The following is a 72,089-nucleotide window of genomic DNA, read 5'->3' as shown; positions in this document are numbered from 1 at the left end:
CATGGGAGGACATACAATGTCCGGCAATTGTCCCCGCAGCACCACTCAGGACAACTCCAAGTCCCGAAAATGCCTCCACATCTCATCTCTTCCTCCCATTCCCCACACCCAGCAGCCACCATGGCCACTTTTTCCACACCAATGCCACGTTTTCTCGATTATTAACCACAATAGTTCATGAATAGAATATCATTAAGTCCACTCTAATCCTTACTGTATTCCTCCTTCCTGTGGACCTTGGCTTGGTTGTGTCCATTCCACATCTATGTCAAGAGGGGGCTTAGATTCCACATGGATACTGGATGCAATCCTCCTGCTTTCAGTTGTAGGCACTCTAGGCTCCATGGTGTGGTGGTTGACATTCTTCAACTCCATGTTAGCTGTGTGGGGTGAGTCCAATAAATCAGAGTGTAGGGGCTGAAGTCTGTTGAGGCTCAGGGCCTGGCTATCATATTGTCAGTCCAGAGATTCAAATTCCCTAGATATATCTTAAACCCCAGCACCAACTACAATTCCAGTAAAGTAGCATGAAAGGCTTGTGAAAAGAGATCCCATCTGAGTCCAGCTCCATCATGCAGAAACACCAGTTCCAAAGAAGGGCCAACTGACATGGCAGTGAACTCCATCTGCCATGATCTTTTTAGCCCTCAAAAGAACCAATGCCTGGGGCTGTATCTACTTTATCTGTCTCTGAGACTCTGCTCAGGTGTGCATAAGGGCAATCCTTCTGACAACCTCCAGACTCTTTTTTAGAGACTCATAGCCATATAAACTCATTTTCCATTTCCCCCTTACATTAGGTCAAACAGCATTTTTAACTCCTGTTATTATATGTAGACAGGGATATTCTGCTGGTCCACTTCCACTCTTGACTATGGTCTTTGTGCCTGGACCATGGTGGGTGGTAATTTGGGACAGGAGCATCCCAGGGGAAGGTGGAAGAAAGAAAGCTGGAATCAGGGATGGGGGGGGGCGGGGAACGTACTGATCCAAACTGCAGGGTCAGCCCGGATGTCCAAGACAATCCTGGATTTGAGAAGAAAAAATCACAACTTTCTTAAAAAACTGGTTTATATCCAAGTCTTCCCTTGGTCAAACATCAAGTGTCACTCTTGAGATACTAAGGACCCTAAAGTTTGGGAGGGTGCCCTGCAGAACTGAGCATCTCCATTTGTCAGAACAGTGATGAGGATGATCCATATTTGGGTAAGTTACAAAAGCCCACACATGGCTGAGGGTGGTCTTCCCAGCAGAAGTTGGAGCACAGGATGGAGTGGGATGCAGACTAGACAACATGGATTTCTATAAGCACAGGAGGTGGTTGTACAGAGATTTCATTGGGAGCAAAAAGGCAAAACTGTGCCCATTGTATTTTTTCTAATATATCACTTGTTAGCAATTGGACATAACCCTTCCATATCAGAGAGGTTCATTCCTGGGAGCCATATCCTACTTTGGGGGGAAGGAATCTCTTTGTTGAACTTTGCTTGGAGACAAGGGGATTCTTTAAATAAAAAGGAGTTTTTATGGCTGAGATTTCAAAGTGAGTCAGAATTTTATTCCAGATTTATGCTTATGCAGGTCTCATGCAGATTTCCCTAACTGCCACAGTAAAAAAAGACTCAAACAAAAGTGCTCCTAAGGTCTATAGGGATATCTGGACACTAGAGGCAAGGCACACACACACATGAAATTAAAACCTCATCAGCAGACTCTATTTGGGAATAAGTGATAATTTCCCCAATATAACGTATTATCCTCATTTATAATTTCTCTACTATTGAGTATCCTAGTCCTTTTATTTGAACCTATAATTATCCTTATAGCCATTAATTATATGTCTCATAGACTTAATACCTTGTGTTATTCATATGCCACTTGAACCCAGAATCCCAGCAGAGTTGCATTCAACTACTACTCTCCAATTCTTTGGGCTTGCCCTGAGCTACTACCAAAATGAGGATAAGGGGCAAGTCCCACCCAATAACAAGTAGTATCTACAACTACAAGCAAACATTTCCTTCCATCTGCCCTAATTTCTAAGCCCCCTCTCAACCAGAAGCAGTCAGTACACACACCATCCCAGAAGGCAGAGTAGATGCTACTTGGGGGATCTCCAGGATCCCAGAGAGACCTCAGTGTAGTAAAATATGAGAAAGTACTGGCTTTCTGATGTAAGCCATAGGTAAGCCATAGGTTGGAATGGCCTGCTGCAGCTTTCCCAATCTTGGCCTCTCATCAGGAAGTAAAGATAACTGAGGAGCACCAGGTGAGAGATAGTGGACCCTATGCAATAAATATTCATAGAGATTATTATGCAACCCAGCCATTTTATGGGACCTTCAATCTCATTGGGTCGAAATGCCACTGAGGCTCATGCAGAGAAAGTGTTTTATCCTTAGAGTGAGCCAAGACTGGGCAAGAAACAGAACAAACTACCTTTGTTTCCTTAGTGATGGTTCTTATTATAGAGGTCTTCAATCGAGCAGAGCTTTCAATAAATTTTTGACTAACAACAATAGTAATTCTGAGAGATTTTCTTTCTCAAAATTTTTCAAAATTGTTTTAATAGATTAACATCTATCTGCATACATAGCACTCCACCACATCTTAGTGCCTCTCTGTTATCCCTCACAGGTCTTTCAAATAAGCAGAAATTTAAAGGCCTTGACTCTCATCTGCCATTGGTCACAAGTGTTTTTTTCCCCATAATTAGAGCCTCTCTGTGGGATGAGTTCTGAGCTTCAGCTCAGAATATGATCCCAGGGCCTCCTGGGGAGTTTCCACATTGTTGGCCAGACCCGCCCTCCCCAGGCCAGGGCCAGTTCATGCTGATGACCTCCTCACTGTCTGGGATCCTTTATAGAGACTCTCAGTGTCCCTGAGTTCCGGAGATGAAGCAGGATTCCAGGGGGACATTGTGGCCAGAATTAACAGTGCAGAGTGCCTGAGGGAGGGAACTGAAGAAAGAGGGGACCTTCCAAGGGAGGGATAAAGTGAGATACAGGGAGAGAGACAGAACAAGAGGGAGTGAGAGAAAGAGAGAGAAAGAAGTCTACAAAGCTGTTCATCAGTCACCCCTCAGGCTTGAGTTGAGCACAGTGCATGAACAAAGATCTACCCAGGACCTGGGATGAAACCAGCAGAAAGGAAAGACCAAACAGTCCTTGGAGCTCATCAAGGATGGGGAATACTTCATGTTCTCATCAGTCAGAAATCTCATAATTGTGCTATATCAGGTAGAACACTCAGAGGTTTGCCTCAGCTGAGGATTAATGGGTATGAAATAAATACTGTAAAACCTATCAATAAATTTTATATGATTAAAGAACAAGGAGAATGACAAATTATTTTTTACATTTGCAGGTTACAAGATTAACATGCAAAAATCAGTTGTCTTTCTATATACCAAAAATTAACTATTCAAAATAGAAACTAAGAAAGCAATATGATATTAGCATCTAAATGAAAATGAATATCTAGTAATAAATTTAGATAAGCATGTGACAGACATGTAAACTGAAAAAAATATTGAACAGTGTTAAAAGAAATTTACAAATTCTTAAATAAATGGAAGGGAATCCTGTATTCATTGATAGGAAGACCTAATATTTTTAAAATATCAATATCACCATAAAAGATCTAAGGTTTCAATGCAGAAGCTACCAAAATTCTGGCAGGTTTATTTCAGGATCAAAAAACCTATTAAATTCATGTGGATAGATTAAAAAAAATAGCCCTGAATATTCAAAACAATTTTGAATGAGAAGAACAAAATGGAACTCTGACACTTCCTAATTTCAAAACTTACTACAAGGCACAACCATCAAAAGAATGTGGTGAGGAGAGTACATCATCATAAACTCTCCTGAAAAGGACCAAGTGAGTGGGGATGGAACTGTGCCAGATCAGGCTGTTTTGGGAAACCTACAAAGCAGGAGATATCTGGACATCGATTTGGAGAGACTTCAACAAATGTAGTGCTTGCTAAAGGTAAAATTGTGGGTTTATAACACTGAAATTAGAAGTTGTGGGAAGGCAAAAAACCCTTCCCCCTCAGGCTGAGGGCTGCAGTGTTTCCTGAAAACTGTTGGTCATGTGGCAGTGTTCCCAAACCCTGCGCTCCCCAAATGCATGATCTCCAAGTCCATGTTCCCTGAAAACCCGTAACTCACATACCATAGACCCACATACCCTGAGTTCGCAATATCCCGGGCTTCCATTTCCTGAATCTGGCACTCCCCAAAATCCAGGATTCCCCTAGCCCTCCAGTCTAGGACTAACTCTGGGAGTGGGGGGTTTTGGTGGTAAGTGCAGAGGGTCCTGAGGAGTGTAGGTTCAATTTTCTTGCCCCCCGCCCTTTTTCTTTTCTAAGCTTGGAGCTGCATACGAGCTGGCTTGGAGAGAGCTTAGAAAGAAAGGAGAGGCGAATCTGCTGAGAAAGCCCAATTTACCTAAATGCCCTGGGATAGGAAACTTGGTCTGGGAGAAGGTGGAGTCAGAAAATTAACTAGCCCTTCTGTAGCACACCTAAGGGAGAGGGACAGTAGGACATGCTTTGCAGTCTTCCAATAACATATTTAGGGTTCCTGGCAAGGTGTGGGTGCTCTCTCTTCAGAAATTAAGAGTCACTATTTTCTGTGGTGAGTTGTTCCACCAGGGACCCATTTCAATCTTCTACCAGACCCCTCATGCAGCTTTCCTGCTGCCCTGGGACAGGGGAAGGGAGAAAGGGGTAAGGTTAGACTCCTAGGCAGTTTATTTAACTGCAAGGAGGAGTCCTTGCTTGTCTGCTCCTTTTTGTTGGTTTGTTTTCTTGTTTTTCCTTCCTCTTTAGCCCCCCACAGCCCTTTTTTCTTTTGTTCTTTTTCTTGCTTATCCCCCCCCCCCTTTTTTCCTTCTTTTTTCTTTTTATATTAGGTGCTGCAGGAAGCATTTCTTATTTGCTGTGCTTTCTCATCCTCGATTTCCTCTTTTCTGTGTGTACTGATTTTGGCTACTAATGCTATGCCCCTTCTTTTACATCTTTCTATCCTCCATCATTTATTGTTTCTCTTAAATTACACCTGTCTTTGTTTAGCCCCCAATTTTTCTGACTTATTTCTAATACCGCTGTTCTGTTTTCTATCTTTTATTCACTCTTTATATTATTGCCCTTTCTTTTCTCTTTCCCCCTCTCCTGACCACACTGGCATTTTAATTCATACTATATTCCTCCCCATATTCAGTTTACAATCTCATTATAGATACTCTACTTTTCTGTTATAACTCTACACAGCGTATATGAGTCTAATATCCATTCTTCTAGTTCTCACATGATTCTTCTGCTAACATTTACTATCAAAACTACTATTATACTTTTCCTTTTCTTACCCTTTTTGGTTTCTCTGGCTGTAATATTTTCCTTCAAGGGAATCTAGCCAAAAACAAGGAAATAGATTAAGAAGAATAAAGTGAGAAAGAGAAGACTTAAATGCACACAAAAACAACAACTAATTAAACCCAAGACTAGATGAAGAAGCTAATCAACTGAATAAACCCATCAAGATAAAATGATGACCAGATAGCAACAAAAATCTAGAAACCAAACCAATAATCAGGAAAACATAGCTCTATCCAATGAACAAAATACAAACCAGGAAGAGGAGCAGAACATCGAACAACTAATCAAAGCTCTCAAAACATATATCATAGACCAATTTAATGAAGTGAAAGAAGAAATTTCTTAATTAAGAAATTAAGTGAAAGAAGTTATTAAGAAAACACTTGGAGACGGAAGCAAGATGGTCGCTGAGTGAACTTGCCTTGCGATCTCTCCTGGGAAGAAACGGCTGGGCGCGGCTGGAGGTTCTCCAAGGTGGGGCTTTTTCGGGATTTTTGCAGGGCAGGAAGTGTCTGGACATCGATTTGGTGTAAAGGTAACGGAGAGGATTGGTCTATAAGATATAATTTGGGTTCTATTGCCCAGAGGTGAGACCCGAACACAGGTTCCTCCCTCTTGGGGGTGGGTGGAGCCGTGGTGCCGCGCAGCGGCTCAGCTTTTTGGTGGCTCTGCAGTGCTGGGGAGTTCACGAGTCCTGGGCGGGCTGTTGGCGGGTTGATGCAACGGATCACCTTTGCGGATCGATTTGGGGAGATAGACGGTGTTTTGTTGTGAAGAGGGGGAAAATTTTTGATGGCGGACACAAATAATAGCGCTTCCACCTGAAGCCCCGCCCCCACACCCCGGCTGCTGATCTGCAATCGAATTAGGCTGTAGGCAATAAAGGGACGTAATTGGGAAGTTGTTTCAGGGTGCGGCGAGGGTGGGGGACACGTCTGGAAGCCGATTAGGGAATATTTTGCGAAGCTTAGGAATTCCGGTTTTGGAATCTGTTTTCGGAGGTCATGGGCCAGGCTTCGGATCTGTGCCAGTAAAGTGGCTGCAGTGTAAAGGCGCCCTCAAGTGGCAGTGTTCTGGAAGCACAGGGTGGGAGCTGTCCAAAAGCTGAAGTGACGATATACCCACATTAATGAGCCCTACTGAGTAAGTGAATTGCAGGGTTCAGACATAATATAGAGTTTGCGGATCTGACTTCCCCCATAGGGCTGGCACCCAGCTGCAGGGATCCCTGAGGGCTGTGTTACACTATGGGGCTCCTAGGCTTCCTGTTGACCAGATTGGAGGTTGCCTGGTCTGAATTCCCTAAACTCTGGTGGCCCACACCCCAGAGAATCACACCTCTTGAGTCTTTAATATCTCAGATTTTCCACCCCTGAATCCATCACGCCCTGAGGTCCATCTGAAGTCCTTGAATGCCCTAGCCTTCAACGTTGGCGTTTTTTCTTTATCGTTTCATTTTGTTTTGTTTTTATTTTCATTTTGTCTTATTTTTTACTTTTTTTTAATGTCCTGATTGCTAACACTGCATTATCCCCTAGTTTTTTCTCACAGCGTATCCCCCAAAGTCTTTTTTTTATTCAGTTATTTAGGGGTTTTTTTGTGGTTGTTATTGTGTAGTTGGTGTTTTAATTGTGGGTCGTGTATATCTGGTTTTTTATCTTTCCCCTACCTGTTCCCCACCCTTTTCCCACCCCCTTTTCCTTTCTTCCTTTCTTCTCTTCCCCCCCCTTTTTTATTTTGTTTATTTTATTTTTTTATTTGTTTTTTTTTCTGTTTTCTCTCCCCCTCATGTCCCTCATCTACTTATTTTATTTTAACTCAACTATACAATAGGTGCCCCAGGAAACACCTCACATTTGCTGGGGTTTTCCCATCCTCCACTGCCTCATTTCTATGTGAACTGATTTAGGCTACCTATACTATTCTCTTTCCCCTACATCTTGATATCTGCCATCATCTACTATCTCTCCTATATTCCGCCTCCCACCTCCCTTTCTTTGATCCACGAAGTGTCTAAGTCTTAATTTCTAATACTTGTTTTGTTTTCTGTCTGCTATCCACTCCTGAAACTATTACCTTTCTTTTCTTTTTCCCTCTCTCACAAAAACAATAGCTTTTTAGCTCATACCATATTCCTTCCATATTCAATCATCTACCTCATAATAGGTACTCTACCTAATGCTATAACTCTACACAATTTACATGAATCTAACCTCCATCCTCCCAGATCTCATATTCTTGCTTTGTTAACATATATCACCAATACTACTTTACACTTTTCCCTGGCTTACACAATTGCCTTTCCCCGGCACTAATACTTTCCTTTAAAGTGAACTTAACCAACAACAAGAAATTAGAATAAGAAGAACAAAGTGACAAAGAGAAGATATAACACTTACACAAAAACAACAGCTAATTAATCTCCAAGAGTAGACAAAGAAGCTAAGGAACTGATTAAATCCATCAAGATTAAATAATGACCAGAAAGCAACAAAAATCTACAAACCAAACCAGTAATCAGGAAAACATGGCTGAATCCAATCAACAAACCAAAAATCAGGAAGGGGAGCAGAACTTTGCACAAGCAATGAAAGATCTCAGAACATTTGTCACTGACAAATTTGATGAAGTAATGAAAGAGGTTAACAACATGAAGACATCACTTGGAGGGGAAATTGCAGACATACGCAAAAAGATAACAGATATGATGGGAAAGAACACCACAGTTCAAGAAATCAAAAATACACTTGCAGCAAATATCAGCAGACTAGAAGAGGCAGAGCAGAGAATTAGTGATGTGGAAGACAGTACATCAGAAACAAACAGATAGTAGAAGGGGTCGATAAAAAGATAGAAAAAATCCAGCTAGGACTTAGGGACCTGAATGACAATGCAAAATGCTCAAACATATGTATTATAGGCATTCCAGAAGGAGAAGAGAAGGGAAAGGGGTGAGAAGGAGTGTTGCAGGAAATAATGACTGAAAACTTCCCAAATCTACTGAAAGAGACAGATGTACATATCCAAGAAGCACAGCGCACTCCACTAGTCATAAACCCCAACAAGCCCACCCCAAGATATATATGCTCAAGACAAAGAGAAAATCCTAAAAGCAGCAAGAGAAAAGAAAACTATCACATACAAGGGAAGCTCCATTAGATTAAGTGCTGATTTCTCATCTGAAACCATGGAGGCAAGAAGGCAGTGGTATGATATAGTCAAGGTACTAAAGGAAAAAAATTTCCAACCAAGAATACTCTATCCAGCTAAACTAGCATTCAAACATGATGGAGAGTTCAAAATATTTGCAGACAAACAGAAACTGAAAGAGTATACCAACAAGAAACCTCCCCTTCAAGAAATTCTAAAGGGAGTTCTGCAGGAAGAAAAGAAAAAACAGGACAGGCAAAGTTGGAAGAGAGTATAAGAGCAACAACAACAACAACAAAAAAGACAAAAAGAGAAGGGGAAAAATATACAAACAAAATATGACAAACACAAATCCAATCAAAATATGGCTAACACAAATAATTCCTTGAAAGTAATAACACTGAATGTCAACGGATTAAACTCACCTATCAAAAGATTCAGACTGGGACATTGGATAAGGAAATATGACCCATCCGCATGCTGTCTACAAGAGACATATCTTAGACCCAGAGACGCATGGAGATTGAAAGTGAATGGCTGGAAAACAATCATACAAGCAAACAATAACCAAAAAAAGGCAGGAGTAGCTATATTAATATCAGACAAAATAGACTTTAAATGCGAAACAATTGTGAGAGACAAAGAAGGAAACTAAATTTTAGTGAAAGGGAAAATCTGTCAAGAAGATCAAATGATCATAAATATTTATGCTCCTAACAAGGGTGCCTCTAAATACGTGAGGCAAACGCTGGAAAAACTAAGTGAAACAATAGATGCATCTACAAGTATAGTGGGGGATTTTAATACACCACTATCAACTCTGGACAGAACATCTCAAAAGAGAATCACTAAAGAAACAAAACATTTGAGCAGTATATTAGAGGAGCTGGATCTAATAGACATATATAGGTCATTACACCCAAACACAGCAGGATATACATTTTTCTCAAGCGCACATAGATCATTCTCCAAGATAGAGTATATGCTATGCCACAAAGAAAGGCTGAATGAATTCAGAAAGATTGAAATCATACTAAACAATATCTCTGACCACAGTGGAGTCAAGCTGGAAATTTGCAAGGGACAGAAGCCCGGTTTCACACCACGATTTGGAAATTAAACAGCACACTCTTAGAAAAACAGTGGGTCAAAGAGGAAATCTCAAAAGAAATCAATGACTACCTTGAAACAAATGATAATGATAACACAACATACCAAAATTTATGGGATGCAGCAAAAGCAGTACTGAGAGGGAAATTTATAGCCATAAACTCATATATCAAAAAAGAAGAAAGAGCAAAAATTGAAGAGCTAACTGCACATTTGAAGGAATTAGAAAAACAACAACAAAGTAACCCAACAGGAAGAAGAAGGAAGGAAATAACAAAGATAAGAGCAGAACTAACTGAAATAGAAAATAAGAAGGCACTTGAAAAGATAAACAAGACCAAGAGCTGGTTTTTTGAGAAGATCAACAAAATTGACAAACCTTTAGCAAGACTAACAAAGAAAAAAAGAGAGAAGATGCAAATACACAAAATAAGAAATGAGAAAGGCGATATCAACACTGACCCCACAGAAATAAAGACTATCATAAGAGGATACTTTGAAAAACTATATTCCAACAAAAATGACAATTTAGAGGAAATGGACAAATTCCTAGAAACACATAAGCAGCCCATATTGACAAAAGAAGAAATTGATGATCTTAACAAACCAATCACAAGCAGAGAGATAGAATCAGTTATTAAAAATCTCCCAACTAAGAAGAGCTCAGGGCCAGACAGCTTCACAGGTGAATTTTACAAAATATTCTGGAAAGAACTAACACCAATCCTGCTGAAACTATTCCAAAAAATTGAAACAAAAAGAACGTTGCCGAACTCCTTCTATGATGCCAACATTACCCTAGTACCAAACCCATACAAAGACACCACAAGAAAGGAAAATTACAGACCAATTTCTCTAATGAACCTAGACGCAAAAATACTTAACAAAATACTTGCTAATCGTATTTAACAACACATTAAACAAATTATACACCACGACCAAGTGGGATTTATTCCAGGTATGCAAGGATGGTTCAACATAAGAAAATCAATCAATGTAATACACCATATAAACAGAATGAAGGAAAAAAATCACATGATTATATCTATAGATGCAGAAAAAGCATTTGACAAAATATGGCACCCTTTCTTGATAAAAACACTCCAAAGGATTGGAATACAAGGAAATTTTTTGAACATGATAAAGAGTGTATATGAAAAACCTAAAGCCAACATTGTTTACAATGGAGAAATCCTAGAATCCTTCCCTCTAAACTCAGGAACAAGAAAAGGATGCCCATTGTCTCCGCTCCTATTTAACATTGTCTTAGAAGTACTTGCTCGAGCACTGAGGCAAGAGCCAGATATAAAAGGCATTCAAATTGGAAAGGAAGAAGTCAAAATTTCATTATTTGCAGATGACATGATCCTATACATAGAAAACCCTGAGAGATCTACAACAAAGCTTCTAGAACTCATAAATGAGTTTAGTAAAGTCGCAGATTATAAGATCAATGCGCAAAAATCAGTAGCATTTCTGTACACCAATAATGAGCAAGATCAGGAGGAAATCAAGAAACAAATACCATTCACAATAGTAAATAAAAAAATCAAATACTTAGGAATAAATTTAACTAAAGAGGTAAAAAACTTATACACCGAGAACTATAAAAGACTGTTCAAGAAAATCAAAGAAGACCTAAATAAATGGAAGAATATTCCTTGTTCATGGATAGGAAGACTGAATATTATTAAGATGTCTATCCTACCAAAACTGATCTACACATTCAATGCAATCCCAATAAAAATCAACACAGCCTTCTTTAAGGAACTAGAAAATCTAACTATGAAATTTATTTGGAAAGGAAAGAGACCCCGAATAGCCAAAGACATACTGAAAAAGAAAAATGAAATTGGAGGAATCACACTACCTGACTTCAAAACATACTACAAAGCTATGGTGGTGAAAACAGCATGGTATTGGCATAAGGAGAGACACACAGACCAATGGAATCGAATTGAAATCTCTGATATAGAACCTCACATATATAGCCACATAATATTCGATAAAGCCACCAAACCCTCTCAACTGGGAGAGAGTGGCCTATTCAACAAATGGTGTCTGGAGAAGTGGATAGCCATATGTAGAAGAACGAAAGAGGATTACCATCTCACACCTTATACAAAGATCAACTCAAGATGGATCAAAGACCTAAATGTAAGAGCCAAGACCATAAAAACCTTAGAAAGCAGTGTAGGGAAACATCTACAGGACCTTGTAATAGGAAATGGATTCATGAATATCACACCAAAAGCACGAGCAGCAAAAGAACTAATAGATAAATGGGACTTCCTCAAAATTAAAGCCTTCTGCACCTCAAAGGAGTTTGTCAAGAAAGTAAAAAGGGAGCCCACACAGTGGGAGAAAATATTTGGCAACCATATATCTGATAAGAAACTTATAACTTGCATATATAAAGAACGCCTATATCTTGAAAATAAAAAGATAAACAACCCATTTAAAAAATGGGAAAAAGATTTAAACAGACACTTCTCCAAAGAAGAAATACAAATGGCTAAAAAGCATATGAAAAAATGCTCCAAATCTCTAGCTATCAGGGAGATGCAAATCAAAACTACAATGAGATACCATCTTACTCCCATAAGATTGGCAGCTATGAAAAAAACAGAAGAATACAAATGCTGGAGAGGATGTGAAGAAAGGGGAACACTCATCCACTGCTGGTGGGAATGTAGAAGGATCCAACCATTCTGGAGGACAGTATGGCAGTTTCTCAAAAAACTAACCATAGATTTGCCATATGACCCAGCAATACCACTGCTGGGTATATACCCAGCAGAACTGAAAACAAGGACACAAACCGATATATGTACTCCAATGTTCATAGCAGCATTGTTCACTATCGCCAAAAGTTGGAATCAACCCAAATGCCCATCAACAGATGAGTGGATCAATAAAATGTGGTATATACACACAATGGAATACTACTCGGCTGTAAGAACAAATACACTACAAACACACGTGATAACATGGATGAATCTTGAGAACCTTATGTCGAGTGAAGCAACCCAGGCATTGAAGGACAAATACTACATGACCTCAATGATATGAAATAAGCAAGCTGCCTCAGAGAGCAAGAGACTGAACGATAGGCTTATAGGAAATCGGGGGGTGGAGGAAGGATGTGAGCCGACGTCTGCAGGGGTGGAATTTATAATGAGCTGGTGGTAAGTAAGAACACAAAGAAGAGATAAAATGGGGGCAAGGGGTTGCCTTTGGGAGGGGCTTTATGGGTTTGAGGGTGGCTGGGGATGGGCGGATGGGTAATATTGCCCAAAAGTGGGGGGAGGGAGGGGTAGCATACGAACATAGGAGAGCGTCAGGTGTTGGTGGAGAGTAAAATGCCGAGAAAATCGTATCAAAATATAATTAAGAGGGTTACCTGTTTAGAATGCTCGGAGGGGATGGTCGGATGCGGGACGGGCTCCTGGGGAATGTCTGAATGCTCATTTTGCCAGAGTGGGTGGCACCATTGGGTAGAGACTCAAGTGGTGAGAGTGGGGGTGGACCCACATCCTGGGGAGGACTAATGCCATCAAATAGAGGGAACTGTATCTCTCGAGAGAAAGGGTGGCTCCCAGGGCATTGAGGCAGTTGAGCAAGTTAGGCCCTGAACACTGTTGCAAGTATCTCTGGATGTGGCTCCTCGGGAAAAGGAGGTTGGCTGTCACTGTGGGCACCAAGGGGATGGGAAAATGGATGTTAAATGTGTGGAACCAAAGTAAATGTTGGATAAGAGAGGACTTTCAGGAGAGTACACAAGGATGGATATAAAACATGTACTATTACACTATAAACATATAGGGGACGACAGACTAATAATGTAAACCATAATGTAAAACATAGGATAACTAAAAATTTAGAAAACTGCATATCCTAAAGTATGGACCACAATGTAAGCACAGATGTCATCTTGTTTGAAAGCTATTGTCACAGAGTCTCTACATCACTGTAAGTAAATATGATATGAATAAGGTATAAGAATATAGCTGTGGAAGGGAAAAGGTTTTACGGTGGATGTGTGGGAGTACTGCATATTGTATATATGAATTATTGTGGTCTAGGGCTCTTGTGAAGAGAAGTTCAATAATTAGGGGAAAAAAAAAAGAAAAAGATAGGATGTAGAATTTTTCCAAGTCAACACATATTCTATATCTAACCTTTAAACCCATCACTCTATGCCATTTTACTAGTAAGGGATCCTTACATTATATTGGGCTTCAATTTTCAGGAAGTTTTGGATCACAGAGTGGTTCAACAATGGCAGTGGAGGAATACTGGTATAGGATACTATTGACAGGTGATATATGGCTGACAGGGAGCTATACAGGGCATATGTCCAGGGTGCATGGTAATGTTTGGATATACTCATAGTGGCAACAATTAAAAACTACAGCTGGGAGGGGGTACTGGGTTCCTGGCCGGGCTCTGTTGTGATCACTAGGGGAGCAGCGGCAGTCCTCCAGGTGTAACAGTAAGGACCAGGAAGGAATGAGGATCCAACAGTGATAGCATGATACTAATGACTATGCTTGTGAGCCTATATGCCTGAAATAAGAACAAGGCCTAGAGCAGCACTATGCCTGGGAATTTCCTCCTGACAGCCTTTATGTTCCTCAAATGTGGCCAGTCTCGAAGCCAAACTCAGCATGTAAATGCAATGCCTTCCCCCCAGCGTGGGACATGACACCTGGGGATGAGTCTCCCTGGCACCGAGGGATCACTATCAACTACCAACTGATGATGCAACCGGAAAATGACCTTGAATTGAAGGTTCGATGCGGATCAGCAGAATATCCCTGTCTACATATAATAACATGACTTTAAAATGCTGTTTGACCTAATGTAAGGGGGAAATGGAAAGGAGAAATGAGTTTATATGGCTATGAGTGTCTAAAAAAGAGTCTGGAGGCTGTCAGAAGGATTGCCCTTATGCACAACTGAGCAGAGTCTAAGAGACAGATAAAGTAGATACAACCCCAGGTATTGGTTCCTTTGAGGGCTAAAGGGACCCACAGGCTCTATGGTCATGGCAGATGGGGTTCACTGCCATGTCAGATGGCCCTTCTTTGGAGCTGGTGTTTCTGCGTGATGAAACTAGACTCAGATGGAATCTCTTTTCATAAGACTTTCACACTACTTTACTGGAATTGTAGTTGGTTTTGGGGTTTAAGATATATTTAGGGGATTTGAATCTCTGGACTGACAATATGATAGCAAGGCCCTGAGCCTCAACAGACTCCAGCTCCTACAATCTGATTTATTGGACTCACCTCACTCAGCTAAGATGGAGTTGAAGACAGACAACCACCACACCATGGAGCCTAGAGTGCCTACAACTGAAAGCAGGAGGATTACATCCAGTATCCATGTGGAATCTGAGCCTCCTCTTGACACAGAGATGCCACGGACATAACCAATCCAAGGTCCACAGAGAAAAGGTGGCATTGGAGTGGAGTGGGAAAAGTGGACATGGTGGCTGATATGAGTATGGGGAATGGCAGGAAGAGATGAGATGTGGAGGCGCCTTTGGGACTTAGAGTTGCCCTGGATGGTGCTGCAGGGGCAATCACCGGACATTGTAAATCCTCCCAGGGCCCACTGGATGGAATGTGGGAGAGTATGGGCCATGATGTGGACCATTGACCATGAGGTGCAGAGATGCCCAGAGATGTACTTACCAAATGCAATGGATGTATCATGATGATGGGAGTGAGTGTTGCTGGGGGCGGAGTGGTGGGGTGGGGGTGGTGGGGTTGAATGGGACCTCATATTGTTTTTTTAATGTAATATTTTTACAAAATCAATTAAAAAATCTTAACAGTAAAAAAACAAAACAGAACAAAGACAGCAATGAATTGTAGTCATTTTCTACTTCCTTTAAGCATTCTATAAAGGACAAAACATTCTTCAGCTGCAACTTGTTCACCTGGGCATGCAAATGTGGATAAGGGGCTGAGGACAGAGGTAGAATCCTGAAAGCATTCTTTACCCTCACAATGCAAAATCATTTCAACTGAATGGGAATTTCTTCTCAAAAGGAAACTACCTGCCACATTATCTTTAATGATCATCAAGGCTCTCAGCCTATCCTGTAACAGTTTTAGATCTTCATCTTCTGATACTGCATTTTGGGCCTAAAAGTCACAACAGAAAGTTTTGTTACAAGTGAGGCATAGTAGGAACTCCTAGGCAGCAGTTAGGGTACTTTGTAGAAGGAATTATACCTGCAAGACATCCCCCATCTGAGGCATTTGCTTTTCCACCTTCCTGTTGCAATTACCTAAAAAAACAAGAATTTAAACTTTCCAAGAAACTGAACAATTATTTCATCATGTTCAAACATTGAAAAAAAGCAACATCAATAAGGGGGCAAGATTCATTAGGATAATTTACTTCTAATATAATTGAAAACTTAGGAAGAATGAAGACTGTGTGTAGAAGGAGAAGGTTCTCTCTTTTGTCCTAGGGCAGGAGGGATAAGAATGGCTCCCTTCTCACCAAGATCTGCTTCTGTCTAGAAAAAGGCCTGATTCCAACATTCCCTCCTCTGTTCTCCCCTAGAGCTCTCCCAGGAGTGGACCCACAGTGTACCACAAGTGACATTCAACTTGGGGAATAGCTCTAGTAACATGTCCACCACCAGCAGAGAATGCCACTGTTCCTTTACCCCCACCTCCAAGGAAAATACCCAGAGGGTGACTCTCAGCACCTCTGTTCTAACCCTGGCTGGGGGTCTCGAAACCACACAGATACTTCGGAGGTGATGAGCACCAACAAAATGACCATCTCCATGAGTTGAGAAGCAAGTCTATCCTCGCATGAGACATGACGGGAAGATGTGCAGGTCTTAGAGGGGCAATATCCAACTCATGCTGCTGTAACTTCCCCTCATGTATCTAATTTCCATAGGGATGGGGGAAGAGTTTAGGCTTCTGTGTTTCTGCAATGCTCTACAGTGCCCAGCACCTGCCTGAGACCGACACAGGCAGACATATAAATAAATCCAAGAATGAGACTCTGCAATGTCAATACTTAAGAGGAGATACATCAAGTTCAAGAGTATCAGGAGGGTACTTGACTAAAGGCAAAGTGGTTTAAGCTCCCTGACAATGATCTTACCTGCCAGTGTTCTATTTCTTAATGTATCTCCTCCTGTCTTTTTGGCCTTAGATTCATCTTTGCCTTGTAGTGGGTTCAACTGCACCAAGCAATTAGTTAAAGCCAAAGAAAGGAACAAGAGAATGAGAAACCCACTTTTAATTAGATTTCAAACTGTGTTCACAAGAATGATCTTACTTCAGTATTATCTTTGGGAGTCAGAGCCCCCTCAATATTATCTTCAGGAGTCAGAGCTACCTTTAAATCTTTCTGAGAGTTTCCCAAGGATTTGCTTTCTTCACTGAGTTCCATGCACTCTTTACAACAGCCATTGATTTCCTGTTGCAAGAGAAGAGAAGAAAAAAAAACATATTAAATAAATTGGCATTTTTTCCTTAAAAGACACTACTACCACAAGACTACAGCAGGGAAGGAGAAGCCATGCCCCACTCCCAGCTTAGCACTCTAGAACCTAGCCTAAAGCCTTGATTAAAAATGAGCAAAGCAGGTGCCTCATCCTCAGTGCTAGAGTGGGGACAGAAATGGGTTTTTGCAGCCCCAGAAATAACTGTTACCTTAGTTTGCAAAGTACCCTAAATTGCGTGGCTTAAACCAACAGAAATCCTCTCACAGTACTGGAGACTACAGGTCTAAAATCAAGATGTCAGCAGGGATATGATTCCTTCAAATCCATAGTGAAAAACCAGTTTGGTGCCTCTTTTAGCTTCTGGTGGTTTCCGGCAATCCAAGGCATTCTCTGCCTTAGTCATCACATGGTGTCCCCTGCTCTGTCTGTCTGGGTCCAAATTTCCTCTTCTTCCCATCATATGACCTTGGGAAACTTGGACCCTTGGAGTCATTCTTTCCTCATTCTACACCATCTCTGTCCCTCTCAGTCCAGGATGGCTGCTTTCCTGCTGATAAAAAGTTGTCAAAAATCTTGTTAGTCTTCTCTCCAATTTGGTGTGTCCAAGCTGTTAGATGAGAGGACTGTCTGCAGGTATTTCTTTGATAATTGCATCTCCCTTCCTGGCTTCTGTTCAAATGGTTTTTGGACCCACAAGTCACACACCTCATCTTTTTAGCAAATGGTTGCCCAGCCACACCCTAGGCCCTGATTCCAGAGCAAACTATCTGGATAGGCTGAGGATTTTCCAAATGACATGTTGGTTCCTTTTTGCTTAACAGGTCATTCTTCAATTTATCTCTTTCCCCTCTTATTTTATCATAAGTGGCAAAGAGAAACCAGACTGCACCTTCCATACTTGCCTGGGAAATCTCCCTAAGTAAACGTCTATGCTCATCACTTAAAATTCTGCCTTCCATCCAACATCAGAACACAATTCTCTCACGTTCTCTGCCACTTTAGGGCAAGAATCAACTTTCCTCCAATTTCCAATAACACATTGATTATTTCCTTTAAGTTCTCACCATTAACACCATTAATACTCCTCTTCCTAGCAGAAATTCTGTTCATGATGATCTACATATTCTCTAAGACTATATAATCTTTGTCTACAGGTCCCTTTACTTCTTTCTGAGCCCCCAACAGAATCATCTTTATCATCCATATATCTACCAACAATCTCTTCCGGGCAATGCAGGTTTTTTCTATCAAATGTCTCAAAATTCTTCTATCTTCTACCCATTACCCAATTCCAAAGTCACTTCCACATGTGTAGGTATTTGTTACAGCAGCACACCACTTCCTGGGACCAAAAATTGTCTTATTTTGCTAGGGCTTCAGTTGCAAAGTTCCACAAACTGGTGGCTTAAAAAACAGAAATTTATTGTTTCACAGTTCTGGAGGCTGAAAGTACAAAATCAAGATGTCAGCAAGCCAGGCTTCTTTCAAAATCTATAGGGAAGAATCCATTCCATGAATCTTTTAACTTTTGCTGTTTTGTTGAAAATCCTTGGCATTCTCTGCTCAGTCATCCCATTGTGTTTTCCACTCTGCCTGTATCCAAACTTCCTCTTATTATAAGAACCAACCTACTCCAGAATGATTTTATTTTAACTTGCTTACATCCATTGGTACCTACTCTATTGCCAAATAAGGTTACCTTCTGAAGTAGTGGGGATTAGAACTTCAGCATATAGAATTTTGTAAGACATAATTCAACCCACAACAATTATCTAGCAAGTTGAAACGGGGCCAATTTGGAGCATCCTTCAGAAAACTCTACTGCACACAAGTAACTGTTTAATAAGCAGGAAAATCACATGATTTCTTTCCCTTGTCAAGGGATGAGCCTGTCAGTGTCTCCAGAAAAACCTGTTCCAGGCCTTGAGTTCCACATGATTACACCTCACCTGGTCATCTGAAGCTGTAACTGCTCAAGGAGAACCTTCAAAACCTTGATTCTTTGGCCTAATTAGCCTGTCCATCATCACCTCCTGAGAGCTACTTAGGTTAGTAACTGGTTGATATATGACAGAATAAAGAGTCACCCTCCTGAAGGCTACAAGAAATTGTGCATCAGAAATGCAGAAGAGATAAGTAATCTGCACATGCCTCGATCCTGAGGCCACATTTCAAAATCTGTGAATCTGTAAATGTGCATCAGAATCTTGCACTCACATCCCTTGACCAAAGAGATTTGAGAAGAGACATTTAAGATGTGATGATTTTCAGGACCCTGATTAACATCATCACTGGAATTACTGTTCTTTATCTGTTCCTTCTCAATCTTACAGTAAACCCTTTCTTTTTGATCTCAAAGTGTTTCACAGTTCATCTTTGCTTCACTTCTATGAAGAGTCACAATGTTTATTTTTAATCCAAAACAAAACCTTCCTGTTAGAGAATTAATTCCCAGGAGCACAACAAACATTGTGCCTTATTCCAACAAGATATCATAATTTCGTGTGTGTATGTGAGTGGATTTTTTGGTCTCTTTCTTTTTTAAGGAAGTACTGTGGATTGAACCTGGGACCTCGTATATGTGAGTCAGGTGTTCAAATATTGAGCTACATCTGCTCTGCCATCATACAGTTTTTATATTCTAAGACACAAAACACTTATTTCTCATAAAAGCTAAAGCATACAATGAAAATTCTGAAATACATATAGGCAGCTTTGCCCCTGCAAATTTTGAGGCATTTGGAAAATGATATCTTTTAATTTTTCTCTAGATTTTTCTTAGTCCATCATTTGCATATAAGGTAGGAAGAAAAATGTATTAGAATTTCAAAAGAAACACTGGGGCTTAGGCTAAAAAGGAGAAACATCAACTCATATTTCAAACCTATCCCTTATATTTCAGGTAAAAGGAACTGATCCATTTTGTACCTAGTCAAACAATCACATAAAGAAGTAAAGAATGAAGGAAATACTTGAAGGCATAAAATTTCATGGCATCCATAACCTGTTTACAACTTAGAGTGCTTGATGAATGCATGACAAGGAGAAAGCAAAGAAGATGGAAAGTGTTTAAAAGTGAAATAGCAGAAATGAAATTTTTATAATGGTGATTCAAAACATTGCTAAATTTACTTAAAAATTATTTTTTCTTCAGTAAGAAGGGTAGGACTGTTCAATTTGGGAGAAATCTCAGGAATTATCACTTAAAGTTTTTTTGTTCTGATTCATTTCTGGGAGGGCAGTGCTGATTGATGTGAAAATTACCCATGGAATTGTGGGAAAACATACCTCTTAAGCCCTTAAATATAAAAAGCCATTAAAGCCATTCTTGTAGTAGTACTGGGAGTTCTAGAGTCAAAAGAAGCCTCGGTTTTCCAGACTCCCAACTCATACTCCTGTCAACAGCATGGAAAAACGTAGGGCTCAAAAGACCTGGTGTAAAAAAAGCTCAAAAGTCAAATTATGATTAACAACAGCAAAACTCTTACCAAGTCCTGACGTTGGACATTTCAATGTCTCTTAGATTCTGATGTAACATGCAGAGATTGACTTACGTTATGCAGGAGTTCATTAGGTCCTGAAAGTGTTGGGATGTTATCCTAAGGCAAACCATATTGAGGTCAGTAAGAATTAATCATTACATTTACTTATATTTTAGACTGGTGCACTAAGGCAGATACATTATCTTGGAACTAAAGATCTGTTTACTGATCCCTTATACATGCACAAATCTACTTATTGCTCATAATGGAAAAGTAGGACAATTTAAAATAAAAATGCTTAATGCTTCAGTTGCAGAAATCAATTACACCTCAACTCCAATAGCCATAATGAGGTCCAGAAGCACAAAGTCTTTTAAAAAAGCTGGAACCAAATAAATGTAAAATCTTTGGACTGAAATATACCTCCTTCCCTAACCAGAAAACATTGTAGAAATTTTACTCAGAATTAGCTAATTCGAATTGACAAAGAATTCCAACAAGCCAGGTCTTATGGTTTTCCCAGACCACTTTACATCTATTTTACATCCAATCGTAAAATGAATAGGACATTTCTAGGGAAAATGCACAAACAACAAAAGAAATGTTGGCCAACATCTTCCAGAAAGGACAAAAGTGCTTCCAAATCTCTAGTCATTCCCTGAAGAGATAAATTAATTACGACTCAGTAAAATTCAGCCTGGACCCCATTTAACCCCTTGTAAAGGGTCACTGGGAGCATATTTCCACATTTAAATGTTAAAAGTGGCCATCAGGTGCAGAGGCCAGCCCCAAACCCTTGCTGGGATATTGGAATATTATTGTATATCCAAACATCATTTATGATAATGCAGTCTTTGGAAAATGCATCCAGAGACAATGGGAAAGTGATGTGTATACCTCTAACATCACAGCCTCTCTCAGAAGGCAATGAGTTTCCTTTCTCCCCATGTCATGCTAAGCAGAAGACAAGGGAGAGCATGAGGAGACATGGGCAGGCAGCTGAGAGCAAGGACAAGGGCTTCAACAGCCAAAAACTGTGCTAGAGCAGCAGGCCCAGGATAAAGACAACTGATTTCTGTGAAAATAAGAACCGAGGTTGGGTGTTCGAAAGGAGAGAAACAGTGAGGGAAATAGGACATGCTTTCCCCTTCTCCCTATCCATTCACCTTTGTATTATGCACTTTTCCTTCTTCTGAAGGAACCTTAGATTTTTAAGGAATTTTCCAATCAATAAGCAAGGAGGAAAATTCATTTACCATGTTAGGGCCATTTCAATAAAGAAAACAGGGAAAGTGCACCCAACTTTAGACAGACTTGTAGACAAAGCACCTGGCCATTTTAACTGGTAAGTTGCAGTCACCTGCAAAGCTCATTTTATGCAAAATAATTTGTTCCAAATTATGTTTTAAAACTGAGGCTTTAAAGCCAAATGTACTAAGGTCTTACTCTCTCTTCCATTAACATGTTAAAAAGAGCCTAAATTACACATCAAGTCCAAAGTCCCATAGCTCGATTAAATGTGCTAGAACGATGAGGGAATATGAGAGAACATGAACAGGAGACCCTGCTTTTACCTGGAGTCTGAAGTGATTTCACTCCTTAAGGGTGATGTTTGAATATCAACTAACTTGGTCCTAGTTCTGGCCTCAGGCTTTATCCTGTTGTTTTTTATAATAAATACTACAAATGTTTGTTTTGCAAAGTGATTTCTTATTTCTCCCATTGCTCAAAAACAGATTCTTTTAGATGACTACATGCATAGATATGAGTTAAACAAGTCCCCTACTATTGTGCATTTAGGTTGCTGCCAGGTTTGGAGTCTAACAAAGACTCTCCCATTAAATATCCATGGTCAAAGTCTTAGAATGTGTGTCTGACTAGTTCTTTAAGTTAGATTTCTAGAAATGCACTTATACTGAATAAAAACATAGGAACATTTTTAGGGTTTCAGCTACTTATTATGAAACTGGTTTTCAAGATAGTTGTACGAATTCACAATTCTAACAGTGTATGAAAGTACCTGCCTGATACTCAATGTTTACTATTCGATATAAAGAATTTATACTTTGAAGATTTCTCATTGAGATTATACAGTTCTCTTTTTCCCTGGGTTCTTTTTAAAACAATTATTTTACAAGGTTAGCTTCAAATTCAAGCATTAATTTATATGATAGTTGTGGAGGCAGTGGCAACTGGAGGTTCTGAGGGGAGGGAAAGGGAAAAATAAGTGTGGATGTGGGATTGTCCTGAATGACATTGCAATGACAGATACAGGCCACTGATTATCTCATAATAACTTGTGAAAATGTGCAGGAGAGAGTTTAAACTACAATGCAAACTATAATCATTACTTAACATTCATGTAATCTAAGTATCTCTTTTAAAAATTAAAAAGTATATTGGGAGAAAAACCCTCTAGAGGGGAATGGTTGGAGCTCAGTAGTTGAGCACCTGCTTCCCATGTACAAGGTCCCAGTTTCGATACCCAGTACTTCCTGAAAAAAATTTAAAAAGATAAACAACTCTCTCTACAGGAGCAAATGTAGCTCACAGGTTGGGCATACACTTTACGTGTCCCTCTGAATGACCTAACATTTTCACCTTCAGAAGCCACCATCAGAAAGGGAACAATAGCTCTCAGCATAATCACTAAGCATGTGGGTCAAACACCCACAAAAGCCAAATGCCATCTTTGTCACATTCTGGTAAAGCATCCCTACTCGTGGACACTAGTTCTATCTGGTAACTGTCTAGACACCAGTATCCAAAGCAGAGCATTAGAGAGATTGACGGGGCACTAAAAGCTGCAGTTCTGAGGGTTAATATCTGAAACAGGAAAAAAATTAATACTGCAGAGTGCAAATGAAGACACAGTAACAATCATTTTGAGAGCTAAGAAGAGCTGATTTTAAGTTTCCTACGTGGAAGGCTTGAAAATGATAGAGGAGGTTGAGGGAAAAACCACCTTTTCGTTCTAAGGAAAACCTGAATGAATGCAGCAAAGAATCATGAAGTCAAGAAGGACATTTGGTTTTGTTTGAACTTTGTCCCTGAGACCATGGGAATGGAAATAATCTTTATGTCTAACCACCCGTCTTTCCGATGCTTGATTTTAACCTCTGTAACTCACCTCTGCCAAGGAATCATTAATTTGATTTGGAAAATCAAGTAGCATATTGCTTCAACAGAACAAATTCTGTATAAGTAATTCTCAGGAGACACGTAAATAAGAGCCACTCCCCTGTATGGAAATAATCCTGGAAAGTAGAAGGATGGACAAGAGCCTGACAGAGCCTTGGCCTTTCTAGGGGAGACAAAGCCAGGCAAACAAATGAACAACAGAGCAAGGCAGAGAAGACAATGCCAACAAAGCACCTTGGAAACATTCTCAAACAGAGATTCCCTCTGGCTGGGCCTAGAGGATGCACTTCGTAAAAGTAGAGAGAGTGAGAGTTGACCTTAAACTCTAGGATTTCCAGTGGTGGGCATGGCCTTAAGGGACGGTGGCGGTGGGATTCCAGACGTCAATTTACCCAAATGCTCAAAGTTGAGGTCAGGAAAGAGAGAGCTTATCCTGTGTGAAAAACGCAGCAAAGGGCACCGCCCCCCTAATTGTTCCAAGAGTAAAGGTTATTTACAAATAAGAAATACCTTTCTTTGTTAGTCTTCACAGAAACCGAACAGATTCTTCGTATTGAGTGAAGTGACCAGGATTCTGCTCCTATGTGTGAATGTACATTGAATTTTTCTAGGTCCCTGCCTGGGAATCTGGGATATACTAAGCAAAAAAAAAAAAAAAAATTATTTCCCTTAGTGGGGTTTCTTCAAATCTTGTTGTTTACTCTTTTTTTTGGGGGGGGGGAGGGAGAGTTTGTTGGTTTTTAAAAGTGAATTGTTACAGTTTGAACCGGGTATTTCTCCATGTTTGAACACACCTAAGGACATCAAAGAATGACCTTTGCATAATCAACAGTCTGCCTGTGACACATTTCCCGGTGGAAAGATGTTAACTCAGTCCCTTCCTGGTCATGTTCCTTGCACAGCTCCCCTCCCCTCCTTGTAAACTTCCAAGCAGGCCACAGCCACTGATTTCCACATCTGATCGACTTCTCAGGGCTTCTATCAAACCAACTGGCACTGATGCCTTGTGGGAAATCTCCAGAAGCAAAGGTCATCTGAAGGAGCTGAAGGAAAGGGATGACAAAGAAGTTGCTAAAAAGCCATGAAAAAAAAAACAGGAAAGCACAGTGTGCAGACACATTTTGTTTTTTTGACAAACAATCATTAATGCCAATGATTAGGTTCCACCCTTCCCAGGGTTGTCATAATTTCAGGAATAGTCATAGAAAAAAGGCAAAGTACACACGGGATGAACTCTAAACTTGCACAGCCTAAAGCAGGATCTTAAGCAGAGCTTCCAGGAGCAAAAAGGCTAACATAGGAGCTATATATATAAAGGAGGTCCTAGGGATTGAAGTCAGGACCTTGTACATGGTAAGCAGGCACACAACCACTGATTTAAATCCTACCCGCAATGAGAATTGGTGTTTTCATTTTATTTTGAGGAGGTACCCGTGATGCAACCTGGGACCTGTACATGAGAAGCAGATGCTCATCCACTTGATCTACATCTACTCTCCAAGAGGGCCTTACTTTTAAAAGCTAGAGCTTAGCTGTTCAATGTTTCCAACATTTCAGTCTTTCCCGTGCCTGGAACAAGCAGGGCTGCAGACCCAGAATTCAACGTGGGCAGCAGTTCAGTCTGGTTAAGAAACCTGCGCTGGAGTCCTGGGTCTGTCAGGGAAGAGGTGGAGCGGAAAGGCCTCTAGAAACACGGAATTCCTAAACCACAGTATTTTAACCGCCCAATAACCAGGAAGGAACTTAGGCTTGCGCAATGTTTGCTCACACTGGCGGGTGGGTGACCAGGCACCTGCCAGGACAAGCCGAGCAGGAGGATCCAGAAGAGCTGCTCCAGCGCCTCCATATCAGCAGCTCCAGGGACGCTGGACCAGAAGCGGGGGAGAGACAGGGGAGGGGGGGTGGGGAGGGGAGGGGGTAAGGGGCGGGGCAGAATAGGGGTTGGGAATCTGGGTGGGAGAGAATGGGGGTGGGAATCTGGTGGAAGCAGATGGATACGCTGGAGAGGGTTTGTAGGAGGGTTAAGACACTAGTCAGTAGATTAGCAGGTCAACAGGGTAATTAATAGCAAGTCAGCAGGACACAAGGAGTGGAAAAGGGACTAGCAGGAGCAGGAGGAGGATGAGAGCTCCTTCTTCCTCCGAGTCTTCTCCTGTTTGACCGCTCCCTTGGCAACAGGGCTCTATAAATCCTCTTCCTCGTCCAATCACCTCCCTTGGAACCTTCACGCGCCCGCGCACACACATACTCTTATTACACATGCCCCGCCCCCTTCCCTGAACCTCACTTTGCTCCATCCCAAGGACAGCTCCTCTCTGGAGCCTTGGTGGACCTTCTGTTTTCTGGTCCTTCCCCACCCAGCTCTTCCTGTCTTCCCCGATGCCCCACCCAACTCCTGGCTTTGTGGGTCCCTCCCGCCTCTGTGGAATTCCCTTGTTCTCAACCCATGTTTTCAAGGTCACTCTTTGCTCTAAGCCTCCATCCTAGGGTATAAGAAACATCAGCACAGCCAACCCAGGGTAGGCTAGCTACAGAGCACTTCACATGCACCCAGGACCAGTAGCTTCTCACTGCAGCATCTGCTGAGGTTACCAGTCAAATTCAAAGCTCAACCAAACACTTTGGTGTTGTGAGATATGAAAATGATTAAGCATTTTTATTTCTCTTCATGTTTATCAATAAGACCTTGACTATGTCATTTAAGTAATCTGTGTTTATCTGTGTATCTTTCTGTACATAAGAGGAAGAAGTAAGTTTGTAGATTGGATTTCATGAGATTGAAGTGCCTAGACAGAACATTTTAGGAGTTATGCTCCCATAACTTGCTGAGCTGCCTTTTCTGTTATTTTACTTTATGAATTTGAAATAAAGTTATTAAAAAAGGGTGGGAGGAAGGGACAGGAAGAGCTCGAAGGGGCTACCACTGATCCAATCAGGACAACCTAAGCATTAAAGTGAATCATGGCAACAATTCTTTATAACACATTGAAAACAGCAAATAGAAGTATCCACAAGCCACCCATACTCTTAAATGTTTAAATAGGAGGTTGGAAGAAGAGAAATCTCTTCTCTACAGGAGATTACCAAGAAATGAAGGTAAAAGAAATAATGGAAATAGTAAATTACCATCTTCTGATGATCAATGGAATAATGATTTGAGCCCGAAATCATCGATGCATGCTAAAATCATTGGGGGGAAGAGATATGGCTCAAACCCTTGGACACCTGCCTTCCAAATGGGAGGTCCTGGGTTCAGTGTCCAGTGACTCCTAAAGAAGATGAGCAGGTCAGCGAGCTGACACGAGAGGCTATAGTGAAAGACTGATGCTACAAGACCATCACTCAATATACACAATGAAAGACACAAAAAGCAGGGTATGGAGGTGGCTCAAGTGATTGGGTGCATCCCACATCAGAGGTAGAGGGTTTGGATCCTCGTGACTCCAAAAAAAAAAAAAAATGAAGACATGAAGACAGTGAGTATAAAACGATGGAGGTGGGCTGGGAATAAATAAATACTCTTTAAACCATAAAAAAAATAGTCATTGGGGAAAGAAGGTTGGACAAAGGATATTGACAGTGGAGACCATTGTAAGCAAATAATCAAACTTAGTATCATTAATAACAAATTGTTTTCATATGGCTCCTGATGGTGAGACAGTGAGGACAGGATATCATCTATATAGAAGGAAAAAAGAGGGAAAATAGTATAGAACATTCTGGGCAAAGAGAAAACACATTACAAAATGGTGAATGTAAACTCAAATATAAGAGGATAACATTGACTTAAAAGGATAAAACTTCTTATTAAATGCTGAAGACTGTCAGAATATATCAAACCCACCAAGGTACAAAAACACAAATGTACGCACTTTACATGAGATATATCCATAGCTTAAGGAAATGTAAATTTTTAAAATCAATCACTAAATAACTAAAATACCAATCAAAAGAAAGCTGCTCTGATTGTGGTAGTATCCTAAAAATATTTATGGGAAAAGCATTAGTAACCGTAAGGAGGGTTTTCACAGAAAGATAAGAGGTTCAGTTCACCAGAAAAAAAAAATCACAGTGTAAACTTGTGGCCACAAACACATAAAGCGAAACATGGCAAAACTACAAGAAGACACAGACTAATTCATCCAGCAAAGTGGAAGATTTTCATATCACCTCTCCGTAGTTGATTTAATAAGCAGATTAGAATTCAGTAACGATTTAGAAGATCTGAACAATAAACAAATCTAGCTTTATAGGCACCTGTAGATAATACATTGACCCACTGTAGAAGATACATCGTTTTCAGCACACATGGTGTATTTACAAAAATTGAACATAACTTGGCCATAAAACAAGTCTCTATAAATTTCTGAGTAGCAAAAGCACAGGACACATATTCTTGAATCATGACACAATTGGCTGGAAATCAGTGATAAAATATAACTAGAAAGCCTCCAAATGTTTGGAAACTGAAAAGTACACTTTAATTTCTGTGGTCAGTCATAACTTCTCCCCTTTCATTTCTGATTTTATTTATTTATTTGCGTCTTCCCTTGTTTTTTCTTTGGTAGTCTAGCAAGGGGTGTGTCAATTTTATTGATGTTCTCCAAGAACCAGCTTTTGGTTTTGTTGCTATTCTCTATTGTTTTTGGTTCTTGGTTTGCTGTTCTTTTTCTAGATTTAAGTTGTTGGTATTGAAAATTTCTGTGCATCTCATTATTTAGTTGTCTCAAGTCTTGTGTCTCTTCTGGGCTTTGATATAAATCTTTTATATATATATCTTTTGCTTAGTCATGCCTTCCATTTTCTTAGTATGAACTGGAATTTTTTGCTGATGTCTAGGGATCTGATTAGGATGGTGAGTTTACTCAGGTGCTCACTTTCTCTTTCATAGCGATTTAGTGGCAGGAGGCTATGTGTCTGCGCTCTTCTTTGATTCTAGGTTCAATCTGTTCTGGGTCTTAGGATTGCATCTGTTAGCTGCTCAAATGTGGCCCTGGACCCAGTAATGGGCTGCAGACCCACTTTCTTGGGCCTTGGCAAGGGAGGCTGTAAAGTCCCAAAAAAGCCTCTTATTTAGTTTTGATTTCCTCACATGCAGTTCCTTGGTCTACCAGGAGATGGTGATCTTTGGCAGCCCTCTCAGTTCAGTGTCTGGATGGAGTGTGTTTGCTACAACACAGACAGGATAGAGGATCCTGCCTGGAGGCTAACACCCTTGTAATTCAGACTTTCTCAGAGTCAGGTTTCCAACCTTTGCTGGCAGGCCCCTCCTTTTTCCCTGGTAGGAAATAATTCCACGCCCCTCTCTGTCCTCAACAACCAGTTCCAGTCAGTACAGAGGAAGATCGAGAGGGTCCAGTCTCTGTAGTCCCTTACCAGTTCCGAAGACAAAAATGGCCCAGCCCACCCGGGGTGGAAGGGCTTGTGGGACACAGGAGCAAAGTTTGTAGGTCAAAAGCTGAGTCAGCCTTACACTGTGTCCATTTGTCTCCCCTTTCCTTGGAAGGTGGATCTTTTGGGCCCCCTTTGTCTGTTGTTACTGGCCATGAGGCCTGAGAATTCAGTGTCTATAGGGTGGGGGAAGATTCCGCCAGTTGCAGCTGAGGAATGTCACTCACAGTTTTATCATTGCAATTCTTTGCTTCCCTCCCTTTAGGGTGGTCTCCAGGCTTTTCCTGATATAATTACCCAAGAAGATTTCTTTTCTTTTTTTAATATTTACTCTTTATTTATTTCTCTCCCCTCCCCCCTGTCTGCTCTCTGTGTCCATTCATCGTGTTCTGTGTTGGCTTGCATTCTTGTCAGCGGCACTGGGAATTAGTGTCTCCTTTTCTTGTGCTCCATTAGCCCTCTGTGTGTGTGGTGCCACTCCTGGGCAGGCTGCACTTTTCACCTGGGGTGGCTCTCCTCCTGGCACACCCTCCTTGCATGTGGGGCTCCCCTATGTGGGGGACAACCCTGCGTGGCACAGCACTCCTTGCGTGCATCAGCACTGTTCATGGGCCAGCTCACCACACGGGTCAGGAGGCCCTGGGTTTGAACCCTGGACCTCCCATATGGTAGGCGGATGCTCTATCAGTTGAGCCAAATCTGCTTCCCTAGAAGACTTTTTTTCCAGGTCATTTCTGCCTGTCCTCTTGTTATTTTTCTGGGAGAGAAGACAGTCCCGTGTCTTTCTCGTCTGCCATCTTCCTGGATGTCACAAACTATATTTTTAGATAAAGCAAAAGTCAAAAAGAAATCTCAATAGAAAGAAGGATAGATTATAAATGGTAAGATAATGAAAATACTGCATATGTGTATCAAATTATCTGTGATACAGGAAGCAGACTTGGCCCAATGGATGGGACATCCACCTACCACATGGGAGGTCCACGGGTTCAAACCCTGGCCCTGCTTGACCCGTGTGGAACTAGCCCATATGCAGTGCTGATCCATGCAAGGAGTGCTGTGCCACACAGGGGTGTCCCCCATGCAGGGGAGCCCCACCTGCAAGGAGTGCGCCCGGTAAGGAGAGGTGCACAGTGTGAAAGAAATTGCAGCCTGCCAAGGAATGGCACCGCACACACGGAGAGCTAACAGCAGGATGACACAACAAAAAGTAACACAGATTCCCAGTGCCGCAGATAAGGATGGAAGTGGTCACAGAAGAACACACAGTGAATGGACACAGAGAGCAAACCACGGCAGGGGGAGGGGGTTGGGGAGAAGGGGAAAGAAATAAATTTTTTTAAAAATCTGTGATGCAGTGAAAATAGTGCATAGGAACAATGTTATAACCTTTACATTAACATATTGGTTAAGAAAGACTGCAAATGAATCATGCAGCTTCTAGCTATACAGAGTAAAATAGAAAAGAATAGATGAATGAACACTAAACAACAGAATAAAAGAAATCAGAAAAATGAGCACAAAAGTAATGTAGTATGGGGGAAATGAAGGACAAAATAAATAATTCAGCTATAATGGTTGGAAACTATAATACCCTACTTTGAATAATGGCTAGAGCAAATGGGGTGAAGATCACAAGGAAAGAGAAATCTTTGGAACAGCAATATAAACTAACTAGACCTATCAAAAATCTGTACAACATCCATTCAATAACAGCAGAATAAACATTCTTCTCAAGTTCACATGGAAAATTCTCAAAGATAGACCGTATCCCATGCCATAAAAAAATCCTCAACATATTTAATGGAATCGAAATCATACAAAATGTTTTCTGACCAAAATATAATGCAATTAGATATCAATAACAGAAAGAAATTTGGGCAATGCACATATATGTAGCAATTAAACAACACACACTGAAATAATCAATGAGTAAAAAAAGATATCACAAGAGAAATCAGAAAATAATTCAGATGAACAAACATCAAGTTACAACACACCAAAAGTTATCAGATGCAACAACACAAGGCTTAGGTGAAACTTATAGCATACACTTGCCAATATAAAAAAAGAAAAAAGATATCAACTTAATAATCTAACCATGCACATTAAGAAAGTGGAAAAAGAAATACAAACTAACTTAAAATAAGCTGAAGAAAAGAAATACTTAAATTAGAGGAGAAACTAAAGAAATAGAGAAAAAAACAACAGAGAAAATCAACTAAGACGAAAGTTGGTTCTTGGAAAAGTTCAATAAAATTGACAAACTTTTAGCTAAATAAATCAAAAGAAAAAGAAAGAAGACACAAATAACTGAAATCATCAATTGTAACAAATGTACCACAGTAATGAAAGATCTTTTTAATGGGGGAAAGTGTGGGAGGGGAAGAGGGCGGTGTATGTTGGACTTCCCTGTATTTTTGATGTATCATTTAAGTAAACTAAGTCTTCTTTAAAAATAAAAAATTAACTAAAAAAAAAAAAAAGACAGGACCAATCTTACAGGGTAAAAAAGAATTTAAAAAAATATTATGAAAAGTAGTATACCATTAAATTAGGTGACAGGTGAAATGACACATCACTAGAAAAAGACAAATAACTGCAACTGACTTAAGAAGAATTAGAAATAGTTTAATTAGATTTATAACAAGTAAAGACATTGAGATTGTAATTCAAAAAGTAGCCACAAAGAAAAATGTTTTGGAACTAGGTAGAGGTGGTGGTTGCACAACACCACCTCTAAATGTACTAACTGTCTCTAAATAATACTAAACTTCGCTGAATTGTTCACTTTAAAATTGTTAATTTTATGTTTGTGAATTTCATGTCAACTTTTTAAAAAGTACCCACAAAGAAAAGCTCACCCACAAAACCTTTTCTGGTGAATCCTAGAAAATCTGTCAAGAAGAATTAATATCAGTATTATATAAACTCTTCCAAAGAAATGGAAGGGGAGGGAACACTTCCCAACTCATTATATTAGGCTAACATTACTGAGACAAGTAGACGAAACAAGACAAAATATTACAAAACAAAAAACAAGAAACCAATATCTCTTAAAAGTATAACTAAAATCTTTTATTAAAAACTGCTAGAGTACCAAATAAGCAACACATAAAATGAATTATATGCCATGACTAAGTAAAATTCCTGTGAGATTCTCCAGGAGTACAAGGTTTAACATCTGAAAATCAACTAATTTAATTCATGATAACTACTGATTTAAAAAGAAAACAAAAAAAAAACAGTTATCTCAATACATGCACTAAATGATCTGACAAAATTGCACACTCTTTCATGATAAAGACACTCAACAAACGAGGAATAGAAGAGACTTTCTAAACCTGGTGAAGGATATCTATTATAAATAAAAATTCACTGCTAACATCATACCTAATGATGTGAGACTGTGTGATTTTCCTTAAGATCAGGGAAAAGTCAACGATGCCCATTCTCACCACTTCAATAAAACGTTGTAATGGATGTCTAGCCAGTGAAATTACACAAGAAAAAGAAATAAAAGACATCCAAACTGGAAAAGAAGAAATAAAACTCTCTCTATTCACAAATGACATTATCTTGTATACAAGATCTTGAGGAATCCATGATAAAACAAACTAATAAAAGAGTTCAGCAAGGTTGCAGGATATAGGATATTACACAAAAACAAATTTTATTTCTATACACTTTCAATGAGCAATTCAAAAATGAAATTAAGAAAATAATTCTATTTATAATATCAAAAAATTTTTTAAACTAGGAATATGTTTAACAAAAAAGTACAAAACATATACTCTGAGAACTACAAACTATTGTTGAAAGAATTCAAAGAAGATCTAAATAAATGAAAAAAAAATACCATGTTCATGGACTGAAAGACTTAATATTGGTAAGATGGAAATAATCCCCAAATTGATCTATATATTCAATGAAATCCCTGACAAAATCCCAACTAAATGATTTTCAGAAAATGACAAACTGATCCTATAATTCATATGGAAAGTCAAGGAACCCAAAGTAGGGCAAACAAACAAGAAAGTAGAACAAAGTTGGAAGACCACACTTCCTGATTTCAAAACATACTACAAAATAACAGTAATTAAGACAGTGTGAACTAGCATAATGTTTGACATGTTGATCAATAGAATAGACTTGGGGAAGTAGAATTTCATGGTGCTGTTTTAGTTTGCCAAAAGGCTGCTGAAGCACATTACCAGAAATGTTTAGGCTTTTATAATGGGGATTTATTTGGTGTAAAGGCTTACAGTTCTGAGGCCATGAAATGTCCAAATTGAGGCAGCATCAGAGGCACTTTCTCACCAAACTCAGCTACTGTTGATCTTGTTGTCTGGCCAAATGGGGATACAAGATGCCACCAATCTATGCCAACGTCTCTGCCTTCCCTTCCAGAATCTACTGTCACCCAGTGCGCAGCCGTGACACAACCAGTCTTAGGGGGGTCTCTTTCCAGGCCTCCTCTATGAGTCTCAGTAGCTCTGCTTTCTTCCTGAATTCAGCTTCAAGCTTTCAGGCATATGACTGATTTCTCCATGGGCCTCAGCATTTTGAGCCTCTTGGGGGCTTCTTTCCATGAAGTTCAGCCTTGGGCCAAACTGGAGTCATTTCTTTCACATTACAGGATCAAATATGGCACCTTACTTTTCCTCTATGTGACTGTCTCTCCTGTGTCTCCATTTATATCAGATTGGGCAAGAGGGTGGACACTCATCTTGAGGTACTGAAGTAGTCCAATCAAAAAGACCAAAGCAAATTTATCAAGTAATCTAATCAAAGTTCCTTCAACTGAATTTAGCAAGTCTAAGGGTAACCTAACCATAGGAATCAATTAGTTCAAAATCTTAATCTTTCTTTTTTTGGATTCACAAAATTCAAACTATTACAGTGCCAAGACCATTCAGTGGGGAAAAACAGCCTCTTCAAGAAATGCTTCTGGGACAACCAGACAGCCACTTGTGGATGAATGAATTGGACCCTTACATCAGACCACACACAAAAATTAATTCATAAAGGATTAAATATCTAAATATAGTAGCTAAAATTATAAGTCTCCTACGAAAACACATGGGAGCTTGGACTAATAATCTTTGTATTGGCACTATATTCCTAGTGATGACACAAACAGGACAAACAACAAAAGAATAAACAAGATAAATTGGACTTCACCAAAATTAACAACATTTGTGCTTTGAAGGATGCTGTCAAAGAGTGAAATGAGATTTTTCAGAAAGATGGTGTCACAGTAGGCAGGCAGGGAACAGCTCTCTAACCGAACAAATGGAGACAAGGCCAAAAGCTGTCCAAGGAACCTTGTTTGGGGATCAGCAGAACAGTGCTGCACAGCTCTCAGGAGGGTGAGGGACAGAGAGTCAAAGACACCAAAACAAAAAATATGAGTTACTAAACCACTGCAGCAGCCAGTAAGGGTTCTCATCAACAGCCCTCAAAATTAAGCCTGGATAAAACCCGTGGCTCATGGCAGCTGACTGAGAGGGGAACAGATGTTTTCCTTCCTGTCATTTGATATGAGAGAAAAGGGGAGAAGTGGACATGGCCAGTGGTTAGTGCATCCATCTACCACATGGGAGGTCCACATTTCAAACCCCAGGCCTCCTCGACTGGTGTGGAGCTGTCCCATGCGCTGTGCTGATTCGTGCGAGGCATGCCCTGCCACGCAGGGGTGTCCCTGCATAGGGGAGCCCCATGCACAAGGAGTGCACCCTGTAAGGAGAGCCACCCAGCATGAAAGAAAATGCAGCCTGCCCAGAAATGGTGCTGCACACACAAAGAGCTGATGCAGCAAGATGACACAACAAAAAGAAACACAGATTCCCGTGCCGCTGACACCACTGAAGAGGACAAAGAAGAACACACAGCAAATAGACATACAGAACAGACAACTGGGGTGGGAGGGGGGAAGGGGAAATAAATAAATGAAATAAATAAATCTTAAAAAAAGAGAGAGAGAGAAAAGGGAAGGTGAATCTGAAGGTTTCTTTTCAGTGAATTCAGCCAGCACAACCTATTTTGAGTCTCAACTCTGTCCAGACCAGAAACACAGGAAAGCGGAGGTAAAAGAAACACATCCATGGAAAGATTCTATAATGAGTGCCATCTATTGGGAAGAAAGGGAATTGCAAGGAAAAAATGCATTTTAGTCTCTCTTTAGCCCCATCCCTGGGAGAAATTTGCCACATTAGTGAGGCTGTGGCCTGATTTTGTTAGTGTAAATTGGACAATTTGGGAGAGTTAGAATAAGTGGAACCAAAAATCAAAGAAAAGAAGTGAAAGAAAAATCCAGAAAATTGGTAACAGAGAGAAATTGACCAAAGTAAATTCACCAACATATTAAGATGCCTAGACATCAGCAAAAAATTCTAAGCCATATTAGGAAACAGGAAGAGATGGTCCAGCTAAAGCAATAAACAAAATATCCTGAAGAGATACAGGATTTAAGACAACTAATGAATCATAATCACAAATCTCTTAAATCAATTCCAAGAATTGAAGGAAAATATGACTAAAGAGTTAAATGATATTAAAAATAAACTTGGTGAGCATAAAGAACAATTTGAAAACCTACAAAAGTAGCAGAACTCATGGGAATGAAAGACACAATGGATGACATTGAAAATACATTAGTGGCACATAAGGGCAGATTTGAATTGCTCAAAGAAGAAATAGGGATGCTGAGGATAGAACATCTGTACTTGAAAAGACAGGTGAATAGAAAGAGAAAAGAATGGAAGAAATGGAACAGCAACTCAGGGAATTTAATGACACAGCAGAAGGCACAAACATACACATTGTCAGTGTCCCAGAAGCAGAAGAGAATGGAAAAGGCTAGAATTGAGGAAATAATGAGCAAAAACTTCCCAACACTTATGAAAAGCACAAACATCAATATCTAAGAAGGACAACACACTCCAAACAGAATAAATCTGAATAGACCTATTCCAAGACAATTACAATTTGGAATGAGAAATATCAGAGATAAAGAGAAGATTCTGAAAGCAGAAAGAGAAAAGCACAGCATCACATACAAGGGAACCTCAATAAGACTAAGTATTGATCTCTTATCAGAGACCATGGAGGCAAGAAGCAAGTGGTATGATATGCTTAAGGTACTGGAAGGGACAAACTGAGAACTGAGAATCCAGTATCTGGCAAGACTCTTCTTTAAAACTGAGAGTGAGTTTAAGGGCTTCACTGACAAAAATTGAGAGAGTACACTACTGAATGGCTAAAATTACAAGAGATTGTAAAAGGAAACCTGCAGACTGAAAGGAAAAATACAGGTAAGAGACTTGGAGAAGCACATAGAAATGAAGATTATTAGGAAGTATAAATTAAAATATAAAAAGGTAGACCATAGTAAGATATAACAGAAAGCCAAAGCACAAAATGAATGAAGTAAGAAATACATTTTTAGTAATAACATTGAATGGCAATGATTTGAACTTCCCATTAAAAAGACAGACTGATAGGATGGATGAAAAATTATGAGCCAATCTTTGAACTCTCACATATTGCTTTGAGGTCAAAATCTGTTTGTTGACCTAAAATCCAATCAGGCCCTCCATCACAGCCTGTGTTTTTAGTCATCAGATAAGAGAATTTTCTTCTGGATCTACTACTGTTTTTTTCATGTTTCTCTAAAGTTACCAGGGAAAAAGTCAATTAGTAAGTTTTCTGTTATTGTGCTGCAGTGTTCCTATGGTATGTGCATATCTGTTTCTAAAATTGGTTCTATCTTTTAATGAAATCTATGGTTTGTGTCTATGTGTTCTAAAATCGTAGTGATGGATACAAACTCTGTAAATATATTAAATGCTATTGAGTGGTAAATTTTAACTAGATAGATTCCATGGTATGTGAATTCTATCTCAATAAAGGTGTTTCCAGAATAAAAAAGAAGAGGTTGAGGACATAGAGGTTTTAGCTGATGACCTTGAGTTTTAGAGTGCACATTAGAAAGGTTTGGAGGTTCAAGAGAAGAGTTACAATTGAGGCACAGTAGGGGATCTCTACATCCATATGTGGTTGGGAGCCTAGGAAAGGAGGAATTTCCTGCAAACTTGGAATATAAGGAACAGCCATCACAGAAAGGCTGGTTCAATTCTAATTTTAGATTGATTCTGGCAAGTTTTAAAGGGTAGCCAGGGATTTCTTGTTAATGGAGGGTGGGATCATTCTCCCACAAGCTAGTTATCTGCTTCTCTTAAAATATATTCACATGAGGAAAGCGGACTTGGCCCAGTGAATAGGGCGTACATCTACCACATGGGAGGTCCTCGGTTCAAACCCTGGACCTCCTTGACCCGTGTGGAGCTGGCCTGGCTGCAGTGCTGATGCGTAAAAGGAGTGCCCTGCCACACAGGGGTGTCCCTGCATAGGGGAGTCCCACGCGCAAGGAGTGTGCCCCATAGGGAGAGCTGTCCAGTGAGAAAGAAAGTGCAGCCTGCCCAGGAATGGTGCTGCACACACGGAGAGCTGACACACAAGATGATGCAACAAAAAGAAACACAGATTCCTGTGCCGCTGACAACAACAGAAGCAGACAAAAAGAACACGCACCAAATAGACACAGAGAGCAGACAATGGTGGGCAGAGATTGGGGGGGAGGGGAGAGAAATTAAATAAAAATAAGTCTTAAAAAAATATATATATATTCACATGAGCCTATAAAATAATTCGAGTTGGTATCAAAGTCCAAATCACCATCTTCATAAATATTTCCTTTCAGAAAGTAGCACGTGTGGAAAGAATAAACCTAAAGATGCATTTAATTTCCTATGAAATATGAGAGAAGGAGGATTTTGGACTCCATTGGTAGCAGACCCTGACCCATTTCTCTTCACCCCTAGGTTGTAAAATTTGCTTTTCTCTCTGTGACCCAGCTCTTATCGCAAGCCTGTGCAGAGTGTTTAGCAGCTCCAGCCAGACTAGTCTTAATTAGCTCTGACCACAAAAGTGTTCGCAGAATAAAGAAAGGTAACCTGGGAGAAATTTTCCTAATTATACTAAAAGTCACTCTTAAGGAAACTGCAATGTAATAACCCACTGGAATAGCCCTTCCCTTATTAATTTTTTAAAACTTCCATTTCTGTCTTTCGGAATATTCAGGGGGAAACATATGTGACTCAGGTAACTGGGCTCCCATCTACCATATGGGAGGTCCAGGGTTCAATTCCCAGGGCCTCCTGGTGGAGGCAAGCTGGTCCACATTTTGAGCTACTCCACAAAGAGTGCTGTCCTGGGTGGAGAGCTGGCCTGAGAACAGAGCTGACTTAGCAAGATGATGCAATAAAAGGAGACACAGAGGAGAGTCAATAAGAGATGTAGCAGTCCAGAGAGCAGAGGTAGTGAAAGAGAATGCATGCCTCTCTTCCACTCTGGAAGGTCCCAGGATCAGTTCCCAATGTCATGTAGAGAGAAGACAAGCAAACACAAAAGAACACGCATCAAATGGACACACAGAGCAGACAATGATCACAAAACAATGAGGGGGGAATAAATAAATATATCTTTCAAAAATAAGAATAATTATGAGAGACTTATGGAACTCATGTCATATAAAATTCGATTTCTGATTGGGATCACATGGAATTGATAGACTGTCTTGCCATTTCTACAATCAGTGTAAATCACAGGTGTTATTGCTGGTTTTGAATTGTTATCTTTGTACGGCATGTTATGCATATTATCTTTTATCTCTATAGCAAAGTCTTTAGAGAGATATTAACTTTTTACTTAATGGTTAAAATTCAGGCTTCAGATTTTATTATTCTTTTATGCTAAAGGTTTAAGTAATCATTTTTCAGCTATGGACCCTTAGTGGACTACATAGATGCTGAATTTGAGGCCTATCTTCAAGAAGAACTGAAGATTGAGTGTTCTTTCTTTGAGTACCATAATTCTCGCATCCACGTGCATCTACTTCATTTCACCACAGGACATTCTCTGAAGTCCCTTGATCTAATGCATGAAGAGCACTGAAAATAAGATGTGGTTGGTACATCCATCAATATTGCAAATTTAATGTTTATTTTGAGATAATGATATATCTTGAAGTTATTTGTATACAGGTACCTGTTATTCTATAATATGGCCACATATTGTTAAGTACATTTTTCTGTCAATCTTTAAAGCTTTTGTTACATTTCTTTTTTTTAATTGTCTTTTTAAAAAAGAGAAATAGATCACACAAAACATTACGTTAAAAACTAAGTGGTTCTCATATTCCCCACTCCTCACCCCACCCCAGCTCCTCCTACATCAACATCCCCTTTCATCAGTGAGGCATATTCATTGGATTTTGAATACACCCTGGAGCACTGCCACACTGCCTAGACCATAGTTTACATTGTAGTTCACACCCTCCCCCAGTCCATCCAGTGGGTTACAGCAGGATAAACAATGTCTTGAATCGGTCCCTTCAGTATCGTTCAGGACAACTCCAAGTCCCCAAAATTCCCCATATCACACCACTTCCTTCCTCTCCTGCCCTCAGCAACTCCCATGGCCACCATCTCCACATCAATGATACAATTTCTTCCATTGCTAGAGTCACAGCACTTCTATAGTAGAATACCAGCAAGTCCACTCCAATCCATATATATTCCTCCATCTTGTGGTCCCTGGGATGACAATGTCCACTGCACCTCTAAATCGAGAGGGAGCTTAGATCCCACATGGATGATGGAACATATATGGATTTTTTTCTTGACTGGCTGAGGCTTTAGGCAAATCTTGATGAAATTTATATGGGAGCTCCTCATTGATTAAATTTTTAATCACTTATGTTTTTCATAATTATGTTTGTATGGAATGTTGTATTGAATATGTATGAAAATCAGAAAATGCAACTGTCTGGTAATGGTAATACAGAAATTATGTATACATTTTATGTATATCTTTATAGATAAAGAGATATCACAAGGTATGCTGTTAAAGGAAAAAGATTTCTTAATTTTTACTTATCATTTCTTAGAGTTCTGTGACCTCCAGGAAATGCCTTGAACTTTCTTGGGCTAAAATCATGTGCATTTAAAAAAAAAGAAAGAAAGAGAGAGAGAAAGGAGAGGAAAAGAAAAGGAAAAGGAAAAGGAAAAGGAAAGGAAAAGGAAAGGAAAAAGAAAAGGAAAAGAAAAAATTAAAACAGGGTAGCAGTTCAAGCTACTCACTTTCCAAATCTGACCCTACCACTTGCTAGTTCTCTGACTTTGGGCAAATTATGAAAACTCGGTTTCTTCCTCTGTATTTTTTGTGCAACTCTTCTATAAGTCTGAAATTATTTCACATAAAAAGTTTAAAGGTATATCTTCCACTAAGGGGCAAATATACATATTGAAAGCAACTGTCACATCATCTGATTATTTTCTGCACTCCACCCTGATGGGGAAAAAAATTTCCCTTTTCAAATTTATTCCTTTGAAGAAAGGAAAATTCTAAAGCTTGTTTCCCTTTATTAAAGATGTCCTGGCTTTCACTTTAGAGTGTTCAAACACGAAACTTTTTAATTAATCTCTATTGTCACCTAGTAGTTGAAAGAACTTAGCTTCCTAATGTAAATGAAGAGTTGCCTCAATTTCTTTATTGGCAGTCAGTCAATAGTCAAGGATGAAGAGTTTTATTTTAAATTTTCTGGGCAGCTGTTATCTTTAAGCCGTTTTCCAGAAATAGGAAATCCCCATCACAAGACCATTACTTAGAGGTGTGGGCAAGAGTCTGCCTTGCAGAGTGTGTCTCCTGCCTTCTCTTCCCAGTTGCACAGTTCTTGGAATAGCTGCCTTGTGTTCCTCAAATCTGAACTCTTGAGATGTTATTGTCATAGAAATTTCCTTTTTCTTATGTGTTAATGATTTACCATTACTGAAGGATATCTTTTTCTACCTTTCTCACCAATACAATCCAAAACAGTTAGGCTTGAATTTACCTTAGCAGTTGTGAGCTCTTGACTGTGAAAGCTCTTAAATCAGATATTCACATAGACAAAATTACCAACATCTACATTTATAATATTGAAGCCCTGGACTTGCCCATGGATTTTTAAGTGTACCTTGAGAAACCTAAAATAAAAACAATCTATCCAAAACTGAATTATAAGATATTTTTTCTATATAATAGAACTTGACATTGTGTCCTATGATTTGGTATGAAAAAGTCTTTTGAAAGGAATAAAATATATTTTGGAATTTGCATACTGTTTTTGTCTACAAAGTTTAATTTTTAAGATGTAAATGCATGGCGGCATGAGTGATCAGATTGTAGAACTGGAAAAAAGATATGAATAAATTTCAATCTCAAACATTTAACATGTTCATGTGTAAAAAGGAATTATCTCCCTATTTGTTAAAAAGGTGTTGTGCACACACATGCAAACATACATATGCACACAAACACACAAATTCAGCCTTTAGAGTGTGGTACCAAAAACAAACTATGTAGTTTTAGGGAGTCCTGAGAAAAAACTCAAATCTACTTGCAAGAATATCTAGGTCTATGAAAATGGGGCATTGACTAAAATAGATTTATTGGAATAAGATGGCAGGCACGAATGACAGGTAGGACAAATTTCAACTGTTCTATGGTTTTGAATAAAGATCTCACATTCTGACTTTCTTGCACACAGTTTAATAAGAACTGAAATTGTTAATGAGTTAGACTACTTCACCCTACTGCTGACATTTTTTTTAGTCTTGATATGTTGCAAGGGTAAGAGAATCTGAGAAGAAGAAGAAGGCTGAAATTTCTAAACCTGAATTCTGATAGAAGATTAATATTCAAAGAGCACTGATGGAGACACCGTGGCGTCTGCTGCAGAATGAGAAGGAGCCGGCTGTTGGTGGGAACTGTGGAGCCATGCCGGAAACCGTGGTACCACCTTGACTGCAAAAGACCCCACAGCTGTAGAGAGAGCAAACTTGTTAACTATGGCTAAACTGAGTATCAAAGGACTCGTTGAATCTGCTCTAAGTTTTAACCGCCCTTTGGATTCTATCACCCCTTGTAGCAGTTCTTTATTGCTATGAATCATTGTCTGAAGCACAGACTTAAAGTAAGAAAACAAGTTTTGAGTTAAAACAAAACCATCTGGGTCTCTTTGGAACTGGCGGAGAAGCTGTACCCAGCGGCAGAGGAAATAGGGGCCAGTGTCTGGATTTACCTGGTCTTAACTCCAGGCACTCAAGGAAATATGTCATTATCACTAACTGGATACACATTTAAAGCTCAGAGAGCTCAGATATCCTATCCCTGGCTAACATTTTAAAATAGTAAAATGTAAGGTGTTACAAAGGATTATAAGGCAAAAACAAAACAAAACAAAACAAAACAGGAAATTATGACCTAGCCGAAGGAATGAAACAAAAATCCAGAAACCATCATTGAAGAGGACAAGACCTTGGTTATACTTGGCAAAGATTTTTTAAAAAATGATTCTCAGTTTGCTCAAAGAGATAAGGTAACATGAAGAAATAACTAAAGCATATCAGGAAAACAATGAATGAATAACATGAGAATATCAATAAAGAGAAGATTTTCAAAGGAACCAAAGAGATCTACTGGAGGTGAAGATTTTAATAAGTGAAATGAAAAATTCCCTGGATGGTTTCAACAGGAGATTGGAGCTGTAAGAAGAAAGAATCAATCATCTCAAAGACAAGACAATTGAAATGATCCAGAGTGAGAAACAGAAAGATAAGAGAATTGAAAAAATTAAATGGACTCTAAAAGACCTGTGGGATACCATCATACTCTCCAATATATGCATTATGGGAGTCCCAGAAGGAGAAGAAAGACAGAAAAGGACCTTCCAGCCTCCCATCAGTCCTAGGCAATGACTAATCTAACATCTCTCTCTGTAGATTTTCCTGTTCCTTACCTTTCAGATGAATGAAATCATATTATGTTTTAGATTTCTAGGCTTCTCAAGAAAATTCTTTGTAAAGGGATGACCGAAACAATGGGAATTTAATGGCTCACAGTTTTGAGGCCAAGAAAGTCCCAATTAAGGTGTCATCAAGGTGAAGCTTTCTTCCTGCAGACTGGCATTCTGGAGCTGACTGCCAGCCATCCTTGGTCCTTGCCTCCTCTGTCACGTGGCACTGCACATGGCGGCCTCTCCTGACTACTCGAATCTTGTCTGCATTCTGTTGAATTTCAGCTTCTTACTTCCATTATTTCTCTCTTTCTGTCTGAATTTCCCTCTGCTTCTGAAGGACTCCAGTAATCGGATTAAGACCCATCCTGATTGAGGTGCGTTACACCTGAACTGAAGTAACCTCATCAAAAAGTCCTGTTTACAGTGGGTTCATACTTATGGGAATGGATTATGTTTAATATGCTTTTCTGAGGTACATACAGATTCAAACCACCACATATAATATGCATTTTTTTTGAGTGGTTTCTTTCATTACCTGTATTTTTAAGGTTGATTCACATTGTCACATGTAAAAATACTTCATTCATTTACTGGTAAAATAATAGTCCATGTATGGATAGACCAAATATTGCTTATCCAATCATCAATTCATAGACATTTGAGTTGTTTCTGCCTTTTGGCTGTTTTGAATAATGCTGCTATAAACATTCATGTACATGTTTTTGTGTGGACATGTTTTCATTTCTCTTGGTATATCCTAGTAGTGGAATATCTGAGTCATATGGTAACACTATATTTAATTGTTTGAGGAACTGAGACTGTTTTCCAAAGAACCTGCATCATTTTTATTCCCATTAGCAGTGTATAAAAGTTCTGATTTCTTCACATCCTTGTCAACACTTATTATTATCTGACATTTTGATTCTAGCCATCTTAGTGGGCATGAAATATCTCATTTTGGCTGGGGTTTGCATTTTTGTGACAAAATAATGATTTCAAGCGTCTTTTCATGTGTCCACTTTTAAAACTTCCTTGGAGAAATATCTATTGAGATCATTTTCCCACGTCTTTTATTTATTTATATATTATGTGACATATATGTATATATCTCATATATATCAGAAATGTTTTAAAAATATTGTCTCCCATTCTGTGGGTTGTTTCTTAACTCTCTTGATGGTGTCCTTTGAAACACAAAAGTTATAGATTTTATGAAGTCCAATTTATCTATTTTTTATTTTGTTGTTTGTGTTTTCATGTCATATCTAAGAATCTGTTTCCAACTCCAAGTTCATGAAAGTTTATTCTGATTTTTCATCTAACAGTTTTATACTTTTAGTTGTTATATTTAGGTCTTTGGTGTACTTTGAGTTAAATTTGTATATCATGTGAGGTAAAGATCTAGTGTCATTTTTTGCATGTGGCTGTCCAGTTGTCCCAGCACCATTTTTGAAAAGACTATTCTTTTCCCCATTGAATGGTTTTGATAAGTTGGTCATAGATATGGGTTTTTTTTCTAGACTCTCCATTCTATTCCATTGATCTATATATCTGTCTTTGTGACAATACCATACTGGCCTGATTACAGTTGCTTTGAAGTTGATGCTGAAATCAGAAAGTGCAAGTCCTTTAACTTTGTTCTTCTTTTTCAAGTGTGTTTTGGCTATTGTGGATCTTTTGCAATTCCATATGAATTTTAGAATCAGCTTGTCAATTTCTAAAATGAAGTCTGTTGGGATTCTAATAGGTATTCTGTTGAATGTGTAGATTAGTTTGGGAAGTGTTGCCATCATAAAATATGCTAAGTTCTGGTTCATGGACAGGGAATGTTTCCCCAATTATTAAGATCTTTGAAAATTCTTTTTGCCAATTTTATGTAGTTTTCAGATACAAATTTTGTACTTCTGTTAAAAATATTCCTAAATATTTTATTATTTTTATGCTATTTAAGTGGAATTGCTTCCTTAATATTATTTTTGGATTGTTCATTGCACATGTATAGAAATACAATTGTACGTGTCCGTGTGTATTGATTTTGTATCCTGCAACCCTGCTGAACTCATTCTTTAGGTCTAATAACTTCTCGTGAATTCCTTAGGGTTTCCTATGTACAAGATCATGCCATCTTTGAATAGAGAAAAATAGACTTCTTTTCTTTCTCTTACCTACTTGCCATGGCTAGAATATGAAGTGCAATGTTAAACAGAAATGGTGAAAGTGAATATACTTGTTTTTACTTTTACTATTAGGAGAGAAAGCATCCAGTCTTTTCAGCATTAACTCAGATGTTAGCTGTGGCTTTTTTTGTAGATGTCCTTATTCAGGTTGAAGAAGTTCCCTTCTATTCCTTGTTTGTTAATTGTTTTTTATCATGAAAGGGTATTGAATTTTGTCAAATGCTTTTTCTACATCAAAAGAGATGGTTATGTGATTTTGTTTCTTTATTTTTATTCTTTTTATATGTTATATTACATTAATGGACTTTTGGTGTTAAAGCAACTTGCATTCCTGGAATAAACCCCACTTGGTCATGGTATATAATTCTTTTTATATTTTGCTTTTACTTACTAAATATAAATATTTAATACAAAGTTTAGTAATTTTAGCCTTAAACATTTCTTTTATATCAACCCTCTTATTCAGGTAGACCAAACTACTTAACTTCAGGCAACCATGGTTCTATCTTGTTATTTCTGCTTCTGTATCCTATTCAAAGCATCCTCCTTACCTAAGGTTTCCATCCCTGCTTTGCTCCTCATCTTCCCAGATCCAGCTTGGGTTATGCCTCATTCTCCAGACTCCTGCTGATTCTCAATGTTCTAAATTGCATTTAAACTTCATTGGGACTTATGGTTTGATATTAATGAGTGTTGAAATCAGTTAGCTCATATTCACATGTCCACATTCCATGAGGCATGGCAGATCTCTTTTTGAGTAAATTTTGTATGATATTCCTGCCTCTGTTATTTCCATAACAGTAATAAGAATAACATAGTAAGCCATATTGGTACTAAGGAATGCATTGATGTCATGGTTTCTTTTGTAGGACTTCTACTCTTTGCTGTGGTTGGGAGTATGGATGAAGTAAGAGTAGGAAAAAGGATCATCAGTGGCTGCCAGTACCCTTGGTGAGTCTTACAAAGTAAGTAAGATGAATGTGAGAAGACTCAGAAACAATTATTATAATATGCCATGAATGTCACCTCACAGTCTCAGAAAAGAACTTGAGCTTAAGCTAATTTTAGTAACTCTTGCTAAACTGTAAATCAAGTTACTAACAGGAGACCAGATTGTGTTTTCAAATGTGCTGATGCTTATTTGACTATGATTGATTTTCACTAGACTTTTCTGGACATGCTGGATTAATCTAAAATCCACAGAGGTTGTATAGGACTGCCTGGTTAAGTCCAACGTGCCATGTGCATATTTTCTCTTTTTGTGTGTGTAAACCATGACATTCAGATGATGGGAAAGATTTTGAACAAAAGGAGCTTTCAGCCAAATTGGAGCATAAATACTAGATTTTAAGAATGCCAAATAAACAAATGGCTACCTAATTTATAAAGCATTCTTTTATTTTAACTTTAAGGAAGTTTTAGATTACATAAATGCTACATAAAAATATGAGGTTCCCGTATACCCCACCTTCTCCCCCTCCCTCACTTCCCAATTAACAATATCTTTCACTATTGTAGCACACTTATTATAATTGTTATACTCATATTGAAGCATTTGCTACTAACCTTGGGCTACTGTTTTCATTACAGTTTAAACTTTGAACCACACATTTTATAGGTTATGACAAAATGCATAATGCCTTTACTTATCATTGCAATGTCAGGCAGGACAATTCCAATGTCCCAAAAGTGCCCTATTTTATACCTATTCTTCCTTCTCCCTCCCCTCAGAACCTCTGGTTGTCACTGCTGTTATATTAATGTTACAAGTTCTCCCATTTTTAGAATATTAATAAGTCTACATCTGTCCATGGTTCCATTTTCCCTTATGTTTGTTCATTCCTCACTCTTGAGGATTTTAGGGTGGTGATACCCATTCTGATTCTGATTGTGAGGGAGGTTAGATCCCATGGGACAGGTGGATGGAATTGATTTGTTTAAAAAAAAACTCATATAAAATAAAGCTCTGCTTTTCTCCCCTAAAGAAAAAAAAAGCTAATTGTTAGGGGTTTTTTTTCTTATCAAATTCTACTGATAATGCTTCTTTCATAAATTTTATTACAATAAAGGACCGAGGTTTGTAAGTCAGAACTCTTACCCTACACTTTGATATTAGACATTGTGAAAACAATATTAGAAGAAAAGTTTCAGAGAAAGAAAGAGAAGCAGTTCTGACAAAATATTGATCACAAACATATATTTACATTCAATATTAAAAGAAACTGTCAAACAATTCGTTTTTGTATCTTTTTTGTATATTCCATTGGATTTTTTACATAGAAGCCATGTCATCTGCGTAAAAAGATAATTTTATTTCTTCTTTCCCTATGCACGTGCATTTTTTTTTTTGTTATTTGTTTGTTTGCTTCTTGTTTATGCATGCTATCACTGGCTAGAACCTACAGACTATGTTGACTAGAAGTAGGTAATGCAAAACCTAATTTTAGTATTAGGGCATTTCTGATTGGGAATTAGTCTTTCCTCTTGAATCTTTTTGGAAAAGTTTCCATAGTTTTGGTATTATTTGTTCCTTAAATATTCAATAGAATTCACCAGAGAAGCCCTCTCAGCCTTGAGTTCTTTGTGGGGAGATTTCTACATAATTAAAATTTCTTTAATATATACAGGGAAACTCAGGTTATCTATTTACTTTTCAGTGATTTGGGATCATTTGTGACTTCCTAGGAATTTGTCTATTTTATCTCAACTGTCAAATCTATTACATAAAGATGTTTTTAATATTCCTTTATCATCCTTTTCAATAACCATAGAGTTGTTAGGGATTTCATACCTCTCATTCCAATAACAATAATTTGTATATTCTTTTTTATTTTCCTGATATCTATGACTAGAGGTTTTTAAGTTTTATTGTTCTGATAATTCTCTATTATTTTTGTTTGTGGTCACATTGATTTACACTGCAATCTATATTATTTTCTTTTTTTCTGTTTATTGTGGATTTGATTTGCTCTTACTTTTCCTGTTTCTTGATGTAGAAGCTAAATCCATTGTTTTGAGATCATTTTATTTCCTGTTATAGATATTGGGTGGTTTACATCTTTCCTTAAATACTGCTGTAGTGGCATCCCACAAGTGCAGATGTTGTGTTTTCATTTTCATGCAGTTCAAAATACATTATAATTTACCTTTGATTTCATCTTTATTCCATGGTGTTTTAGAAGTGTGTTATTATTTTACATGTTTTCAAGTAAGTCTCTATTATTGATTTCTAATCTAATTCCATTATGGTCCTTCTGAATTTATTGAGGCTTGTTTTATGGTCCACAATAGGTCAATTTTGGTTATTGTTCCAGATGCACTTGAGAATGTTTATTCTGCTATTTTTGCACATAATGTTCTGTAAAGATCACTCAAATCAAGTTGGTGGATAGTATATCTCAAGTGTTTGCTGCTTTTGTATTAATTACTAAGGCAGGGTATTGAAATTGCTGACTTTAACTGTGCATTTGTTTATTTCTCCTTGCAGTTCTATTCATTTTTGCTCTTGTGTTTTGAAGCTCTATTAGTAATTGCACACATGCAGGTTAGACTACTTGAAGCCTCTTTATTGACTATTTTTATTAAATGATTTTATCTGTGTCAGTATTCTTTGTCCTGCAATTTCCTTTGTCTGATAATATAAACACTCTGCCTTTCTTTTGACTAGTGTTACTATGGTATGTCTTTTTCTACTCTTTTACTTTTTACTTTTATGTGTCATCTTTAAGGTGAAGTTCTTCTTGGCCATATAGTTGGGTTTTGATTTTTATCCAATCTTGTCATCTCTGCCATTTATTTAAGGTCTTTAGACTACTAATATTCATGTGCTTATTGATATGTTTATGATGAAATTTGTTTCCATTTTTCTTCTCTGTTCTTTATTGTTTTTTCACTTTCTCTGCCTTGTTTTCGATAAATTTCTAAAGTGTTCTTTAATCCTGTATCATCTTCTTATGTGAGTTATTGTTTATGACTTCCTTTTTTATAAGTTTAGTTGTTGTTTGGGGTTTGTAGTATAAATTTTTTTAAAGATCTATTTATTTCCCTCTGCCCCACCCCCATTGTCTGTTCTCTTTGTCCATTTGCTGTGCGTTCTTTTGTGTCTTCTTTCCTTTTCATTAGGTGGCGGAAAAGAGGTGTTCAATCTCTTGTACCACCTCATCTCCCTGGTTTGCTGTGACACTTACTGTCTCTCCTCTGTGTCTCTTTTTGTTGGGCCATCTTGCTTCACTAGCTCTTCACTCAGGTAAATTTGCCACACAGTCCAGCATTCCTACATGGGCCAGAACTCTGCTCAGGTGAGCTCACTGTGTGTGCTAGCTTGCTTTCACCAGGAGGCCCCAGAAATCAAACCCTGGACCTACTAAATGGTAGATGGGAGCCCAATCACTTGAGCCACATCTGCTTCCTTGTCGTATAAATTTTTAACTTATGTGTGTTGGTAGTGGCATTATACCACTTCATGTATGGTATAATTACCTTAATATAGTATCTTTCTACTTACTTCCATCTCACCTTTTAAGCTACTATGGTTAAACACTTTAAATTTACATGTATTAACCCCACAATAATTTGTTATTTTTAAATAATCATCTTTAGAAGAAATTTTCAAAGAAAAAAACGTATCTTATATATTTACTCATGTATAAACCATTTCCAGTGCTGTTGATTCTTTTGTATTGATGTAGATTTCTCACTGGCATCATGTTCCTTCTGCCTAATGCACATCTTTTAACATTTCTTGTAGTGTGGATCTGCTGGAGATACATACTTTCCACTTTTGTATGTAAGTACTTATTTATTTTGCCATTGTTTTTTATTCATTTGCAAAAACTTTAATTGAGTTGATTTTTATGTATTTTTGAATTCCATTTGCTAATATTTTGTTGTATGTTATTTAAAAATTCCTTATTTTCGAAAAAGATTTTAACTTTTCTGTAATGAAAATGCTGTCGATAAGACTGGTATTGTCATTCTGAGTTGTGTGTGCATTGAGGGATAAGGAATAAGAATGGATGTTGGTAAGACTGGCAAGTAGGATTTTTAACATAGAAGAAAAACAAATGCAGAAGGATGCCCAAAGCAGTCAAGTAAAAAGACTGTAATCTTAGGAGGCAGATTTGGCTCAACTGATAGAGTGTCTGCCTACCATATGGGAGGGCCAGGGCTCAAACCCAGGGCCTTCTGACCTGTGTGGAGAGCTGGCCCATGCTCAGTGTTGATGCACACAAGGAGTGCCTTGCCATGCAGGGGAGTCCCCCATGTAGGGGAGCACCAAGTGCAAGGAGTGTGCCCCCACAAGTGGAGACACCCTGCATGAATAAAGCACAGTCTGCTCAAGAGTGATAAACATGGAGAGTTCACACAGCAAAATGAGGCAACAAAAAGAGACACAGATTCTCAGTGCCACAGACAAGAATGCAAGAGGACACAGAATACACAGTGAATGTTCATAGAGAGCAGGCAACTGGGGGGTGAGGGATAGGGGGAGGGGGGAGAGAAATAAACAACAAATATGTCTTTTAAAAAAAAAACCAAAAAACCTGTAGTCCTGAATTTGATTTGGAGTATAAATGTGAGCTGATGGTAGATTTATATATTTCAAAAAAGAAGGAACATAAAATTTCTAGATCCATTGACATACCCAATAGCAATCAGCCCCCTAGCTCTCAGATAGTGATCACTAAATATAATTTCCCATTGAAGAAATCAGGTCTGGGAACCCAAAGTCTGGGAACTGCCTGGGATAATCCAGTCAAAGAAGCTCTCAAAGACTTCTTCGCTATGTCAAAAGAAGTCAGGATACCACACTAATGAAAGAAGATGTTGATGTGAGAGGAGTGGGGGGGTGTGGGGAGTGGAGTATATGGAAACCTCTTATTTTTTAATGTAACATTTTGTATGATCTATGAATCTAAAAAAAGATAATCATAGTAACAAAAAACAAGTCATGAACAAACAACAGCCTCTTACTGATGCTAAAAATTTAGAATCAGTAACAATAACTTTAGTGGGCTAAAACAAATTTAGTATATAATATTCATGCATGTATGATGACACTTAAAAAGAAAACTCCATCAGTTTTGGAGGAAATAAGGAACCAACTCATTATTTTTCATTATTTTGAAAAACCACTAAATAAAGTGAAAGAATCAAGCATAGTGACCCCCAACAATATATGCAATGCAGATAAGATTCTGAAATCTCTGGAAGTTTATTACTTGATAATTCTCCACATGAATTTGTTATGTGCCTTGGTTCATATAGTTTTCCATATTGGACTATTGTCTTTCTGCATGTGTGTGTGTGTTAATATTCTTTTTCTTTTTTTAAATGTACCTTTTAATAATAAAGGAGATAAAAGTTCCTCTTCAATGGTCCCATTTTATTTTCTTAAATTAAAAAGTTAGCTTCTCAGCAGTTCTCACTAATCTTTCCAGTTATGATTCCTTTATCTTGAAAATGACAATTGAATTTACAAAGCAATTAATGTACATATTGCAAAAGTCAAGCAATATGAGGTTTACACTGAAAAACAGGGGAATCCTCCTTTCCCACATCTCCCAACCCCACATTTTTTTTCTATTTACCTCCCTACTTCTAAATGACATTCTTATGTTGCAATTTGTTGATATTTCTGCTTTGTTATTTTCTACTACTATGAAAAGTGAAGGTCTTTCACTCCACCTCTTTCATTCTACCTCTCTCCCACCCACATAATTTACCTCCCCTATTCTTCCAAAAGATCTATACTCATTTTTATTAAATAGGCACTTACATGATCATGCCTAAACAAAGACTGTGCACCAGTGAACAACACCATACGTATACTTGAGTTATATTTCTAAAGGAAACAAGGTTTTCTCTGGTGTTGAAAATTGCCTCTCTTTTCACTTGCTTAATTTTCAATGTGTTGCTAGATAGCTGGGAATTTCTCTGCCCAGCTGTCAAACTCCTGTGATTAGGTCACAGTAAGTAGCTCCCTTGTTTCTTTGGGGATATCCCTCCTGGGGCTCTGCCCTACTGCTCCCAGGTTTGCTGGGTGAACTCTTGGACTGCTGCACCGCTGCTATCCCTGGAAGTCCCTTCTTACGATCCTAAGGATTCCCCTCTTCCATAGGAGCCACAACTTTTACTTTCTTCATTACTCCCTCATTTTTTCTGGGCTTACTGAGAAAGAAGGCTTCATGGAAAGCAAATGTGTTTGACCTTGTATCACTGATAACATCTCTATTGTATCCTCATTTTTGTTAATGTTGCTGGTTATCCTTTTTAGGTAGGAAATTTTTCTGTCAAAAACCTGAAGGTGCCCTGCATTGTCTTTTTTCTCTCCTAGTTCCAGGTTTTTTTCTCTGTTTCTTTTGGTGGCTCATTCACAGTTGATCTTTCTTCAAATGTCTGGTGAACCTTAGATGTGTGTATTAAAAGCAAGGCATCTGGGAAACGGACTTGGCCCAGTGGTTAGGGCGTCCGTCTACCACATGGGAGGGCCGCGGTTCAAACCCCGGGCCTCCTTGACCCATGTGGAGCTGGCCCATGCGCAGTACTGATGCGCGCAAAGAGTGCCCTGCCACGCAGGGGTGTCCCCCGCGTAGGGGAGCCCCATGCGCAAGGAGTGCGCCCCGTAAGGAGAGCCACCCAGCACAAAAGAAAGTGCAGCCTGCCCCGGAATGGCAGCGCCCACACTTCCTGTGCCGCTGATGACAACAGAAGCGGACAAAGAAACAAGACGCAGCAAATAGACACAGAGAACAGACAACCGGGGCGGGGGGACAATTAGATAAATAAATAAATCTTTAAAAAAAATAAAAATAAAAGCAAGGCATTAAAAAAACCAAGGCTCAAGTAGTTGAGTGCCTGCCTCCCACATACGGGGTTGGATCCAATCCCTGGACCCAGGATCTAAAAAATAAAAATAAGTCAACTAGAAATTCTGAGAACACCCTTATCAACTGGTGAACCTTACTTACTGGAGGTAATTTTCACTGAGCGACCCTAGACCTCTTTTCTTAAGGTTGTCAGTTTCCTGAGATAAGAAGCTCCCTGTCTCCCATGAGGAGTTGGGAGCTGATAATAATGAAGGACAGAAAGAATTGAATGCCCATTTGATATGGGGGAACTTGTAAATATCACACACTAAATCCATTGGCATGTGATATTTAGTTGCTCAAGTGCAGACTCTTAAGAAGCAAATTCCTATACCTGAACCAGGTTGCTACGTTTTTAGAAGCAAGTGAAGTGGAGAGGGAGAGAGAAGGGTTTGAAAGGGAGTGGTGCACTAGGGGAGAAATGAAGATACTAGGGTACACATGGAGGTAAGAAATTTGAGGAGACTTTTGTGTTTGCAGCCACTTAAGCAAAGAATTTTAATAGAGAAAGACTAAGTCATCTAAAAAGCAATGGGAGGCAGTGATCAGAAATGCCTAACACTGGGAATTCAGGGGTACTGTGTTGTACAAGATAAGGTCCAGGATGTAGAGAAAGGGTCATCGACTAGAGAGAGAGCCAAAAAACACAAGCACTGTCCATCTACTAGTGAAAGGATTTTTAGAATGTGATATATCACACAGTGAAATATGATTTGACAAAACAAAGATTGAAGTACTGATATATGCTATGACATGGATGAACTTTGAAAGCATCATGCTAAGTGAAAAGAGCTTGTCACAAAAAGACCACATATTGAATGATTTCATTTATGTGAGAAAACTTTATTTATATGAACATTTAAAGTGGCTATGATATACTCACACCACTGGGGGTCCCCTCCAAATCTCAAACTGGTTGCCCTGTAAAGCAAAAAGATTTTGGTTATTTCAATCTGATCGTAGTTTTTCTTATATACATTTTCTCCTCTATGATATTTCAGAGCCCCTGTTGTTATATTAGTGGGTGCCCACATCTGTTTGTCTGTGTGTAATGAAAACAAAGTCTTCAGATGGCAGATAGAGATCTCTGAATTCAACTGACTGATAGGCATCTTAAAATTATCCTTTATCTTGTGGAAGCTGAATTTTAATAAAGAAGTCTTTCCCTTACCTTTTGAAACAGCGATTGCAAATGTCTGCACCCACACTGTTTATACTCTTACTTCAGTTTAATGCAGTTCAAAAAACATCTTTTGATAACCTTCAGTGTAGATAAATTTTTACTTAAACTGCGAGAAGAGTGCCCAACCTATGCCAGACATTTTGTAAGATACTTTCTTTAATGTACTGTATCATTTCATCCTTACAATAACCTCATAAAAACAATATCATTTCTGTTTCATAGATAACAAAACTGAAAGTCTTAGGAGGCCCCAAAGAAAGTCTCTCTCTTGTGGACCCTGGAGCCCTTCACTGGTGTTTCCATTAGTAGTGATCACAACCTTGTGCTGCTTAATGCATGTGTCATTCTGACAGGACATTTTCAGCTCTTGCAATTAGGGGCAGGGCATATCCCTTCCAGAGCAGGACACCCAGAAGATGTGCAACACACATCTGCAGAACTGACATTTCTGGCTTTCTATAAATAACCTCTTTCCTTGCCTACAAGAGACACCTGCTGCCTGGCTCTGTGGGGAGGGGGGCGGGGGGGAAGGGGGGATGATGCAGCCCAGTGTGTGTCTTAAGAAACTTGAGGAAAGTCACAGTGTCCTTGCATTACAAAGCTCTGTAGGACAACCTGCAACATTTTCTAGAAGGAAGGGATAAGAGATAGGAAGAGTCCAATGCACAAGTCATTTCATGCTGTTCTGATCATCTTACCAACTGGTGGAGGTGGAGGCAGCAGGTCAGACCCAAGAGGCCACCAGGGAGGCAGAGATGGCCCATATCGTAGCATCGCTGACAGAGGGCCTCCCATGGGGTAGCGCATGAGGGGGGGTTCTGGGAAAAAGGGGGATCCTCTTGAATCCATATTGATCTGCAGGTAAAGTTTTGAAAAATTTTGATGTCATAGACAAAAGCACCATCACCGCCTAAAGCCAAAACCCAAAGGAGCAGGTGTCAGCACCTGGCATGTCCCCTCCACCCAGGATCCCAAAGAGCAGCATCAGTGCCAGAAACTGTACTCCTCCTGATAGACTTCATTTCCAGAACCTTCGCAGCCCTGCCTCCACCATCATCATAGTAGATGGTATTTACAAATGATGAAATAGAAGGAATGGAAATGAAATCCCAGGCTCTGCACATGCGATTCTAGATACTCTTTAGAGCCCTTCCGCAATCTTATCATGTCTTCTCTCTGATTCTCAGAACTCTGCAAGTTAAGGATGAACACCCTGCTGTAAATTTGAGGGAACAGAGGATCGGAGAAGAATTAGATCAGTTCCCAGGGCCACACATTCTGCTTGCAGGTCCCTGCTCATACTCCCTCTCCTGGCCTCCCTGACAAAAGAGTCATCTAGTCTCTGGAGGTTTTCCTGTGGGCACGAAGTTCTCTCAGAGAGGTGTGGAGTCCTGGAGTTCTAGGAATATACTTTCTGACAAAAACAATGTTACATATGGAAGTGAGCTATGTAGAGGTAACTCAATTGGGAAAGTGTCTGGTTTCTGTGTTTTAAAAAAACAAGAAAGAGGGAGAGAGAAAATTCAAGTATAACATAGCACACAGAAAGAAGTAAGGCCAGAAAATGGGCTTAGAATAAAAGAGAAATTTTTGTTCGATACTTGTTAGAATTGAAAACAATCGAGGGCAGCGTTTACCTTGCCGTCCACCAGCTCCTCAGGGGGGAATGCGCTTCTGCAGCTGCTGTTCTTCATGGGAGCTGCATCAGGTTCTGGATCTGACAAAGGACAAAGGACAAGAATTGGCTGAGGTTTATTCTGACTTGTTCTGTGAGGAAGGATTACAAACCCTCTGCCTCCTTCCTCTATCATCTTAAACTCCTTTACCCACTCAGGTCCCTCACCAGAGGCAGAGAGTTTTCCAACACCCCAAATGAAAGCTGTGGACGAGGGGGAAGCCCATCCCCTGAGTAAGTGTAGGAGGCTTTCTAACAAATTATTTGATTCTAGGCGGGCAGGGCTCCTGTCTAGTGGGAACTCAACACTAAAACCAGAATCTCCCAGTATGTAACTGCTTTGGATAGGAAAACTATCAGGAAACCTGAGGCACTGGTCTTTTTCTTCAAGCCATAGATAGATTTTAAAAATTCTTTCAGTCTATATAAAATCTGACTTCCATATCTGACCAGGTAACATAAGAATATTTATGGGTAAAAATGGACTCATAGGCATCAATGCGTGGTAATGAGAAGAAGAAAGATTCATGGGCAGTAATAGAAATTCATCATCTTGGGGAGTAAAATTACAGAGAAAGACAATTTATGAATAAAGTATTCTACACAATACAAATAAAGGAACCTCTAACAATAATAAACAAATGCTTCCTCTCCCAGAACAGGCCTTGCAGTAGACTATCCACCAAGGGAAATGACAAAAATTTCTTCACACTTCAGGACAAACAGCCTGCATACTAAAATGTGTTTTTGTATTAGAGTTCTCACCTAAAAGGGAAAGTATACCCCTGGAACAGGTAACTTCAAGGCAGGAAGTAGGTGCTAACCGGATTCCTTTTCAGGATTTCTCTTCTACTAAAAATAGTCTAGAGTCAGGGTGGGGATGTCCGCTGTCCATGGGGGGTGCACACCCCACCCTGCTTGGGGACAGGAGCAAGAGCCATTCAGGCTGCAGTAAGTGCTTGGGATGCTTTCCAGGCATCACAGTGATAACTCACTGGAACAAAAAGCCCTTGTAGTGGATTTTGCAGTAGAGAAGGAATTGCACGTAGAGCTCCCTACCTCTCTGTGGAAGGTTCTGCACATCAGGGCTTCTCAGAATTGGTTTCAGAATCTTGCTTCCCTTTTGAGGCCTTGAGATTTTGTGGATTATTTTCAACAAGCCTGAATATAGAAAAAGAATGAGCTGTACAATACCAAAAAAATGTCTTGTATGGCTTAAAATGTATATAAGGGTAAAATACACTACCATGATAGCGCAAAGAGGGGAATAGACACAGTTAAATCTCAGGAAGAAGAGGTAAAAATGCCACTTACTAGTAGATTAAATCAAGGATACAGAAAATGACAAAAAAAAGGAGAGGGGAAAGAAAAAACAATCTATAGCTACCCAATTTAATCAAGGAAATGTAGAATAACTAAAAATCTAAAAGATAGAAAGAAAAAAAGATGAAGGGATTGCATATACTGCTGACATGAGAGGGAACCCTAATGTATTCAGATGGTAAATTACAAGTAAAAGGAATGAGCCGACATTCAGTCTCCATTTCTAGCCACCATTTTGTTTATACCCATCTCTCCAAAAGAAATTATGAGTCAGGTAAATATCCAAGTGGGTAGGAGATTGCCAGGTGAAAAGAATGCAAAAGATATATAGTGCACACAAAGGCAAAGAGGCTCCTGGAGGCCCAAGGGACCTGTGCAGAGTGACTGCAGCTTGGGATGCATCAGAAGGAGCTGTAAAAAATGCACAAGGAGAGGCCACCACGGACCTGCTGAGGGGAAGCTTCCCAGGCTCCACTGAGGAATCCTGGACTGTCCCTGCAGAGCATGGAATGTCCCAGAATCAAAAGAAGGCAGGAACAGAGAACTTGCCTACAAAGAACACTCTAGCAACTATAGGGAGAATGAATCAGAGTTGGAAATGTGTTTAAAGATGGGAAAATGGAGGTAAGGAGAGTAGTTAGAAAACCTGGGCAGTATATTCATTTCGTGTGGCAGCTGCAACAAATGACCAAAGTCTGGAGGCTTCAAACACTTATTTTTAAAAAGTTACTTTCTCACAGCTCTGGAATCCAGAAGTCCAAAATTAGTATGATGGGGCCCAAGTCAAGGTGTTGGCAGGGTGGGGCTGCATTCCCTATAGAGGCGCTAGCTTGAGTCTGTCCTGGGCATCTTCAGCTTCTGGTGGCTGCCAGCATTCCTTGGCTGGTGGCTGCACTCTCCAGCTTCTGCCTCTGTCTTCACATCACCTTCTCGTGTGAGTGTGTGTGTGTGTGTGTGTAAGCACCCTCTGCCTCTGTCTTAGAAGGAAACTTGTGATGGCATTGAAGGCTCACCTGGATAATCCAGGAACTCTCCCCATCTCAAGATGCTCAATCACATTGGCAATATCTATGTCACATAAGGCAACAATCGTAGGTGCCAGGAATTAGGACCTGATTTCTCTATAGGTCATAATTCAGCCTTTCCAGGCAGGAAAAATGATGGGGAGCTGATCTAATGCAGTAGGCAGATAGGGGAATAAAATGGATGTGGGAGAAGCTGAATCCATATCATGAAAAAGAACAATTGGCAAAGTAACCAAACGATTACTGGTGGTAAATATAAGCTCTTTGTAACTATTTCAGAAATGAGAAATGGTTCTTTCCGGTGGGTCAGATATTTAGTGAGCTACAGTAATCTTAGGAAAAATTAAACTGTGGTTGCTCAATGAGCACAAAAGGAGGGAAAAAACAGTGGTCTATTTTCGATGTTTAATGGCATCAGGCAGTAGCGCCTGAGCAATGAACTATTTTCTCAGCAAGACATGCTTTCATGGAAATTTCTGTATACACTGAATAATAACATGAATGAGCAGCCAGAAATAGCAACAGATGCAGAAAGCCCATTTTCAAGGAAATAAAAATGGATTTTTATGCAGCAAGAACACAAAATGCTGCGTAAGAGTTTATATTTCAAAGGTTACCTAACTCCAAATTTGAGATATAAATTCTGGAGGAGTAATGAACTATTCAAGGCTTTCTATGGTCACAAATCCCACCCTCCTTTCCACAATGGTGTCATATAATGTTTGGGCTGAATATTTTATATTTATTCCACAATGTAAAACAGCTTTGATAGCTAAGAATTCCTTAAAGTCCTCGAAGATTTTATTCTCCTAAAAAAGATCACCTCATACATGTCACTCAAGATTTTTGAGAGTCAAAGCAAGAAATGGAAGAGAAATCCGAATCCAATAACTTGGTCAGAGAGAAAGCAAAGGTGAAAAACAACAACAAAAACAAAAAATACATAGAGCACTGGAATACCAGAAAGACAGAGGCAGCTCAGTAGCCATAAATGGTGGTTCCTGGACTGCCCCTCCCCCACTCACCCCCAGAATTGCAGGCCAGATTCCCTGTAAAAGAACAATGAGGGTGCTAGAAGTCAAGGCAGGAAGGAAGAAGCACAATTCTACAGTGATTAAATATGGTAGACATAGTGTGGTACCTCTTCTGAGGACATATAAAATATGTTCGTGAGTCTTCACCTTCACTCGTTACAACATCTGAAACAATGAGCATATAAACCTCTTACTCTTGGATGGCCTTCTTTCTCTTCTCATGGACTTCCTGGAGAGACTGTCTTTTCAGCGTCACGGATCTGCATTCCTCTTCCATTGATGCTTTCAAAGACAGCAGTGAATTGTAGTAGTTTTCTACTTCCTTTAAGCATTCTGCAAAGGACAAATCATTCTGCTGCTGCAACATGTTCACTTGGGCATTCAAATGTGGTTAGGGGGCTGAGGACAGAGAATCCTGAAAGGATTCTTTACCTTCACACTGCAAAATCATTTCCACTGAATGGAAATTTCTTCTCAATAAGCAACCAACCTGCCACATTGTCTTTATTGATTGTCAAGGCTGTCAGCCTCTACTGTAACAGTTTTAGATCTTTTTCTACTTCCAGTATTGCATTTTGGGCCTAAAAGTCAGAACAGGGAGAAAATTTTCTTACAAGTGAGGCACAGTAGGAACTCCCAGGCAACACTTAGGGTACTCTGTAGAAGGAGTTATACCTGCAGGACATCCACCATCTGAGACATTCGATTTTCCACCCACCCATTGCAAGCACCTAAAAAACAAGAATTTAATCTTTTCAAGAAACTCAACTATTATTTCATGATTAAACGTTTTTAAAAAAACTATGATAAGCTGGCAAGAATCATTAGGGTATTTCATTCTTAAAAGAATTGAAAACTTAGGAAGAATGAAGACAGTGTGTAGAAGGAAAAGGTTCTCTTTGTTGTCCTAGGAAAGGATGGGTGAAAATGGCTCTCTTCTCTCCCAGATCTGCTTCTGTCTGGGAAAAGACCCAATTCCAACATTCCCTCTTCTGTTCTCCCCTGAAGCTCTCCCAGGAGTTGACACAGTGTATCACTTGCACACTTGTGGTAGTGACATTAACTTGGGGAATAGCTCTAGTAACATGTCCATCATTAGCAGAGAAGACCACCTTTCTTCCTATACCCCCACCTCTAAGGGCAATACCCCAGTAGGTGGCTCTACCATCTCTGTGTTCTAACCCTGGCTATAAGTCTTGATACCATACAGATGCTTCAGAGATGATGAGCACCAATAAAAAAAACCATCTCTGTCTGAGACCAAGTCTGTCACCACACAGGACCTGACAGGAAAGTGTGCAGGACATAGAGGGGTAAGACCCATCTAATGCTGCTCTAACTTCCCCTAATGTATCTAATTTCCATAGGGATAGGGGAAAGGGCTTAGAGTTCTGTTCTTCTCCAATGCTCTACAATGCCCAGCACCTACCTGGGCCCAACACAGGCAGACATGTAAACAAATCCAAGGATGGGACTGTATAATGCCAACACTTAGGAAGAAATACATCAAGTTCAAGAGTATCAGGAGGGTACTTGACTAAAGGCAAAGTGATCCAACCTCCCTGACATTGATCTTACCTGATAGATTTCTATTTGTTGATGTATTTCCTCCTGTCTTTTTGGCCTTAGGTTCATCTTTGCATCATAGAGGCTTCAACTGCACCGAGCAATTAGTCACAGTCAAAAAAAAGAACAAGAGAGAATCAGAAAGAGTCTCCCACTTTTAATTAGATTTTGAACTGTGTACACAGGAATGAGCTTACTTCAATATTATCTTCAGGAGTCAGAACTCCCTCCAAATCTTTCTGAGTTGTTTTGAAGGATTTGCTTTGTTCACTGAGCTCCATGTGCTCTTTAAAATAGCTTTTGATGTCCTATTACAACAAAAGAGAAAAAAACTGTATTAAATAAATTGGTTTTTTTCTCAAAAGACCCTAGTAACATAAGACTAAAGCAGGGAAAGAGAAGTCATGACTCCCTGCCCCCTGGCTAGGCCTCTTGATCCTAGCCTAAGGCCTTTGTAAAAATGAGCAGAGAAGGTGCCTCATGCTTAGTGCTAGATTAAGAACAGAAATGTGTGTTTGCAGTCCCAGAAATAATTGTTGCCTTACTTTGCTTGGGCTGCCATAACAAAGTACCACAAACCAACAAAAATTGGTGGCTTAAACCAACAGAAATTGTCTCACGGCACTGGAGACTAGAAGTCTAAAATCAAGTTGTCAGCAGGGCCATGAGTCCTTCAGAGCCTGTAGAGAAAAATCTGTTCATATTCAGCCTCAAAATCTGAATCTAGATTCAGCCTCTCCTAGCTTCTCATGGTTTCCAACAATCCAAGGCATTCTCTGCCTCAGTCATTACACGGTGTCCCCTGCTCTGTCTGTCTCGGTCCAAATTTCCTCTTATAAGGACACCTGTCACATTAGATTGGGCAACTTGGACCCTTGGAGTCATTCTTTCTTCATTCCAGCCCATCTCTGTCCCTCTCAGTCCAGGATGGCAGGTTCTGTGCTGATATGAACTTGTTGAAAACCTTGTCAGTCTTCTGTGCAATTTTGGGGTTTCTAAGCCATTAGTTGAGAGGGTCATCCACAGGGAGGGAGATAATTGCATCTCCCTTCCTGGCTTCTGTTAAGATTGTTCGTTGGCTCCACTTGTCACACATCTAATCTTTTTTAACAAATGGTTGTCCAGCCACACCCGTGGCCATGTTTCCATAGTTAAATATTTGCATAGGCTGAGAATTTTCTAAATGAATCCTTGGTTCCTATTTGTTTAACAGTTCATTCTTCAATTTACCTCTTTCCCGAGACATTTTATCACAAGTAGCAAGGAGAAACCAGGCTGTACCTTCTACACTTTGCTTGGAAATCTCCTTAACTAAATGTCTATCCTCATCACTTACAAATTCTGCCTTCCATACAGCTTCAGAGCACAATTCTTCCAAGTTCTATGCCACTTTGGGACAAGGTTTACCTTTCCTCCAATTTCCAAAAACGCATTCAGCATTTCCTTTGGTTCTTACCATTAGCAACTGCATTAATATTCCTCTTTCTAGCAGAATTCTGTTCATGATGATCTACATATTCTCTAAGACAATATAATCTTTGTCTACAGCTTCCTTTCCTTCTTTCTGTGCCCCCAACAGAATCACCTTTAACATCCATATTTCTACCAACAGTGTCTTCAGGGCAATGTAGGATTTTTCCATCAAGCATCTCAAAATTCTTAAAGCTTTTACCCATTACTCAATTCCAAAGTCACCTCCATATGTTTAGGTATTTGTTAAAGCAGCATCCTACTTCCTGGTAGCAAAAATTTTCTTATTTTGCTAGGGCTTCTGTTGCAAATTTCCACAAACTGGTGGCTTAAATCTACGGAAATTTATTGTCTCACATTTCTGGAGGCTGAAAGTCCAAAATCAAGATGTCAGCAGGCCATGCTTCTCTCAAAATCTGTGGGGAAGAATCCATTCCACATCTCTTCTAGCATTTGCTGATTTGTTCACAACCCATGGCATTCTCTGCTCAGTCATCCCATGTGTTCTCCACTCTGTCTGTATCCAAACTACCTCTGCTTGTAAGAACCAAACTACTGATCTTATTTTAACTTGCTTACATCCTTTGGAAACTACCCAATTTTCAAATAAGATTACATTCTAGAGAACTGGGGCTTAGCACTTCAACATATCAAATTTTCTAAGACATTATTCAACCCACAATAATTATCTAGCAAGGTGAAACAGGGATGGTTTAGAACTTCCTTCTGAAAACCCTATTGCATACAAGTAACTGTTCAATAAGCAGGAAATTCACATGATTTATTTCCCATGTGAATGGATGATCCTATCAGTGTCTCCAGCAAAAATCTGTGCCAGGCCTAGAGTTCCATATGATGATTCCTCACCTGATCAACTGAAGCAGTAACTGCTCAAGGAGGATCTTCAAAACCTTGATTCCTTGGCGTAATTAGCCTGTCCACCATCACTTCCTAAGGGCTACCTAGGTTAGTAACTGGTTGAAATATGACAGAATAAAGAGTCACCCTCCTGAAGGTCACAAGAAATTGTGCACCAGAAATGCAGAAGAGATAAGTAATCTGCACATGTCTCCATCCTGAGGCCACATTTCAAATCTGTGAATCTGTAAATGTGCATCGGAATCTTGTACTCACATCTCTTGACCAAACAGATTTGACAAAAGACATTTAAGACGTGATGATTTTCAGGACTGTGATTTAAATCATCACTAGAATTATCTGTTCTTTATCTGTTCCTTCTCAATCTTAAGGTGAACCCTTTCTTTTTGATCCTAAAGTGTTTCACAGTTCATCTTTGCTTCACTACCATGAGAGTCACGATGTTTAATTTTAATCCAAAACAAAACATTCCTATTAGAGAATTAATTGCCAGGATCACAACAGACATTGTACCTTATGCCAACAAGATATCACAGCTTTTTGTGGGTATGTGTGTGGATTTTTTGATGTTTGTTTTTAAAGGAAGTACTGGTGATTGAACTTGGGACCTCGTATATGTGAGTCAGGAGTTCAAAATTAAGCTACACCTGCTCTGACATCTTACAGTTTTTATATTCTAAGATATAAAACACTTATTCCTCATAAAAGGTAAGGCATATAATGAAAATTCAGAAATAAGTACAGACAGCTTTGCTCCTGCAAATTCAGAGGCATTTGGGAAAATGCTATCTTTTAATTTTTCTCTAGATTTTTCTTATTATGATATTTGCATATAAGATAGGAAGTAAAATGTATTAGAACTTCAAAAGAAACACTGGGGCTTAGGCTAAAAAGGAGAAACATCAACTCATATTTCAAACCTATGCCCTATATTTCAGATAAAAGGAATTGATCCATTTTGTACCTAGTCGAACAATCACATAACAAAGTAAAGAATGAAGGAAATACTTGAAGGCATAAAATTTCATGGCATCCACAACCTTTCTGTTTATAACATAGAGTGCTTCTTGAATGCATGACAAGGGGAAAGCAAAGGAGATAGAAATTTTTTCAAGTGAAATAGCGCAAATGAAATTTTTTATAATGGTGATTCAAAACATTGCTAAATTTACTTTAAAAATTCTCTCTTCTTCATTAAGAGTGGTAGGACTGTTCAATTTGGAGCAAACTCTCAAGAATCATCTCATAAGATTTTTTGTTCTGATTCATTTCTGGGAGGGCAGTGCTGATTGATGTGAAAATTGACCCATGGAATTGTGGGAAAACATACCTCCTAAGCCCTTAAACATAAAAGGCCATTAAAGCCATTCTGGTAGTAGTACTGGAATTCTAGAGTCAGAAGAAGGCTGAGTTTCCCAGACTCCCAACTCTTACTGCTGTCAACAGCATGGAAAAATATAGGGCTCAAAAGACCTGGTGTACAAAAAGGCTTGAAAGCCAAATTATGATTAACAGCAGCAAAACTCTTATCAAGTCCCAATGTTTGACATTTTGATGTCTCTTAGATTCTGATGTAACATGCAGAGATTGACTTATGTTATGCAGGAGTTCATTAGGTCCTGAAAGTGTTGTGATGTTATCCTAAGGCAAACCACATTGAGGTCAGTAAGAATTAATCATTACATTTACTTATAATTTTTGACTGGTGCACTAAGGCAGATATATTATTTTGGAACTAAAGTTCTGTTTAATTATCCCTCACACATGCACAAATCTACTTATCTGTCATAATGGAAAAGTGGGGCAATTTAAAAAGAAAATGCTTAAAGCTTCAGTTGCTTGAAATCATTTACTTCTCAACTGCAATAGCCATAATGGGGTCCAGAGCCACAAATTGTTTTAAAAAGCTGTAACAAAACAAATGTAAAATCTTTGGACTGTGATAGATTTCTTTCCCTAATGAGAAAGTATTGTTGAAATCTTACTCAGAATTGGCTAACTTTAAATTGGCAAACTATTCCAACAAGCCAGGTCCTATGTTTCTCCCAGACCATTAAAATCAGAGGTCATCCGATCATTAAATGAATGGGACAGTGCTAGAGGAAATGCACAAACAACAAAAGAAATGTTGGCCAACATCTTCCAGAAAGGACAAAAGTGCTTCCAAACTTCCAGTCATCCCCTGAAGAGGTAATTGAATTATGACTCAATAAAATTCAGCCTGGACCCCATTTAACCCTCGTAAAGGGTCACTGGGAACCTATTTCCACATTCAAATGTTAAAAGTGGCCATCAGATGCTAAGGCCAGCTCAAAAACCTTGCTGAGATATTGGAATATTATTGTATATCCAAACACCATTCATGATAATGTTGCTTTTGGAAAATGCAGCCAGAGACAATGGGAAAGTGATGTGTATACCTCTAACATCACAGCCTCACTCAGAAGGCAATGAGCTTCCTTCCCCCCATGTCATTCTAAGCAGAAGACAAGGGAGAGCAGAAGGAGACATGGGCAGGCAGCTGAGAGGAAGGACAAGGGCTTCAACAGCCAAGATCTGTGCTAGAGCAGCAGGCCCAGGAGAAAGACAGCTGATTCCGAGGTTGGATATTTGAAAGGAGAGAAACAGGGAGGGAAATAATGCACCTTTGTATTGTGCACTTTTCCTTCTTCTGCAGGGACCTTAGATTTCTAAGGAATTTTCCAATCAATATGCAAGGAGGAAAATTCATTTACCATGTTAGGACCATTTCAGTAAAAAAACAGGGAGAGTGCACCCAACTTTAGAAAGATTTGTAGACAAAGCATCTGGCCATTTTGACTGGTAATTTGCAGTCACCTGCAAAACTCATTTTATGTAATATAATTTGTTCCAAATTATGTTTTAAAACTGAGGATTTAAGGCCAAATGTGCTAAGGTCTTACTTTCTCTTCCATTAACAAGTTAAAAAAAAACTAAATTATACATCAAGTACAAAGTCCTCTCTCTCAGTTAAATGTGCTAGAAAGATGAGGGAATATGAGAGAACATGAACAGGAGACCCTGCTTTTACTCTGCATTTCACTCCTTAAGGGTGATGTTTGAATATCAACTAACTGGGTCCTAGTGTTGGTCTCAGGCTTTATCCTGTTGTTTTTTATAATAAATACTACAAATATTTGCTTTGCAAAGTGATTTCTCATTTCTCCCATTGGTCAAAACCAGATCCTTTTACATGATTACATGCATAGATATATGCGTTAAACAAGTCCCTTACTATTGTGCATTTAGGTTGTTGCCAGGTTTGGAGTCTACAAAGACTATCCCATTAAATATCCATGGTCAAAGTCTTAGAATGCATATCTGAATAGTTCTTTAAGTTAGATTTCTAGAAATGGACTTACACTGAAAAAAAAAATAGGAACATTTTTAGGGTTTCAGCTACTTATTATGAAACTGGTTTTCAGGATAGTTGTAAGAATTCACAATTCTAACAGTGTATGAAAGTGCCTGCCTGATACTCAATGTTTACTTTTTGATATAAAGAATTTATACTTTGAAGATTTCTCATTGAGATTATACAGTTCTCTTTTTCCCTGGGTTCTTCCTAAAAGAATTATTTTACAAGGTTTGCTTCAATTTCAAGCATTAATTTATATGTACATTATTAATCTAAAACAAAATAAAAGAACCATGTCTATGAAAGTGCTGCTTTTTTATAATTCACAGTATGCCTAAAAGTTAATTTAATATACTCACAGCTAGAATAAATTTCCAGAATAAAATAGCAACTGAAATAATTCCAAAGGAGGCAACAATGCTGACAGGAAATCCATAAAATTCAGGTCCAAATATGTAATTGTAAGGCAGAATATCAAGTAGCTGAAATTATAATAGTTGAAATAGTGAGAAGCCTAAAAGAAATATAAAATACAGCAAATAAAATGAATCACTGATAGTTACTTTAAATCTGCCTCAAAGAAATAACCATACCCTTGAAAAGCTCTCAAAACAAGGAGCTACTCAAGAAAAACTTGAAGTTGGCAGCTTCATGGTTTTTTGTGTGGTCTCAGTGTTGTTACATATTGCAAATTTGGGAGTCCTTAAGTAGCAAATGGCTTCTAGGTTACTATGGGCCCTACCTGATCCTATGACTAACACTGTAGTGGGATCTGCCTGATGAAGTGTTTTTGGGATAAGTTGATTTTTACCTTGCATAAAATAAAACAATTTTAAATACAATGGAGCAATGAGTTGATTTAGAAGTAATCAACTTTTAAGACAGTACATAGAACCAACCTGATGATATTAAGAGGACACTAATAATATGCAATTCCTGTAAGATTTTGATTTTCATTCTATTACACTCTTATGGAATGAAGACAAAGATTTCCTCAGAGTAAGTTCAGACTGCTCCTGATAACTGCTCCAAATAGACTGCGTTGGATTTAACTATATAGTCATGAAACCTTGATACCTTAATTCCAACAGTTTCTTTGAAAACAGTGCTTTAAATAGAGGTAGTCATTCAACAGAATATGACTCAGCAATGGAAAGGAATGGTTTAGTGAACCATACCATTTGATGAGTTAATCTCAAAAACACTATTCTAAGCAGAAGAAGCAAGACATAAAATACACATGACATTGGTCCATTTATATGAAATTTTTAACAGGCAAAATGAAGGTAAGATTACCTGGGAAGAGGCCTAGTGGCACTTTCTGACATGATAATGTAATATGACTTAACAGGGGTTTGCATTATACTGGCATGTGCATTTTGCAAACACTAGTGCATGTACACTTGAGGTATCTATGTTTCATTCTTTGTAAATGTCTCATCAAGAGGCAATTCATAAAAGGATATTGACTTCTATTTAAAGATTGCCATAGTATTAGGGGGAAGTGTACTGATGTCTGAAATTTAGCTTGAAATGTACCAAACATAAGATGGATGGATGCATGAGAGAGAGGGACTAAGGGAGAGAGAGAGGGAAGAAGGGGGGGGGGGCAGATTAATGGGTGATGGGTGGGTGGATGGGTGAATGAAGGGATAGACAGATTTGTGATTAAGCAAGTACATAAAATGTTAAATATTCAACCTCACTGTATTTGAACATGTTGATAAAGAGGTACACCAAACCGAAATACCATGCAAATGACCGTTCTTTTGAACAAGAAGTGTGGTAGTTCCAAAAATGACTGCTGTTAACAGGCTAGAGTTAGAACAATTTAAAGCACAGACCTAATTGTATTTTTATTCCAAAACCCTTTTTCACAGAATTATAAACTTCAAATGAATGCTGGAATAATCCCACAGAGGGAATACTTCTTGGTTTATGTATGTATCCATACAATATAAATATGTACAAAATCATGGATAAATCTCAAAAAAATACTAGAGTTTTCTGCCAAACCCAGGCAACTGGCCAGTCCTGTTGCTGCCCACTTCGGCTACTGAGGACCTCAGCTTTGCTTCAAAAGTCCCATCTGTGGCTTTGGACAACATGAAGGTCATTTAGGATTGCAGGGTTATATTATTTGACCTTGATTTCATTAATACTCATAATGGAGGAGTTTGAGTGCAAGATGACCAACTAGGCAGCTCCAAAAAAATGGTGAGTAGTGCATGAAAAGATGTTCAACATCATTAGTCATTAGGGAAAATCAAATCAAAACCACAATGAGACACCATTTCACACCCACTCAAATGGCTTTTCTTAAAAAGTCAGAAAATAACAAGCTTGATAAGGATGTGGAGAAATTGGAAATTTCATTCATTGTTGGTGGGAGCATAAAATGATGCAGCTGCTATGGGAAACAGTCTGATGTTTTCTCAAAAAGTTAAACACACAATTACCATATGAACCAGAAATTCCATTCATAGGCATATACCCAAAAGAATTGAAGGCAGGGACTCCGATATTCATACACTAATGTTCATAGCAGCATTATTCACAATAGCCAAAAAGTGGAGACTGCCCAGGTGTACACTGACAGATGAATGGATGAACAAAATACAGTATATACATAAAATGGATTATTCTTCAATCATAAAAAACAGTGAAAGTTGTGAGGCCTTCTACAACATGGATGAACCTTGAAAACATTATGCTAAGTTAAATAAGCCAGGAACATAAGGACAAATATTGTATGATTCCATGTATAAGAAATTATCTAGAACAAGCAAATTCAAAGAGACTGAAAGTAGATTAGAGGTTACTAGGGGCTGGGGGAGAGAGGTAGGGAATTATTGCTGAAAGGTTAAAGAATTTCTGTTTTGGATGAAAGAGTTTTGATAATGAATGGTGATGATGATGGTGGGACAACATTGTAAATGTTATCAATGAGACTGAATTGTGCTCATAAAGGGGTTAAAATGGCACCTATGTTAAATGTAGATGTCAGCACAAAATAAAATGACAATTGTACTAGTGAAAGAGACAGAGAAAAAAAAGTACATGCTCCATGATTCCTTTTATGCAAAATTCTACCAAAAGAAGTCCTAATCTATATTGATAGAAAGCAGGTCAGTGGGTGAAGTTTCATGGTGGGAGGAGGCATGTGGGTGATTGCACAGGGGTTCAAGAAAATGTTTGCTGGTGATGGACATGTTCACTATCTTCATTGTTAAGATGTTTTCATGGGTTTGAACCTAATGCAAAACTCAATCAACTATACATTTTAAATAGGTGCTGTTTGCTGTGCATTTTTTAGAGCTCAATAAAACAGTAGAAAAATCAAGGCAATGCACAAGCTATTAGATTTTCATTTTCTTGATTAAATATTCAAAGACTTTCCACAATTATTGGTATTCAACTTAGAAACTTCAAGCCAATTCATCATTGAGAATAAAAAAGAGAAATCCATAACTTACATCAATAAGGTATCCTAGTTTTTCAGTAGTGAATTCATAAACTGCTTTAATCAAGTCTGTTGAAAAATATCTAAAAGTACACCCAACCTGTAGAAAGAATAGATGAAAGGACAAAGACGAATTACAATTCTGTACAACAGATAACCATGAGAGAATGCTTAGCTGTGAGGAGACAGGTAATGGCTGTCAATATTGACAGAACTGAGAGGTTAGATAGCAGTGGTAGTAATTACACTGGGATCTTCTCTGCAATGAAAATCAAGTACAGAATATTGTTAGGCAGAAAAAAAAATAAGATAAAAAGGAATATATTTAGGATGAAACCACTGAAGCTTTCTTTCAGCATTCAGCTTCATTCTGCATACAGGACACATAATGCCAAACTTTTCAAGTAGATAAAAGATCTGCAAAGTGTGGACTGTAAGTATACTGTGAGATAAAAACTATGAGAATCCAATCTGATTAGAAACTCAATTCTGGCACGAATTCACCTTTAAATTTCTTGAGTGTATGACTAGCTCAGCAAACGCAAAGATATCATTCTTTGAAAAAGTGTATTTTATGAGTGTTTGAGGAGAAAATAAATTTTTTATGTATTCACAATAATCCACGCACCAAGCTTCGGTTTCTCATCAGTTAACACCCACTCAATGTGATCCTAGCAATGGAAGAACTTATATGATGGTTGTTAAGGCAGTGACAACTGAAGGTTCTAAGGGGAGAGAGAGGGAAAAATAGGTGTGGACTTGGGATTGTCCTGAATGACATTGCAATGACAGATACAGGCCACTGTATATCTTGTAATAACTTTCAAAAATATGTGGGAGAGAGTGTAAACTACAGTGTAAACTATAATCATCCCTTAGTGACAATGCTCCCAGATACGTTCATCAATTGTGGCAGATGTACCACACTAATGAAGGATGTTATTGATGTGGGAAAATATGGGGGGGCTAGGGAGCAAGGCACATGGGAATCATCTAATTTGTGTGTGTGTATTATTTATGTAATCTAAGTTTCCTTTTTAAAAAATTGTCATTGGGGAAAAAGCCCTCTAGAGGAGAGTGGGTGGAGCTCAGTGTTTGAGCACCTGCTTCCCATGCACCATGTCCCATTTTCAATACCCAGTACTTCCTGAAAAAGATATAAAAAGATAAACCACCCTCTCTAGAGGATTGTACGTAGCTCACTGGTTGAGCATACACTTCACATGTCTCTCTGAACTATCGAACACTTTCATATTCAGAAGCCACCTTCAGAAAGGGAACAATAGCTCTCAGCATAATCATTAAGCATGTGGGTGAAACACCCACAAAAGCCAAATGCCATCTTAGTCACATCCTGGTAAAGCATTCCCACTCATGAACACTCCTTATATCTGGTAACTGTCTAGACACCAGTGTGCACGGTGGAGCACTAACAATATTGACGGGGCACTAAAAGCTACAGTTCTGAAGGTTAATATCTGAAACATGAAAAAAATTAATACTGCAGAGTGCAAACGAAGACACAATAACAATCATTTTGAGAGCTAAGAGGTGATTTTAAATTTCCTTTGTGGAAGGCTTGAAAATAAAAGAGGAGGTTGAGGGAAAAACTACCTTTTCCTACTTAGGAAAATCTGAGTGAATCCGGAAAAGAAATCAGAGATATATAAAGTCAAGAAGGACATTTGGTTTTGTTTGAACTTTGTCCCTGAGACCATGGGAATGGAAATTATCTCCATGCCCAACCACCCTTCGGTCCAATGCTTGATTTTAACCTCTGTAAATTACCTCTGCCAAGGAATCATCAATTTGATTTGGAAAATCAAGTAGCATATTGCTTCAACAGAACAAATTCTGTATAAGTAACTCTCAGGAGACACGTAAATAAGAGACACTCCCCCATATGGAAAGCAGAAGGATGGACAAGAGCCTGACAGAGCCTTGGCCTTTCTAGGGGAGACAAAGCCAGGCAAACAAATGAACAACAGAGCAAGGCAG

The 72,089-nt window shown here is 38.9% G+C and overlaps 2 long non-coding RNA genes across 2 annotated transcripts; both read right to left on the bottom strand.

The window, feature by feature from the left end:
- Window positions 1-15,890: 15,890 nt before the first annotated feature.
- Window positions 15,891-17,096, bottom strand: LOC131275652 (uncharacterized). Its single transcript, XR_009183127.2, has 3 exons — window positions 17,024-17,096; window positions 16,787-16,865; window positions 15,891-15,947 (listed from the first exon to the last, which is right to left on the bottom strand). It is a non-coding gene; the product is annotated as an uncharacterized lncRNA (long non-coding RNA).
- Window positions 17,097-60,045: 42,949 nt separating this feature from the next.
- Window positions 60,046-61,182, bottom strand: LOC131275653 (uncharacterized). Its single transcript, XR_009183128.1, has 3 exons — window positions 61,098-61,182; window positions 60,913-60,991; window positions 60,046-60,065 (listed from the first exon to the last, which is right to left on the bottom strand). It is a non-coding gene; the product is annotated as an uncharacterized lncRNA (long non-coding RNA).
- Window positions 61,183-72,089: the final 10,907 nt, after the last annotated feature.

Source organism: Dasypus novemcinctus, chromosome 23, assembly GCF_030445035.2.
Source record: "Dasypus novemcinctus isolate mDasNov1 chromosome 23, mDasNov1.1.hap2, whole genome shotgun sequence".
Lineage (NCBI taxonomy): Eukaryota > Metazoa > Chordata > Mammalia > Cingulata > Dasypodidae > Dasypus > Dasypus novemcinctus.
This window is presented reverse-complemented; position numbering and strand designations above follow the sequence as displayed.